Here is a 72089-nt window from a genome sequence, read left to right as displayed (position 1 = left end):
GGTATTACTGCTTGAAAAATATCTCCCAGAACTTCAGTAAAAGTTTCTCTTTTAACTCTATTTACATAATTATGAATTTTAAACAATCCTTCTGAATCTCTGTCAACATGAAACACTTTAGGAAAAACAATTCCCACATAACAAGTTCCATACCAGTGGTCTGGAAGGTTGTAGTAGGCTTTGTCACCACAAACAAAATAAATCCCAGGAAAGATTGGATCCTTTCCACCTTTGAATCCCCAACCTCCCAAAATCTGATAAGTATCTTCACAGTTACTTGCACCTACAAAGTAATTATCAAAAAGTGTGTTATCTCTCCTAATGCAAAGCTTTCCACTAACTGGTTTGTCTATGTGAATTGCAATATTTTCAAGCATTTTGCCATTTAACTTTTCATCCTCTTTCTGCCAGAATCTAGACTTAGTCTGCTTGACTAATTCATTCCTCTTATAAATTGCTCTTCTCTCCTCAACCATATTCAAAAATTTCTTTCCTTCAGCACTTAATTTGCAAGTTAGATTATTTTTATAAGCATACTCATAAGTAAGTTCGTTAGTAACAAGGAAAAATTCTCTCATTTGCTTTGCTTTCTTATGCTTGTTTAAAGCATTTTCAATCTTAATATTTGCAAAAATCTCGTCATAATCTGAATAGTAATATTCTAAACGTCCAGTTTGATAAAATAAGCTAGTTAACACACTACATGTTACACCATAAGTGAGAGGAAGCATATTATATGTTACTCCCTCAGAAACAGAAGCAGGTAACTTAACGCAGACGTAGCAGTCTTTTGCATCCATTACCTTAACATATTCACTCAATAGCTTTGTGAATGTATTACTTGAAAAATCACTAATTGATTTATCTTGATGAATGTTAGACTGATGATCAATAACTTTTGCAGACGCACTATGTTTAGTTTGGCTAACCAGAGCTTTGCTTGTTATGTTAACTTTGTGTAATTCTCTATTCATCTCCAAAGGGATAATCACAGCTAAAACCAACCAGAGCAGAATTAAAATGAGCAGACACACCAGAGTCATCTTACAGCATCTCTTAAAAACAGAACACTTTGAAGTGCTCTCCTTAACATAAGGCATTTTTGGTTAGTTTAGCCTCAAAATAAAACAAAATAAAACAACAATTTTTAAAATCTAAATTTATATTTACACCCCCCTTTTAAAATATTTTTTATTTTTTTTTTTTAAACCCTAAACAAGATTTCTTCGACCTTATGTCATACATAAGTTTTCTTCAACTAAACAGTTTTTCTTCGACCTTGTGTCAACTAACAAATTTTCTTCAGCCTTTTGCCAATTTAATATTTCTGTATTTCAATCATTGTCACTAATTTCTTGGATTTCGTTTTCTTCTTCACTACTATCATATATGTCAATAACAGGTGGAATTACTAAGTAAGTCCACTCAGGAGACTTGTATTTTTGGTTTGGTCTTACTATTCTTTTTCCTTTTCTCGATATTACTTCAATTTTCCTTCCAACTCCAACTTCTTTTCCAGGACTCTTTTGACTACTGATTTCTTCGACTTGTTCTTTTGGTTTCTTGATCAATCTGACTCTCAATCTTCCACCAGGCCAGTAGTCTGCTTTTCTCACGTATTTCTTTTTTGGTTCAGAATTATTTGATTCTGACTTCCAAGTCCTTTTCTTTCTGTTTTCACTTTCACCATCCACGTCACTTTCTTCAGTTTCGTAGTCTGAAATTTCAATTGACTCAGTAACTTCTCTATTCGGCAATTTCACTCCTTCAGGAACTTCACTTTGTTTTCCATCACTGGTACTCGGTAATTCGTCTTCCTCCTCTTCTTCAATTACCCCCAACTTCCCAGATTTCGGATTTCTGTTCCTTACTTCAGAGTTTGTTCTCTGCCTTTCGATACTCTCCTGGTCTGAAACTTCTTTTTGTTCTGCTTCTTTGTCTTCGATAGAGACAACCGAATCCTCAGTTATCTTTCCTTTTAACAGATTCTCTTCACCTTCAGAATCTATTTCAATTATTTCCAAGTCTTTTCTTGTCAAATTTCCATTCACTGGCACAGTTTCCAGATGTCGGCTTTCTTGTCGATCTTCAGAATCTGGATTTATTTCACCTTCTGTTTCGCCTTCTGCTTCAGAATCAGAATCATCTGTGGTATCACTTTCAACATCAGAACTCTCAGGAGTTGGTACTGGAATAGTATGACTAGGATGAATCCAGCGTTTCAATCCTCTGCACTTTACAGCATTAGTAGTGATCAAAATTATCTGCCTAGGCTTCTGCCATCTAGGAGCTAGACAATTCCTTCTCCGATGTACTTTCGTTCTGACCCAATCGCCAGGTCTCAGATCATGTGTCAAAACCTTTTCATTTGATTGTGCTTCAGTTCCCACCTGATTAGACACAGAAGTTACCATATCAGATAACCTTTTACAGTAATCCAAAATAGCACTGTCATTTATGCTCAACAGTTTACCTACAGGTACAAAAGCTTGCCTCATAACTCTTCCCATTAAAATTTCATGAGGACTCAAACCTGTCTTTTTATCTGGTGTACTTCTTAATGACATCAAAACAAGTGGAAGAGCATCAGTCCACTTTACACCTGTTTCAAGACACATTTTTCCAATTCTGTTTTTAATTGTTCCATTAATTTGTTCAACCACTCCTGATGCCTCTGGTCTGTATGCACAGTGTATTTTCTGCTCAATGCTCAAAGCTTCGCAAATTAACTTCATCAGTTTGTTATCAAAATGGCTTCCTCCATCACTCTCAATAGTGACTGGAAAACCGTACCTTGGGATGATTTCTCTGAGCATTAGTTTTGCTACTGTAATTGAATCACAATGTCGTGTAGGGAAAGCCTCTACCCATCTTGAAAACAAGCAAACAATTACAAGCACATATTTCAAACAATTGTGTAAGGGCATTTCAATGAAATCCATTTGTAACCTGGTAAAGGGACCACCCTCTCGACCAATTATTCCTGTCCCCACCACTGATTTTCTGTTTGGATTCATTTGTTGGCATGACAAACACCTTTGACAAAAAGATTCTGCAATAGTTCTGAACTTAGTATTGAACCATGTTTCTCTGAAAAGTCTAACCATAGAATCTCTTCCCAGATGTGCTGGACCATGATATAATCTGGCCATGTCAGCAATCAAGCAATTTGGTAAGACTACTCTGCCATCTTTGTAAACCCACACTCCATCTTCTTCACGTGGTCTACAATCTGATCTTAACCACAAGTCTTTTTCTTCATCTTCTGCTTCATTTTGTAAATCTCTAATCTCATGCCATGTTTCTACAACTGTTGTTAGCATTAATGAATTTGAATCAGTTTCTTTACTCCTCTCCCGATTGTAAGAATAATTTTTCCTTGCGCAGTATTTAGCTGTTTCATCTGCGAAGGCATTGCCCTTGGAAATATAATCAATTCCTCTAGTGTGCGCTGCACACTTAACAATGGCGATTTCTTTTGGCAATTGTATTGCTTCAATTAATCTCCTAATGAAAACTGCATTTTTAATTGGTGATCCTGCTGATGACATGTATCTTCTCTGTGACCAGAGTTGTCCATAATCATGCACAACTCCATACCCATACTGACTATCAGTAATGATGGTAACTCTTATATCCTTTGATATTTCACATGCACGAATCAAAGCAATTAATTCAGCCACTTGTGCTGAACGAACTCCTTCAAGACATGATGCTTCTTCGACATCTTTGACTGTACAAACTGAATATGAAGCTTTTAAGACACCTCCTTCGGATCTTAAGCATGAGCCATCTACAAAGTAGACAAAATCCGATTCAGACAAAGGTCTGTCTTTGATGTCTTTTCTTGGTTTAGTGCAGAATTCCATGACATCTAAACATTCATGTTCTGTTTCAATGTCATCAACAATTTCAGAATTAGGCAGTAATGTAGAAGGATTCAGATTCAAACATCTTGAAATCGAAACATTATCTGCTCCTAGTATGATTTTCTCATACTTTGTCAATCTGCTACTTGTTAAATGCTGAGTCTTACCTCTTGTCAGTAATATTTCTACTGAATGAGGCACAAAAACTTTAACAGGAAATCCCATAATGATCCCCTCACTTTGTTCGAGACTAATACTTGTAGCTGCAACTGCTTTTAAGCAACCTGGTAATGCTTTTGCAATTGGATCAAGAACTGCAGAGAAGTATGCAATAGGTTTCTTTAAATTTCCGTGTCTCTGAATCAACACAGATAATGCACATCCTTCTCTCTCACTGCAATACAGTTCAAAATCTTTCTCATAATTTGGCATACCTAAAGCAGGAGCTTGGCATAAGCTCTTTTTCAGGTTCTCAAAAGAATCCATCTCAGCATCATTGAGAATAATTGGATCTTTTACATCTGACTTTGTCAGTCTTTGTAGTGGTTTTGCAATTACTGAAAATCCACTTATCCATTGTCGACAGTATCCAACCATTCCCAAGAACATTCTGACCTGTCTTTGTGTTCTTGGTGGTAACATTGCTTGAATCATTTTTATTCTCTCTATTGTTACTTGTCTTTTTCCCTTTGCAATTCTGTGACCAAGATATTTTACTTCTTGTTTGCAAAACTGTAGTTTTGCTGGGGACACTTTATGTCCTTCTTCTGCAAGGCGATTTAACAGAATTATTGTGTCTGTCACACAATTTTCTCTTGTCTTTGCAGCTATTAACAGATCATCAATATACTGCACTAACGTAGACCTACCAGGTAAGTTTAGGTCTTCTAATGATCTTTTTAACAGTTCATTAAAGATTGAAGGACTTTCTGTATAGCCCTGAGGGATTCTTGACCATCCGAGGGTCTTACCTTGGAATCTGAAAGCAAAGATTTCATAACTGTCTGGATGTAAGGGAACAGTAAAGAATGCATTGCAAAGATCAATGACTGTATACCATTCAGCATCATGTGGAATCTGGAATAGAATTACTGCTGGATTTGGAACCACAGGACAACATGGAACGACAATTTGATTAACCTTTCTCAAATCTTGTACGATTCTAAATGTTCCATTAGACTTTTTAACTCCCATAATTGGTGAATTACAAGGACTACTCTCCATTTCTTTTAATACACCTTGCTTGATTAATTTTTCAATTATAGGTGTAATACCTTCAATTGTTTCTGCTTTCATTTTATACTGTGGAATGTTAGGAAATTCTATTCCCTGTTTCAATGTAATTTTTACTGGATCTACGTTTTTCATCAGACCCATCTCATTTCCAGTAAAATCCCATATATCAGATTTCACTGTTTCCTTGAGCTCTTCAGGTAAATCCTTTTCTTCAAATGCAGGAAACAATTTTGTTTCTTCTGCTTCTATCATCATCATTGTCATTCTGTATAAACCATCTTCTTCCATTGTTTGTAACTCAACTCCATCAGGAGAACAATATATTCTGCAATTCATTTTACATAGGATGTCTCTGCCCAATAGATTCACTGGACTACTATTACAAACCACAAATCTGTGTTTGTCTCTGTAATTTCCAATTTCAACTGGTACTGGATCAGTTAAGTCAGTTTTAATTTGCTGATTACTTACTCCGACAACTTGGATGGTATCCCCAGAGAGAGGTAGGTTTTCAATTTCCACTGATCTAACAGTAGAACGGGTAGCACCAGTGTCCACTAGAAAAGTGATGTCTACATCATTAACTTTTCCATTTACAAAAGGACCAGACTGGTCAACCTCAAGAGTGGCTCCAACAACACACTCTTCCTCCTCTCTCGGGCACCGTCAGCAATAATCATCAGAATCGCTGTCTTGACTTTCTGTTAATAAAAATTGTTGTGAAGCATTTTGCATTTGAACTCTTTGTTGCTTTTGCTGTTTTTGCGGTTTTATTACCTGTTCACTTCCCTGAAATCCCACGTTTGGATTATATTTTTGAACTCCCCCACAATTCGGAAAAGGTGGTTGTGGCAATTGATCCTGACGATTATTCACCTGTTGTTGTTGTTGTTGCTGCAATTGTCGCTGAATGTTTAATTCGTTTAACCCCTGTTGTATCTGTAGCTGTCGCTGCAGGTCAACACCATTCTGCATCTGTGGATTTAATAAGGGATTCTTTAAGTTTTTAGGAGGATGAGGACACTCGTCTCTCCAATGTCCAATTTCGCCACAATTAAAACAAGGTAATCTTTGTTTCAACTCCTCAATCTTTGGGCTAAATTTCTTTGGGAAATTATTACTTTAAACTTTCCTTGTATCTGGTTTGTATTTCCAGTTTGAACAAAATTAGTGTTCTTATTACCCATGCTAGCAATCTGTTGCTCAGCTACTTTTACCTGAGCCCACATGGCTTTCTCCTTGAGCTTCTTCTGTTTTACTTCTATTTCATCACTGCAATACTTAGCCTTTCTTAGAATATCATCTACAGATAGTGATTGCCATCCTACAATGCTATTTCTGATCATTTCTCCGATTTCAGGTTTTAGTCCATAGACAAATCTATAGACAAAATGGCTCATATCCTTTTCATCTAGTTTTTCATAACCACTGTATTGTTTAAAAATTAACAGTAGTCTTTCATAAAAAGAATGAACTGATTCTTTTGTTTCCTGTTCTGTCCTTTCTATTTTAACCCAATCGACTTCTTTGGGTGGAATTTTGTTTTTCATCCAAACAATTACTTTTTCATAAAAATCCATTACAAGAGGATTAGGAGCACCTGTTTCTTTGATTCGCTCAGGTTCTGTTTTTGGCCAACTAATCGATATTTTACATTCTGTCCAAAGATCTGATGGAACGACAATGTCAAAAAATCCATCTAAATCAATCCACAGAACTTTTGACACTTTGATAAATCTATCCACTTGTCTGTACCACTCAACTGGTTTTTCCCTCAATTTTGGAAAGTCATTTGTAAACAACAGAATGTCCTGTCTCGACCAAGGGACATGAACATATCCTCCACCTGCAATTTCTCTCATTGGAAATTGTTTTGACAATTTTTCCAATCTTTCATCTTCCTTCTTTTTCGTCCATTTCACTCTCCACTTATTCAGTTCTCCTAGCTTTTTGATATAAACAATCAAATCTTTTATATGTACTATTCTTCCCATTGAGTTCAAACTCTCAATGTCACTTTCTGAAAAGTCTAATCTGTAATGTTTCGCAAAATTCTTTTGTTTGCTCACATCGATTTCAAGTTCTGCTGCTAGATCCTCTAGTTGATCATATTTATTTTTTGTTTTCCATTGAATGCTTTTGCAAATGAACAGTAGTTCATCGTCTCGATAGTAATTTAAACTATCTGGACCGATTGTTCCGATTATTAATTCTTCGATATTCGCTTTTAATTTGGCCACATCAAGTTTTGGTGTGGTTACCCTGACTTCAGGACTCCCTATATCTGATATAGCACCCATTGGTGTTTTCGGAGATAAATCCTCATTAAAGGTTAAATCAGGCATTCTCGATTTAGAAGAGTTTATTTCAGATAAGTCTGAATAAAATTTTTCAGCAACCTTTTGAATTTCTGCATTTAAAGGAATAGTTAATCCTGTCTTGTTTGTTTCTTTTTGGTCAAATACAGGCTGAACAGGACCAATTGTTACTGGAACTGTCACAGCTTCCATGCCTTTTGTCATTCTTCTTATTAATTCTTCTTTAGATCTTAAATATTCATTAGAATCGACATCTTCAACATTTCTTACCTCTCTTGTATAATCTTTTGGAGCTTCTCTTGCCCTTGGAGCCATTGTGAAATGTCTACCTTCATTTCGAGCATTATCAAATTCTGGTCTTCTAGGAGTTTCAATGATTTCACAATTATTTGGATAAAGTTTAGGAGCTTCATTAATTGGAGGTGCACTCGGTGAAGTTTCAGTAGAAACCACCGGAGTAGACCATGATCTAGGAGGTCTCAAAGGTTGATTCTTTCTAGCTGTAGTATATATTTCTTCCATAACTGCATCCTCAGATTCACTTTCCATAGATTTCCCTGTAGGAGTACCCATTACCATTTCTTGTATTAAATACAATCCTTCACTCATGTTTCCCTGTCTCCACATTCGCAATCTATCTTCATGAGTTTCTCTTCTCCAAGGTGGATTTTTAGAAGGTCTTTTAATTCCACTAGCTTCTCTTTGTAACTGATACATCTCGTCTTCCCACTCAACTAAAGCTTCAAATTGAGTTGGTCTCGGTTTTGGAATAAGAGCATTCATTTTCTCTCGTAAATTTCTCAAGACTTTTACATTAAATGAACCATCATCAGGCCAAGTTAAAACACCGTCGTTCTTAGTATAGCGTTTCCAACTATCAAACCATAAGACAGTATGATATCCATATTCACCTTCCATGTACGCTGCAGGTGTTTTATACTTATGAAGTAGTTTACCACCTCGCGTTTCAATTTTCTTGTCAGGTGAAAATAAATTTTTAAATTTCTGAAATAATGTTGGCTTTTTCTCAACATGTTTAAAATGATAACTCATTTTTAAGAGTTAATTCTAATTCACAAAATCGTTCGTAAAATATTTCCGGGATGTTCCGCAAAACAACCAATCCGTGCGCGAAACACACCAACAAGCCAATGACAGTTGAGCTACGTCACTTTTCTGCTCAACCAATAAAAATGGAGTTTTTCTGAAGGACCAATCAGCTTACAGGTCGTCAGAGACTCAAGAGCCAATCAGAATATAGCTTATGACGTAGGTCACCCAATCCCAGCGCGGCTCTGTGACGTACACAGCAGCTGCGGTTTCTCGTTTCTCACTCCTGGCGCTTACCCCTCCTTCACAAAATCTTTTCACAGCGCCATTTTAAGAACACTTTTCAGTGTAAATTAATTCTTAACAATGACTATAAGGACATCATCTGTTCGTTTCACTATTTAGGATAGTTTACATACATTCAAGTATCCACACTTCGGAATAGACGGCGCTATTCACACTAAGGATAATATTCAATTGTCAGTAGAGTAACCCTTACCCCACCCTTCTAACACGTATAATTATGAACTCGCTTTCCTCTGAACGCACCGCGAAGTGACAGTTCTAAGAGTTCCACTTGAACATAAAATACAAATCAAACTCGCACTTTCACGCTGAAAATTCCCTAATTTCAAACACACATGAAATCCGTACAGGACTCTCACCTGTTTATAGAGATCATGCACCGTTAGCAAAATAACGACGTTATCCGTACAGGGCTCTCACCTGTTTATAGATATGAAACATGTACCCGTACAGGACTCTAACCTGTTTATAGATAATCATGTACCGACGCTACTTTACCCTTCATTCAAGCTCGGATATAACTAATACTCTTATCACAGTGAGTTTTATGGAAGGCGCTTTGTCCCTATTCTCATGCTGCTCTAATTTCTTAGAAAACCCTCACTATACTAGATTCACACCTAGCCCTAAAACTGTGCTGCTCGGCGACAACACTATGGTACACGGCGATACCTCTTGTGATACTCGGCGATATCACTACAAACAGAACAGATGGCTTGCGTGACTAATTTCTCGCCACACAATCTATACCGGTATAGCTTACAGATAGCACGAAAAACGAACTCAACATGTGTTAAAACATCGATCCTATTTCCATACCATAACACTTTAGTAACCCTTAGCAACCAACATATTACCTTGGTTACTCTTAGCAACCATCAATTTCTGCTACCAGAGAATTGATCCAGCGGCCTATAGAAAATATATCATAAACAACGCTACCCAAAAATATATCATAAACAACGCTACCCAACTTCATAACCTATAAACAAAATTATATACTAAATTATGGACCCATTTATAAACCTGACATATTTTGGGCCTACTGAATCAGGTGGTCAGATTAAATCTATATACACATTATCTACAAACTATATACAATTTTATACATCTGCGGAAAGAATATTGTCATTAGAATAAATCCTAACCATTTAAACGACCACCATTGGCGACGTGATCTAGCTAATAGTAACCTGCACTTCTGAATAACCAAGACCAGCTTGTTTGTCAAAAGTAAGATTTTTATTTACTAAATTATGGTATTTTAATTGATAGTTTTATAAAAGTTATTTATTAGCATTGAAGCAAGCATGATTGTAAAGAAACGTGAGAAAAATACAATTTAAGCAAGTGAATCAAAATTAAAGTAAGTATTTAAAGTTTAACATTTCTAAAACCTAAGTCCCTAACTGAGCTAAATAGATAGAAATTAAAGTAAAGTTCTTTGAGGATTCTTACGTGCTCCACGCAATGTCCGACAGCACTTCACCCTCATCGGAAAGTCAGAAAGCAGTAGCCAGCCCATCCCTAGGGGCATGACTTTTTATACCTTTCTACACTAACTAAACTACGCAAAGGAAAGTTTTCAGAAATCTTCGACGTCCCATTGGCTGAGAGTGACAAGTGACATGTCACCCATATTTCAAAAGTTCCATTAGGTCACTTTTCTTAAGGACCATTGTCTTTTCTGAATGCAACCAGGAGCTTCCTAGGTTTGCAACAAATGTATAATAACGTTCTCATTGCTTCCAATTGACTTCCGCGGATGCCAAGTTAAGGGCTGACAAAATGTTCTTTTTCGACCTTGGCCACGTCCGACAGAATGATGATAGCACGTCAGTTTTTGCTTTGTGAATGCAGCTTTTGACGAACACTTTATTTCAGAATGGGCGTCTCGTGACTTTTGCAGAAGTAAAATTCAGCTTTTTGTAACTCGAGCAAACTAGGCCCAAAAGCAGGCAACTTATGCTTTCTAGTATAAAACAAACACAAGAAAAGTATTAATGTAAGAAATAATGTAGATTCTGTATCCACCCCAGGATTTACTAATTAATTAACCCACCCGATTAATCAAATGTTACCTAGCAAATGCAAACAAATAAAGCAGCGTTTATATCTACCAGTCTTCATTAATCCATGAGACTTATGTGCACCTAGAATAGTAGAAATGACATCACACAGACAAGGAAAAGCAAAACAAGCACATGCTTCTTTTAAGTTTGCAGCAGTTAGTGGTGACAAAAACGAAAACAATAAATTATTTTATTATTTTGCACGAACAAAAAGATGCAACAATTATGCACGTTTATGAGCACACATGTTAGTCCCCCCACGTGTAAAGTTTAATCTAAGTTGTATTAGCAAGACATATCACAAATCATTAATATTATTATTCATGTTATGGAAATGTGACTTCACGAGTTTAAACAAAATTTTGTTTTCTATCTCGCTCCATCACCGCTTTACCAGTATACGAACGTAGTTGGCAGAATAGCGGGACATGAACTGTCATTGACTATCATTAAGCGCTTGCCAGTTGTTTTGAGAGAAATACAATTGACACAATACAGTCAAGAAAATAACTCTTTTGTAAATTTCAAAAGAAAACTTTACCGGTATTCTACTTGTGAGGGCGAGCGTTGGAGCGAGCTTTCCTCACGAGAGTCAACGAAACCGTGAGCGAGCGTTCGAACCAGTATTCTTCACGAGGGTTGAACGAGACCTCTGCGCGAGAGTTCTTTTCAATGTGAACTTGCGCGAGACTCTCTTGCTTTTCTTTGCGCATGCCCCGTTTTGCCAACCATTAAGCAGCCATTTTATCAAACGAATTACATATACTCCATTTCTATTGCCAACCAACGTTGTTCATCATCCACACAGCATTCTGGTAGCCACAGAATCTTCACTTTTGTCTGCCAGTATCGCAGTGCGTTCTGAAGATTCCATATTTCAACAATTGACATTCTCTTAAAAGGAAATTATTTCTATGGAATGACACTTTTTTTTCTACTGAGACTCCATTCCACAGCACATTATCTTTCCAAGGAAGATTCTATCCTACAACAATTAGGAGAAATTCTATTCTATAACATTGGAAATTCTATTCTACATCATTCACAATACCTCTCCAAGAAAAATTTACACTATAAAAATCTAATTCCTTTCTAGCAGATTTATTTTAATTTTACCTGGGCACAAAAAAAAAAAAAAAAAAAAACATTTTTTTTTTCTTCTTCTCCTCAAATGTGATTTAAGTTTTCAAAACATTTGTACTTATGTTTTTCTCAAATTAAGTGCATTTTATATAATGTCTTCTTTACAGTCTATAAGTTCTCCTCCATCTTTTCTTGATACTCCAGGAGACCCTCCAGTAAAATGGGATATTTGGTTTGATGCCTTCGAAACATATTTAGGTGCCATCGGAGCTTCAAGGTATCGCCCTGAGAGAAAAAAATGCCTTCTACTCCATTCTCTTGGTTTCAAAGGTAGATCTATATTCAAGCATTTGCCTGATCTTCCTGGAGATAAGGAAGTGATGGATGAGTATCAGATTACTATTACCAAACTCAAACTCAGATTTGATAAACAACCCAATTTAATTGTACTTAGGCACAAATTCTTTATGAGAAAACAGTCTGAAAATGAGGATGTTGATGCTAATGTATCTAGTCTCAGGAAGCTGGCTTCTGTATGTCTTTTTGAAAATTTTACTGAACAACTTATTCGTGACCAATTTGTTGGCCATTGTAAAGACAAACAGATTAGGCAGAAGTTACTTTCCATGGACAACCCCACGCTTGACGAGACCATTAAAGTAGCTAAAAGTATTGAAACATCTCATATTTCTCTTAAAGAATTAGAAGACAAACCAATCGACAGTGTCAATTTTGTTGGTAATACGAGAAAAAGTAAAAATAAATCCATGAAAAGTACGAAAAATGTTTCTCCAAAATTCAAAGATACCATGTCAATACCCAACAATATTTGTCTACGATGTGGGAGTTCTGTCCATAGTAAAGGAACGAAATGCCCAGCAATAAATTCTGTTTGTAACTACTGTAAGAAAGTAGGACATTTTGCCACAGTTTGTCTTAAAAAGAAATTTCAAAAGAAATCTATAGCTTGTGTAATTGAATCAGATGATGACTCAGATACAGAAATTATCTCAGTTATCACTGAACATACAGAAAATAGTGAAGCGTCAATACCTCTTACAGGTGATCCATCGAATTGTGTTGATCCTATAGTCGAAATACATGTTGGTAATAAGAAACTTGATCTTCTGGTGGATTCTGGTGCAAGGATCACCATGATCACTGAAGAATTATTTCATGAAACCTGGGGGGAGAGAGAATTATTTCCTCCTGACAGGAAACCTATTTCTTATGAAAAACGTAGAATTGCATTACTTAGATTTTTCGAAGATTACTTAGAATTCAGAGGAAGGAAAATAAGAGGGAAAATCTATGTCGCTGTCAAGGGATTGAATATCCTAGGGTGGTTTCACCAAGGCCTTTTTGGCATGCAACTTAGACCAGGTGCAAAAGAACAAGTACTTCTTGTCTCTTGTGAGGAAGAAAACACTATATGGGTCAATGAATTTCCTTCTGTTTTCAGTGATCAACTAGGTAAGATAATTGGTTTCAAACACAAAATTATTGTCAAGGATGGGGCAACTCCTATTAAACACAAGCTTAGGAGTGTTCCATTTAGCATTAAGGAAGACCTCAACAAAGAGATTACCATGCTTTGTGAAAAGGGAATTATAGAACCTACGGACTCTTCATTATGGTTGTCTCCTCTTGTAGTTGCACGCAAGAGAGATGGGAAAATAAGGATGTGTGTTGATCTTAGATCTTTAAATAAAGAGATTTGGGTCGATTCCCACCCTCTACCCAAAATTACAGATCTATTTACTTGTATCAAAGGTACAGTACTTGACTAGATTATAACAGTCATTAAATAGACGATTGCAATTGTGTAAATTTTATGTAATAAGGACAATGACAAAATATGTGTATTACATCCTCTTTTCTAAAAGTAGCAACAATGCTGCTAAATCTGCCTGCTCCTATACTTCCTCAATACATTCTTTACATAACACAGTCCCTGGTGCCCAATACCCAGGAAACACAGGCGATAATGCACAGGGCAGGGCAGGCACACTTTCTCCCCAAATCACATCTTGAAAGGCCCCTTTAACATTTAAAACAGTGGCAACATTCTGAATATTACTCACTTGATGCATTCCTTGTGGAATATAACTGCAATGGACATCCTATCTATTGAGCTCCTAAGCCCCGGTCCAGGGTATCAAAGTGAACATTAATTTGTAAAAAATGAAGTGCCGGGGCTGAAAATGCTGCCAAGGAGGCTACAGCCCATTTCTACCTCTGGTATGCCCAACTTTCAGCACCCGCACAGCCTCACTCTCTATCATGTAACCATGCTCTGCTGTCTGTCCACTAAGACATGCGTTTTACTTTTTTACCTACACCGACAGGTGAGTGCGAAAACTAAATGTACACCAAATGAAAATGCTTTTATTGAACATATTAATCAGTGCAGTCTGACTGGTTTAGTTGCAGGTCAGGAGGCTGCTTGAGCACATCAGGTCATGTCACTGCTGGTGCTGCCTGTGATTAGTTTGGTCCAGTTATGACGACGGCATAGACATCCACTGCTCAGCTTGCTGTGACCCTGCCTGCCACAGCACAAGCACTGTCCCCAGCCGCAATGCTGCAATGCCTGTGAGATGTGAGTATGGCTGTTGCACCTACTGGGCTCAAGCACACTCAGCAATTAGGATGCTTGGAGGCAGCGCACGGAAACTGCAGGTGACTCCATAGCACACACACGTTGCAGTGGGCCACAGCCACATCAAGCACGTTGAGGATAATAGCACTGCAGGGCTGCAGGCCCCCACTAAAATTATCCAATGGGAGGTTTAGGCTCAAGCAGTGGCAGGGTGCAGCAGTCTCGGGGAATAGAATCCAAGCCATTTGTTAATGATGACTGCTTGGATTCATGACAGGCGTGACTACATCATCACTAAAGTGATGATACACAATCATGCCTGCCTGAACAGATGTATGCCTGCCTATGGAAATATACCAGCCCGTCACCATGCAAGGTATGTGGTTCTTCTTATTTAAAATTGGGCAATTAATATTGAGACCACAACCTACAGGACCAGAAATCATAGCCCGGGCCCTGTGAAAGAAGTGCCGGTGCTGAGCACCTGAAAGCACCTGCTCAAATTAGGCACTGTACTAGAGTTACATGGAGCTCTAAAGAACTGGCACAAAAGGTAATGAAGTTGGCGGAGAACTTTAAGAACTGGGGTATCTCGATATTTGCTCCCAAAACTATCAGGTTCCCCTACCGCTTGAACTAATCCATAACAAAAACCCCTGGTCAAGTATGATGACAAGAAGCAAATACCCAGGACAGACCATAAATCTGGCCAAAGAGACTACTCTGGCACCTTCTCAACACAAGATCATCGAACCACAATGGGATTGTTAGCAGGTACATGAAACATGACTAAGAAGCAGCGATGACAAGGAGAACTTAAAAGCAAGCAGGGTGAATATTCACTAACAATATGCCCCTGGAATATAAACAGGCTTGTGAGACCTGGGCGCGGGAAACTGTACCACTGGAGGGCTCCTCTAACTTCTACACTCTGGCAACTAAAGCCCTAAAGCATGGGCATCGGAAAGGGGAGAGGTTGTAGTCTGAGGCTCAGGCGGTCGACCTCAAATCTGGGGAACCAGATTCGAGTCTCAGCAAGGACGCACAACATCCTGTGATTCTGGGCAAATCACTTAATCTCCCGGTGCCTAACAAAAAAAGGATGTGTGCTTGTGTAACGCAACTGGTGCTCGTGTAAAGCGCTCTGATACCCGAACCCTTCGGGTCAAGTTTGCGCCACATAAACTCTGTAAAAAAATAAAATAAAATAACAGGGGCTTCACAACCTACTTATCACCATCAGGGCCAGACTGGACATAGCGAGCACTGGGCATTATCCCCAGTGGGCAGCAATGTTGACGGCCAGTTCTGGGCCCCTGTGGGCCGTATTTGTTACTTGGGTGTGGCAATTTTTCCCCCCTGTAACAAAATCGGCCGATACCGGCCCTAACTAACAGCTCAACCACACTCCCCATCTCCCCTCCATGGGGGCCAGCCGAGCATTTTGCCAGGACCAATTTCAGTTCCCAGTCCAGCCCTAAACAACATCTATTGATAAGGAGGGTAAAGAAGTCAAGGGAAAACACAATGGTCTGCAAATTGTGGAACCGGCCTTAAAAGCATCTAACGTTAGTCTTTTTACCACAAAAATTGTGAACACATATATTCCTCCTAGCTAAAAAGCAAGATTGGAGTTCTCCAAAGCCTTGACGGAAAAGCTCAAGGTCTTAAAAGTTGATCGAGGGAACATCTCTCTTATAGTCTCGGGATACTTTAACGTGTGCCTAATGGGAGCTCCTTTATCCAACAAAGTTTTGGCAGCAAAAGACCAAGCCTGGGGCATGCAGCATCAAGAAAGCCCTAAATGGCATACAAATTACAAGAAAGGAAAGCTGTTACTTGGGGGCCTGGGACATCTTGGTCTTAAATTCCTGATTGGATATGTTGCTGGCAACCACTCCCATAGGCTTTCATAACACTACAAAACAGGAACATCCCTGATTGACTACACCTTGATGGACCCACCTCTAATGTAACAAGTAATCTTGTTTGCTATGGGAGAGAAGATTGATAGTGATCACCGCCCACAGGAGATAGTTTTGTTGATCATCCCAGGCGAATATGAGCTCTCAGCTGACCTGGAGACTGCGTCTTATATAATCAGCAATAAGAGGATTAAATTGCTGTCCACTTATTTGCCACATCTTATTCAAGGTGCAAATAAATTAGCCCCCTCCACAGATGCAAGGCATAATCCTGCGAGGAGCTGGGAACACATCACAGCTGAATCTGTGGAGCTCTTTGCAACAACAGTAGCCCCTCGTAGTAAAGGCCCTGAATTTAATGATATCTCCCATGGCACCCTGATGAGAAATCCCCACATCAGGTAAAGAACAAGGTGAGTAAACCAAATTTGGAGTGCATTGAGGACATCCCCCAAGTGATTTTAACCTTTGCACAATTTAAGTGAGGCGAAAAAAGACTTACAAAAGCAGAAATGGGAGCCATTGAGAATTAGTAATGAAGCTTCCTGGGCAAAACTGCTCTGTGATGCAAAAATAAACAATCCGGCCTACTTTTGGCAGGTAGTAGACAGCATCAACAATTCCCTCTCATGGATGCCAAGTTCAAACACCTCGGAAGCCACCTTGGCCAACTTCCTAATTGCACATTTTAATACAAGGGACACAACTCACCTAAACAGAATGAAAAATGTATCTTCAGGACTACAAGTAACAACTCTCAAGAGCCTCAGTTTTCGTTTCATGGAAGTATTGTTGAATGTGAAAAAGGGTGAGTATGGCCTAACAGGGACAAAGAACAATTTATAAGGTTAAGTACTGCAGCAGGCCAAAACATAACAAGAACTATATCAACAAGGTCAAACAATGCTACCTTAAGCACTTGACCCTTCCTCTGCCTGGAAAGTCAAATGGAACTTATGTTAACATCAAACACACAGAACATCCAGAAGCAGATTTCTAAAGGGTGCTGAAATGGGATTGCCATTGCCCCAGCAATCTTCAAGGAAGAACCAACTTACTTGGCAGAGAAGTTATTGCCTCTCTTCAAATGTGTCCTATCCAGTGGCAGAGTCCCCTCCTCATGGAATGGCTCAGTGATCCACTAGTACTCAAAGGGGGAGACAAAAACAAGCCCAATTAATACCACCTAGTGGCATTAATTGACAATGAGCGGCTAGCATCTGTGGTGGCTAGCATCTGTGGTGGGTCGAGTCATTGGACCAACTGAAACTGCAGCTTGATTGACCCCCCCCCCTGCAGAAGCAGGACTGGGAGCGGCTTGCGGTATGTGGAGCGGGCAGCAGCCGTGTTGGGGCTCGGGGCTCAGAGAGTGGAGCAGAGCTACTGCGGAGTTATTGCAGCAGTGGGGCCATGTATTTGGGCCGGTGACAGCAGCGGCTTGTTTCGAACCTCTGGATGAGCCATCCCACAGACGCTGTCCGCATTTCCCAGGACAAGGTGCGGCTTGCAACAGATCTGTGCAGTGGCTGAATTGAATGTGACTATGCCCCCCCCCCACAGACAGTCACAGAGCCAGGCAGTTACGGGCAGTCACGGGCACTGACTGTGAGTGCGGCGGCCATCAAACCATCGGTCCAGACTCCGGACCTGGAAAACAGGAGCACAGGTGAGCCTGAAAGGCAAGCGGCAAGCTGCAAGTGGTGTATAGCAACGAACACCAAACTTTTTCTTGCCAGCCGTGAGGGGGACGGTATCCACTACCACAGCACCTACCTGCTCGCATTAGGGTCAGCAGCACCACAGCACCGCCGGCCAAGCGGTAGCCTACAAGCCCCAGAAGGCTTTGCGGGTCGCGCCCGTCATAGCCCTGAAGAGGCTGGGCTGGGACACCCTACTAACATTTTGCCTTCTGGAAAAAATCATCAGCTGGACGCTGCTGCAGGAAGTTAATGTGCTGTGAAACCCCTTTACACTGTTGCATTGTAGATTGGCTGATCAGGCAGCACAGGTAATTAACTGAGCACCTTAAGGTGATGGAGAAACGCAAGGGTGCAGCAGGGACATTGGATGCCTTTTTGGTCAAGGCTGAGTCATTATTGATTCACAAGATTGAACTAACAGAGCGTCGATTGTCTATGGACCCTTTAATATTAAAAGAAGCTCAACTAGCGGGTATGGGCTTGTGTGTAAAAGATTGGTTGCTTACTAATTCCCCTGCTATCCCTTCATCCTCGTTATGTTCCCCTTCCATTGTTTGTACCTGTCAGAAATGGGATTTCTAGTTGGCTGAGGCTTGCGCCAAAGCCAGGCAGAAACCAACACTCTAGTCAGGGCAAGGGAGTTACACGCCAAAGATAACCCCTGCTCACCCCCTTGGTAGTGTGGCACGAGCAGACAGGTTTATCCCGGAGGCAATGTGTAAAGCATTTGCGCACGCACACAGCAACAACATTACAGGCACACTACAAAGGGAAGTCCACACAAGGTTATATAATAATAACTTTTGTATTCTCCAAAACACATCAGATAGTAATCACGCAATATACATTGCGCCAACTGGCACGGACAATCTGCACAAGGGATTACTTACACAGGACAGGGCCACGTGGGCCACTGTCAGGATCAGCACTTAGTAGAAATAGCACTTAGTAGAAATAGCACAAAATAACAATTGTAGAACACAACCAGTAACCACTGGTAAAAGGTAGGTACACACTGAGCAATACTAATCACCAAAGGCATAGATCACGCAGGGACACATAACCTCACTAGTACAAACTATACTAGGCAAAACAACCTCCTAAGTATGAAACACAGTTAGAGGTATCACAGGCATAAAGGCATTGCACATTACGCATAAATGACATTAGGCCTAACCAGTATAAATACAGTAGGCAATCTCCTCACTAGTCTAAACACATTAGACCCTACCTCCTAAGTATAACTCACATTTAGGGGCGTAAATCACAGTGAAGTACAGTCTCACTCAGGAGTGATCTTCCTTTGTCTAGAGGACGGGGAGTTTCTGTAACCAGAACTGTGGCGGTCCTGGTGTTGGGCAGTACAACTCCTAAGTCGAGGGTGCAGAAGTCCTGGTTGAGTGGAAATCGGGGGAGAAAAGCCCCAGTGGAAAAGCCAGAGGGTCAGGGGCAGCCAGAAGGGCTGAGCCCCCCGGGGTGAGTGACTATGGTGATGCCACTTCTGTTCTGAGATAGTCAGACTTTCGCTCGACACATTAGTGAAGTGTCACCCTCAAGTGGGGGGCATGTGTGCTCCCCGTGAAGTTCTTGTTCGCTGGGCATTCCCCGAGGAGGGAACGACCAGGATCAGGTTGTAGCCTGACCTGGCAGGCAGGGCATCTGTAACCAGTGTCCTGGCTGGGTTGCCTTCTAAGGGTACCCCTGTGAACATTGGAAGGACCCATCAGAAAGGTTAGGGAACCTTTGTTTCCCAGAAGGGATGGTGCAGGCCTCACCGGGATCCTTAGTGTCCCTGGCTGACTAGGGTAGTACTGCCCTGAGAGCAGTGAGGGCCCATCTTAAAGGAAAGGGACCCTGCTCTACAGTGGGAGGGTGCAGAAGTCTTGAAGGGGGTGCAGAGAGAGGGAGTCCTCGCCTCTGACCCCGGTGCATCCGGTGAATATAGATCCCAGGGTGTAGACCAGTGATGGAGAGAGGTCCTGAACTGGTGGGAGAGTTGTGTTCGGGAGGGTGCTTCCCTGGGAGGGTGCGGAACCCCAGAAGTAGAGGTAGGGTGGGGCATTCTTGCCCGTGACCTCTGGTCAGCCTGAGGGTGCGAACCCTAGGCTGAAGGATCAGTGGTAGTTGTAGCTACACTGAGAGGGGGAGTGGAGGATGGCTATTGTGTGCCAGGGGTTATTGCCCCCCACTCTGTGAGTTGGTCAGGACCTGTGACATCTGAATAGCCTAAGGCCTGGTCCTGGCCGTGGACAACTAGAGAGTACCAGTGGGGTATCCTAGTTGGGACAGAGAGTTCTTGTTTGGAGGAAACCATGTGGGTTCAGAATGGCGTAGAACCGGAGGGTGTCCCTGCCATGTGGGCCCGCGTCTGTGTTCTATCGCCCAAAGCAGGGAAGCCCATCAAGGGAGTGATTGGTCTACCGTGCTTTTTGGCCAGAAGGGGGTTGTGTTGGACTTGGCCCTTATGGCAGGTTTGCCCCAAAACTTTTTGCATTTGCCTAGCCTGTTTCTGTAACCTGGTGTTGGTGATTTTAGGCCTCTGCGCACTTTTCCCTGTGGTCCAGTGTAAAGTGCGTGTGCTCACTGTGTATGTGTGGTGAGAGTGGCCTGCCCTCCCATAGGAATGCATGGGGAATATGTGTGACCATGGTAGTTCCTGATGTGTGGGGAGTGCAGGGTCGAGTTTGGTATGTGCGAACTTGTGTGATTAAATGCTGCGCGATGATGTGCGTGGATTTATTGTGTCTATTGTGGAAGTGCCACTTCTTGAAGTTGGCATGTCTGTGCAGTGAATGTGAATTGACTGTCTGGATTGTGATTGGCTGGAGCTGGCTGGTGTGCCTGGCTCCAGGAGTCAGGATGGGTCTGCCCCGGTGGTGAATGGAAAGATCTGCATGTTGATGTGAGCGAGGAGTGCACCTGGGACCTGAATAGGGCTGGGCCTTCCCTCCACAATGCTGGCTCCACCCCCTGTGGTGCGTCCGATGTCCCTGACCCATCCTGTGAATAGGCAGAGGGGCTGAGCAAAACAAAGTGCTCAAGAACCAGTTGCATCTGGTTCGCCCCTTGCCTGCACCTTTGGAGACAAAGGATTTCAGTGTATAAGAAGGGGCTGTGACCCCAAGTAAATGTTTTGTTCCTACTCGAATCTACTAGGGGCGTGCTGCTGCTGGGGCCCACGGAAAGGCTTGCCTACCTGGGCCCTGCCCAGCCCCTGGATGCTTGATGGACCTTGTTGCTCACCCCTTTTTTTTCTTTAGGGGTCATTTCTTAGGGGGCTTGGTGGTCTCTGTGCCCCCCCCCCTAGCACCTGGGAAGCGCTGTATCCTAATTTGCCCTTTTATTGGGGGCACCTAGCTCCTCATGGCTGCATTTACTCACAGCACGGGTGCCTACCCCGCTTATTTTGCTATTTACAAGCAGGTGCCTACCCTGCATTAGGCCAGTGAATTTATATTTTAATTTTAGCAGGTTCCCACCCTGCATAATTTCTCGCCATGCCGATGTTTATTTAAATTATGTCGGGTGCCCACCCCGATCTTTACATTTGTTTAAGATGGGGCCTACCCCTCATTTTGCGCCTTAAAAGTAATCACCGCGGCAGCCCGAGTCGAAACCGGAAGTCAGGCAGCATTGTGCCTGGCGGCGGGAGGGACTTCCGGTTTCTCGAGGAAGTCCCGCGCACGCCGCCGTAGGGGATAGCCTGCGCCATGCCCTGGAGAAGTGCTGACCGTGTCCCGGGTCCCAGGAGGGGGCCCGGGTGAGGAGGTGAGGCCGGTCTGCGGGGCTCTCGTGATGGAGAGAGAGCCCTGCGTTGTGAGGGCACAAGAGGAGCCCCAGGTCCCAAGAGGGGGCCCGGGTGAAGAAAAGGCTGCCCCCGCCATGCACAAAGAGCGGGGGCTCTTCAGTGCATGCCGCGAGTCTCTCCAGTGCAGGAGAGAGGAGTGATGGAGCCTCCAAGCTCCTCTGTGAAGCCCCGGTCCCAGGAGGGGGATTGGGCGAAGCACAGAGCATCCGTCTTCCAGGAGAGCGTAGAAGTGCCTACAAGAGCCCAGGTGAGTGGGGCTCACGGGGCTTAGTCAGAGCGGCCCGTGTGTGCAGCAGGCCAACGTGGAGATGGTGGCTGAGAGGGCACCGCGGTGGTCCCAATGTCCGTGGCCATATCGGGGCGAATTGCAGCGCCCTGTCGGCCCCGCGTGCAAGAGGCCCGCCCCAACGACTGGGGGCATATTTGTTTAAGGAGCCTAGGTGGCGCCCCTGCCCCATTCGTATTTCATTACCGAGCCCGAGGTCCCGTGGGCCTGTTGTTTTAGTAGCCAGTGTGCTCCCTGGGGGCAATGTTATTTGAAGAGCCTGCGGGCTCCAACGATGGGCATGTTTATTTTCAGAGCCAGAAGGCTCCCCCGGTTGGCGCATTTTTTGTCTAAAGGGCTACTGAGAGCCCATGCCACATTTGATTTCCCTGCTGCCCAGCTGCACCATTTAGGCGCAATTCTGGAAAGTCCCTGAGAGGGACAGATGTGACACAGGGGTGTTAGGCCTTCCACAGCTAGAGGTATCACACAGGGTGCGTAAAACATACTAGATGCATTACATTCCTACCACCACATTTAAAGCATGTATCAATCACATTAGGGCTTTGCGCCCTATACCTCTACCAGTCCCCCAGGCCAATTGGCCATCAAGAAGGGGCTCAAATGCCCTGTGTCCAGAATGTCAGAGCGCACTGCCAAAGCAGCGCCAGTCAGGGGTGCACCACCGGCGCAAACCTAAACGTTGCAGCTGCCCACTACTTGCTGGGCAGCTAAGAACAATAACAGGGCCTAAACGCTGCAGCTGGCACTAAGTGCTGTGCAGCAGTGGAAGGCCTGGCACCCCTGTGCCACGTCTGCCCCTCTCAGGGACTTTCCAGAATTGCGCCTAAATAGTGCAGCTGCGCACTACCTGCTGGGAAATCAAATGTGGCATGGGCTCACAGTAGCCCTTTAGACAAAAAATGCGCCAACCGGGGGAGCCTTCTGGCTCTGAAAATAAACATGCCCATCGTTGGAGCCCGCAGGCTCTACAAATAACCTTGCCCCCAGGGAGCACACTGGCTCCTAAAACAACAGGCCCACGGGACCTCGGGCTCAGTAATGAAATATGAATGGGGGCAGGGGAGCCACCTAGGCTCCTTAAACAAATATGCCCCCGGTCGTTGGGACGGCCCTCTCACATGCGGGGCCGCCAGGGCGCTGAAAAATCGCCCCAATATGGCCACAGACATTGGGACCCCCGTGGATCCATCTCGGCCGCCATCTCCACGTTGGCCTGCGGATAAGCATGGGCCAAAAATCCGTTCCGTTCGAAAAATTTGTGGATTTTCTGCATTTCGCGATCCACGAATCTCGCGAAATTGCAGAAAATTTGCAAATTCGCTCGTGGTTTTTTTTTTGGGGGGGGGATGGCCAGCTTACTCAAGGGACCCCTGCGTCCTTCGGCGCAATAGCAGTAACACACACATGGTCACTGGAGACAACTCTTCTGGCACTTTACACAGCTGTAGAGTAGGAAAAGCTCTATATTTACCCAACGAGGTAGCACTTACTGATTAGCCATGTGATTTATTTATTTTTTTACATTGTCGTGCCAAGTCGAAGACATCTTGTGTTTATTTTGGAAGTCCGCATGAGTACAGCTAAGCATTGACTTAAGGCAGACATGTCAGCCTGTGTTTTTTTGGAAGGTGACTGCTGTGCTCTTGCTGTACTTACATGAGAGGTGAAGAGACAACTCTAGTGTAGAAAAGCACTATACATTTACCCAATGAGGTAGCACTTACTGGATTAGCCAGGAGAAAGTACTCCAGTGCAAATCGCAAAAAAATAAGCGAGTTCGCGGGAAAATCCGCAAACTCGCGGATTGTTTTGCGATTTTGCGCGAATTTGCTGACCGCAGATCTGCAAAATTTGCCCATACTTACCCGCTGCCCACATGGGGCCGCTTTGACTAAGCCCCGTGAGCCACACTCACCTGGGTTCTTGTAGGCACTTCTCCGCTCTCCTGGACGACGGCTGCTCTGTGCTTCGCCTGATCCCTCTCCTGGGTCCGGGACTTCACAGCGGGGCCTGGAGGCTCCATCACTCATCTCTCCTGTGCTGGAGAGATTCACGGCATGCACTGGAGAGCCCCCGCTCCTTGGGAACTCTCTTGCTCTCGGTGCATGGCGGGGGCATTGCTTTCTTCACCAGGGCCCCCTCTTGGGACCCGGGGCTCCTCTTGTGCCCTCACAACGTGGGGTCCTCTCTCCATCATGAGAGCCCCGCAGACCGGCCTCACCTCCTCACCCGGGCCTCGGGACACGGTCGGCGCTTCTCCCGGGCATGGCGCAGGCTATCCCCTGCGGCGGCGGCGGCATGTGCGGGACTTATTCGAGAAACCCGAAGTCCGGCCTGCCGCCAGGCACAATGCTGCCTGACTTCCGGCTTCAAATCGGGCTGCCGCGGTGATTACTTTTAAGGCGAAAAATGAGGGGTAGGCCCCCGCTTTAACAAAAGTAAAGATCGGGGTGGGCACACAACATAATTTAAATAAACATCGGCACGGTGGCCATTATGCAGGGTGGGCACCTGCTAAAATTAAAATATAAAAACACGGGCATAATGCAGGGTAGGCACCTGCTTGTAAATAGCATAATAAGCAGGGTAGGCACCCGTGCTGTGAGTAAATGCAGCCATGAGGAGCTAGGTGCCCCCAATAAAAGGGCAAATTAAGATAAAGCGCTTCCCAGGTGCTAGGTGAGGCACAGAGACCACCAAGCCCCCTAAGAAAATACCCCTATAGAAAAAAAAGGGGTGAGCAACAAGGTCCATCAAGCATCCAGCAGCTGGGCAGGGCCCAGGTAGGCAAGCCTTTCCGTGGGCCCCAGCAGCAGCACGCCCCTGGTAAATTCGAGTAGGAAAAAAACATTTACTTGGGGTAAAGAATGCCCCACCCTACCTCTACTTCTGGGGTTCCGCACCCTCCCAGGGAAGCACCCTCCCCAACACAACTCTCCCACCAGTTCAGGACCTCTCTCCATCACTGGTCTACACTCTGGGATCTATATTCACCGGATGCACCGGGGTCAGAGGCGAGGACTCCCTCTCTCTGCACCCCCTTCAAGAGTTCTGCACCCTCCCACTGTAGAGCAGGGTCCCTTTCCTTTAAGATGGGTTCTCACTGCTCTCAGGGCAGTACTACCCTAGTCAGCCAGGGACACTAAGGATCCCGGTGAGGCCTGCACCATCCCTTCTGGGAAACAAAGGTTCCCTAACCTTTCTGATGGGTCCTTCCTATGTTTACAGGGGTACCCTTAGAAGGCAACCCAGCCAGGACACTGGTTACAGATGCCCTGCCTGCCAGGTCAGGCTACAACCAGATCCTGGTCTTTCCCTCCTCGGGGAATGCCCAGCGAACAAGAACTTCACGGGGAGCACACATGCCCCCCACTTGAGGGTGACACTTCACTAATGTGTCGAGCGAAAGTCTGACTATCTCAGAACAGAAGTGGCATCAACATAGTCACTCACGGGGGGCTCAGCCCTTCTGGCTGCCCCTGACCCTCTGGCTTTTCCACTGGGGCTTTTCTCCCCCGATCTCCACTCAACCAGGACTTCTGCACCCTCCACTTAGGAGTTGTACTGCCCAACACCAGGACCGCCAGAGTTCTGGTTACAGAAACTCCCCGTCCTCTAGACAAAGGAAGATCACTCCTCAAATGACCTGTCATGACAGCCTAGGTCCCCGACCTGGTGCTCCCTTAGGGAACCCTCCAGGCCCTGAGACAGGGTTTTGGTGCACATGGCCCACTCCTTCTCCTTCCGAGACAGGATGTGGGCCACTACAACCCTTCCCATTCTACTGGGACCTAGCTGGGCTACAGATGAACCTCTTCCTCCCATCAGGACTAGAAGATACACAAGCCACTCCTGTTGGAATCAATCCCCAATGCCTCTGCAAGACCTCTAGCACATCGCCAGAGGTCCACCTTCTCGTCCAGTCCCTCTGCAGGACCTCTAGCACACCAGAGGTACACCTCCCATGCAAGCTTCTTGTCAAGCAAAGAACTCACACCTACTTCTCCAGGCCCTCTGCAGGACCTACCACACATCACCAGAGGTACACCTCCCGTGAAAGCTTCTTGTCAAGCAAATAACTCACACCTACTCCTCCAGGGCAACACACCACTCATCTACACATTCCCCCTCCAGACTGGTGAGACAGTTCCTCCCTGCCTCTGACTCTCAACCTGTACCCCTCTTACTGAGCACCAGGCATCATACCTTGAGAACTGGGAATGGGAATTCATGCACTGGACATATTTTAGCTGCCACCACTGGAACCTACCATACTGGGGAATGCAGACACACACACTACACTCAGGGATAATCACCCTCCTGAGCTAGCCATCTCTCCTCCACACCCCCTCTCTCCTATCTACCCAGACTTCTGGGGACAGGAACAGGGATTGGACACTGGACCCAGGAAGGAACTCCCTATCTACTTGCGTCCCGCCCTGTCATTTTATCTCTTCTGCCACTGAACATAAAGCACAGGAACACCATTTGAAAATGACACTCTTGAGGAAAAACAAAATCAAAAACAATAATCCCTAACATGTGACTATCTAAAATGCAGAGTTTTGTAATGTAGCCAGTTGTCGCTGTGGTACTGCGTAAACACAAGTCCTAATCCTCCCTGCTGATAACCAGTGTTAGAAATGGGATTTCTAGTTGACTGAGGCTTGCGCCAAAGCCAGGCAGAAACCACCACTCCAGTTAGGTCGAGGGAGTTACACGCCAAAGATAACCCCTGCTCACCCCCTTGATAGCTTGGCACGAGCAGACAGGCTTTTCCCGGAGGCAAAGTGTAAAGCATTTGCGCACGCACGCAGCAACAACATCCCAGGCACACTACAAAATGAAGTCCACATAACGTTATATAAAAATAACTTTTGTATTCTCCAAAACACATCAGATGGTAATCATGCAATATACATTGTGCCAACTGGCACAGGCAATCTGCACAAGGGATTATTTACACAGGACAGGGCAACGTAGGCCACTGTCAGGATCAGCACCTAGTAAAAATAGCACTTAGTAGAAATAGCACAACATAACAATTGTAGAACACAACCAGTAACCACTGGTAAAAGGTAGGTACACACTGCGCAATACTAATCACCATAGGCATCGATCATGCAGGGACACATAACCTCACTAGTATAAACTATACTAGGCAAAACAACCTCCTAAGCAAGAAACACAGTTAGAGGTATCACAGGCATAAAGGCATTGCACATTACGCATAAATCACATTAGGCCTAACCACTATAAATACAGTAGGCAATCTCCTCACTAGTCTAAACACATTAGACCCTACCTCCTAAGTATAACTCACATTTAGGGGCGTAAATCACAGTGAAGTACAGTCTCACTAACACAAACCTCCATAGGTAAAACGATCTCCAGAGGTATCACATAGGGTGCGTAAAACATACTAGATGCATTACATTCCTACCACCACATTTAAAGCATGTATCAATCACATTAGGGCTTTGCGCCCTATACCTCTACCAGTCCCCCAGGCCAATTGGCCATCAAGAAGGGGCTCAAATGCCCTGTGTCCAGAATGTCAGAGCGCACTGCCAAAGCAGCGCCAGTCAGGGGTGCACCACCGGCGCAAACCTAAACGTTGCAGCTGCCCACTACTTTCTGGGCAGTTAAGAACAATAACAGGGCCTAAACGCTGCAGCTGGCACTAAGTGCTGTGCAGCAGTGGAAGGCCTGGCACCCCTGTGACACGTCTGCCCCTCACAGGGACTTTCCAGAATTGCGCCTAAATAGTGCAGCTGCCCACTACCTGCTGGGAAATCAAATGTGGCATGGGCTCACAGTAGCCCTTTAGACAAAAAATGCGACAACCGGGGGAGCCTTCTGGCTCTGAAAATAAACATGCCCATCGTTGGAGCCCGCAGGCTCTACAAATAACCTTGCCCCCAGGGAGTACACTGGCTCCTAAAACAACAGGCCCACGGGACCTCGGGCTCGGTAATGAAATATGAATGGGGGCAGGGGAGCCACCTAGGCTCCTTAAACAAATATGCCCCCGGTCGTTGGGACGGCCCTCTCACATGCGGGGCCGCCAGGGCGATGAAAAATCGCCCTGATATGGCCACAGACATTGGGACCCCCGTGGATCCATCTCGGCCACCATCTCCACGTTGGCCTGCGGATAAGCATGGGCCAAAAATCCGTTCCGTTCGCAAAATTTGTGGATTTTCGGCATTTCGCTATCCACGAATCTCGCGAAATTGCCGAAAATTTGCAAATTCGCTTGTGGGGTTTTTTTGGGGGGGGGATGGCCAGCTTACTCAAGGGACCCCTGCGTCCTTCGGCGCGATAGCAGTAACACACACATGGTCACTGGAGACAACTCTTCTGGCACTTTACACAGCTGTAGTGTAGGAAAAGCTCTTTATTTACCCAACGAGGTTGCACTTACTGATTAGCCATGTGATTTATTTATTTTTTTACATTGTCGTGCCAAGTCGAAGACATCTTGTGTTTATTTTGGAAGTCCTCATGAGTACAGCTAAGCATTGACTTAAGGCAGACATGACAGCCTGTGTTTTTTTGGAAGGTGACTGCTGTGCTCTTGCTGTACTTACATGAGAGGTGAAGAGACAACTCTAGTGTAGAAAAGCACTATACATTTACCCAATGAGGTAGCACTTACTGGATTAGCCAGGAGAAAGTACTCCAGTGCAAATCGCAAAAAAATAAGCGAGTTCACGGGAAAATCCGCAAACTCGCGGATTGCTTTGCGATTTTGCGCGAATTTGCTGACCGCAGATCTGCAAAATGTGCCCATACTTACCTGCTGCCCACACGGGGCCGCTCTGACTAAGCCCCGTGAGCTACACTCACCTGGCTCTTGTAGGCACTTCTCCGCTCTCCTGGACGACGGCTGCTCTGTGCTTCGCCTGATCCCTCTCCTGGGTCCGGGACTTCACAGCGGGGCCTGAAGGCTCCATCACTCGTCTCTCCTGCGCTGGAGAGTCTCACGGCATGCACTGGAGAGCCCCCGCTCCTTGGGAACTCTCTTGCTCTCGGTGCATGGCGGGGGCATCGTTTTCTTCACCTGGGCCCCCTCTTGGGACCCGGGGCTCCTCTTGTGCCCTCACAACGCAGGGCTCTCTCTCCATCATGAGAGCCCCGCAGACCGGCCTCACCTCCTCACCCGGGCCTCGGGACACGGTTGGCGCTTATCCCGGGCATGGCGCAGGCTATCCCCTGCGGCGGCGGCGGCATGTGCGGGACTTATTCGAGAAACCAGAAGTCCAGCCTGCCGCCAGGCACAATGCTGCCTGACTTCCGGTTTCAAATCGGGCTGCCGCGTTGACTACTTTTAAGGCGAAAAATGAGGGGTAGGCCCCCGCTTTAACAAAAGTAAAGATCGGGGTGGGCACACAACATAATTTAAATAAACATCGGCACGGTGGCCATTATGCAGGGTGGGCACCTGCTAAAATTGAGGAGCTAGGTGCCCCCAATAAAAGGGCAAATTAGGATAAAGCGCTTCCCAGGTGCTAGGTGAGGCACAGAGACCACCAAGCCCCCTAAGAAAATACCCCTATAGGAAAAAAAAGGGGTGAGCAACAAGGTCCATCAAGCATCCAGCAGCTGGGCAGGGCCCAGGTAGGCAAGCCTTTCCGTGGACCCCAGCGGCAGCACGCTCCTGGTAGATTCTAGTAGGAAAAAAACATTTACTTGGGGTCACAGCCCCTTCTTAATTTATGAGAAATTCCCCCGTGGTCACTATTTACTTTAACATGCGAGTAATCTCATCAACTTATTTCATTAGCCTTCTGTTCCATATAGGTACAACACCATCCACAATTTTCATTTTGTCATTTTATTTATTTTTATATTTTCTGTAGTGTATAAAAAAAATATATTTTTTCTTTTTCCTATTTTAGTTCATTCCTTCTATATACATTGATAGCATGATTTGTAATACAAATTGAATCAATTTATAAAAAGTACATTATGTCTTATCAAAAAACCTTTATAGTATCTACCTAAGTCAGAAATTCACATAATAAAAAATACAAAACAAAACCCTGCTATATACACAACAATCACTAGTCATACTAACACAATCATACCAATTCACACTTATACTACTCTCAATCTTCTCCCACTCATAATCGAATCCTATAATTGAGGAAACACAGTTGTTTATGTGTAGTTAAACGCCAGGTCTACGCGCGTTTCGGTGGGATAGGACCACCTTCCTCAGGACCAGGGTAAAGAGTTTTAATCCTTCCTCCTTGTGTATATACAGGGTACCTGAAATTACAAACAAAATGTGATGTACCTAAGACTTAAATTTGGAAAAAGATGGTCATTTATGGCATTCTACATTTCTTTTCATCATATTCATCTCGTACATTTGCTGAGAAACACCAGGCGTTATACACCGACATCCCTCAATGTCAAGCGTTACAGGCAGCATCCTCCCTGCTTAATAGATATCCAGATAATAGACCTGATAGATTCATATTGCAATGTCTGGAAATTGTCCTATTAAACAACTTTTTTGACTACAATGGTGTCCTTTATAAACAGATAAAGGGCACCAGTATGGGAGCTTCTTGCGCCCCAAGCGTAGCTAACACCTACATGGGTGAGTGGGAACTAAAAAATGTATATAATGAGATGGCACCTTTTTTTAAGAATGTTCATTTATGGCGTCGTTTTATAGACGATATTTTTTTCGTTTGGCGTGGCACAGAAGCACTTTTGAAGGATTTTATTTTGTGGCTTAACTCTAGTGACCCTAATCTTAAGTTTACCTCAAACTATAACACAATTAAAGTAGAATTTCTGGACATAGAGATAAGAGGGAATAATGGAATCCTAGAAGTAAGTCTATTTAGAAAACCAACAGCAAAAAACACAATCCTTCAGTTTGGTAGCTTTCATCCGCACTGCCAAAAAGACTCTATTCCGTTCGGCGAATTTCTTCGAATACGCCGTAACTGTACAAATCTAACGGAATATCAACGCCATGGTGAAGCTTTAAAGATCAGACTTATTGCAAGAGGCTATCCTCGTCGACTGATTCGCCAAGCCTTTAAACGGGCAAAATATTATGACCGTGACTCTCTTTTGACTGGTACCAAACGACAACCATCAGAGAAAATCACATGTGTCATACATCATTCGTCCTTGAACTACAAGATTAAAAACATCATCCATAGGAATTGGAGTATCTTAGAAACAGAAGATAGTGAAACCTTTACCACCAAACCTTTGGTAGCTTATAGAAGAAATAAAAACCTAAAAGACCGCTTAGTCCATACCAGAAATAAACAGAAGGTAGGCTATACTCAGACATCTTTAGTAAGCGAAAAACCAGTTTTAGGTAACCATAGGTGTGGATCATGTCACGCTTGTGATGCAGCAATCCTAACAGACTCAGTAGACTATAATAACTTTAAAGTTGTTCTTAGATCCTTGACAAACTGCAGAAGCAGTAATGGGATTTATATCATTCTATGTCCATGTGGTCTCGCTTATGTAGGTGAGACCGGGAGGGAATTTCGGACGAGATTCAGTGAACACAAGTCGTCAGTCAGATTAAAAAAAACATCGGCCCCTCTAGTCCAACATTGCATAGATCTAAATCACAATGAAACAGAACTACGCTGGTGCATTCTTGAAAAAGTTCAATCTAAAATGGGTCAGTTAATGGAATATACTCGCAAAAAACGAGAGAGTTTCTGGATTTTCCAATTTGACAGTGTACGTAGGGGCCTAAACGAAAATATAGCTTGGTTCGTTACTAAACAAACCTAAAATGATTATCCCTACTACATACAGACTATAAAGTGTATACCAATTGGTCTAAGTGATTTAATGTAACGTTCCTCCATTTCTTCCATCTTTAACTTAGACACTCATTACTTGCATTTAGTAGATAATAAGAACATCAATTATGATCTACTATATACCTGAGTTCTATGTATTATAAACTCACTGTTTTGTAACAGTTCAACTTAGATACAGATATTCTGTGGTTCATAAACCATATACATCCTTATAGGGGATTTGACAACCAACTTGGTAAATTAGGTTAATATGCCATATGTACGAAAAATATGTTGTTTAATCGACCTTCTGGTTACATATATGGAGCAAAATTTGTTTAGTTGTTGCTTACTAAATATATAACTGTGTATACGCAAGGTTAAAGTAAGAAGTTAAACCAAATCTAATATGGCACCTGCCTTGAACAACATTACTTGACCTAAAATTGATATTATAGGTCTGCCTTAGATCAACGTGATATCGTTACCTTGGATTTCATATATTGCCAACTTCTATTTTTAACATCACCATATAGGAACCAATTTGATGGGTTCCCATTAACTATATAAAACACTTCCAAGAATTAATAACGTGCCTTAACCTAACTTTACCTACTCCAACATGGCGCCCATTCTCGATCGTAATTACACTTTTTGGTAATCTCTTCCGGGTCTCCGGATGCTAAACTTCGAGCCTTACAATCTTACGGCCATTATTTGAATCATGATCTACCCTACATCTGAATTCTATGTATTATAAACTTTCTGTCGTCACGCTGACTTTTATAATTTGTCAATCCACATTTTTACATCCATGTGCAGGAATCAAAATTACGGGTTTCTACGGACTAACCGAAGCTTTCTTTATACCAATAACCTGTCCCAGTCTAACTTTACCCATTCCAACATGGCGCCCACTCCTGATTGTAATTACATTTTCTGATAATTACTTCCGGGTCTCTAGACGCTAAACCTCGAGGTTCACATACTTACGGCCACTATTTAAACCATTCGAGTGCAGGTACAAATCCCCTATCTATCGGAATATTGACACGTGGCAAGACGACTGTATGCCCTGATACCCTCGGAGAAAATAGGTATGAATAGATACTACCAGAGACTATTACTAAGTAGGGGTAGTGTTAGTAACTAGAACCTTGCTTTATGCCTCTATTTAAGATCAGTATCAGGGGGTGGACTAAAAGCTAGTTATTTCGTCAAACTCAGAGTATACCTGTTACAACATTGTGCATTATGTGTCCTATGGAGCTAAATAATGCATAATTGCGTATGATAGAGAAGATAGCGACAAGAACTAGAATATATGCCTTAGAACATTTATTTGGAGACAGGATTGTTGGAATTAATTATAACTTGGGTAACATCTGAGTCGGTTATAGTTACTGCAATTTTGGTCATCTCACAAAACAGAATGAAATACCTACCGTTACCAAGAATCTAACTGTAGACTCTGAACATATAAAGATGAGTTGTTAATATAATATTCCATATTTTAGGTGGAACTATTGAAAGAGGGATACGCCTATCTGAAATAAAAATTGGGCTGCATACTACAAAAAGAAGACTAAAATATTTGGAAATTGTTCCGTGAATGTAAGGTTGGTCCATAGGATAAAACACTGTAATGCAAACTTTGATAATAAAATGATTTATTAAAATATAATTATACAATGATATATTTATCCTATTCAGGACCCAGTACGACGCCTACAAGAAGACGTCTTGCCAAATAGATTGAATAAAATAATACTCTGCATTGAGGCTTTATAATAAATCCAAGGTAGGCCTTTGCCCTCTGTTCTAATATTACAGCAACAATAACATTGCTAAAAAGTTTTTAACGTCCATACTTAACCATCTCTCTTAGGATGCAACTATTGACTTACTCACGACAGTGGAAAGGTTCCCTATTGATTTGAGGATAAGCAGTTGCCCTCATCACCTAACAAAAACTAGGTGAGAATACATTGCAAAGGGGGGCAAGATGGCCGCGGGTGGGTTGTGCTGAGCAGTCGCACCAAACCTCTTTCCCATTTGGACGCTACAACATGGAATAGCTGGGCGCTACAATGATAGTGCTAGATGGCCGTTGAACTTGTTCACTTGAGAGTCGGATTCAGTACTCAGAAGTGCATGGTACTCAGTCCAGGTCGTGGTTCAGCTCCTGATCAGCCGATTGCTAGTCAGCTCAGAAGTGAAGTGCTGACTGAATTCGGCAGGCTTACACGGAGTTTGAGAGCTCTTGCGGGTAGCCTACTGCGGCAAATTAAGCATATTTCAGTAATTGGTTTCAAGGATCTAAGTGAGTCTTGGCGCGGAAAAATGTCACTAAGATCGGTGAAGATGAAGTCTAAGGAAGGGGTGGAGGTCGGTAAATTAACCCCTGCTGATCCAGAGACACCCGCCGCATCGAAAGCACAAATGCCGGTGAAGAACCCGGGTGCGATTAAGAAAACTACAGCGCCTTTTATAAAAAAGAAATCGGACCTAAAATCGGACCCAAAAAGTAAACCGCTGGGCGGAGAGGAGAGCGCCATGGTAAAAGGGCGCACCAAAGTACTGGAAAAGCCTGCGATTCTTAGGAAAAACAGAGGAACCCCCCTAAGGCAGCCCACCTTACCGGAATCGTTTACTCGTCCGGTTTGTGTGGAGACAGCGGCCTCGGCAGCAGGGCCCCCTGGTGATGCAGAAGCGGACTCTGGAGCTAGTCAGAGGAGCGTCCTCGAGGACGCAGCGGCAGCAGCTGGAGACGTGACGGGTACCGTGTCAGACGCCGAGCCGGTTGTTGCGAAGCAACCGTCTTCTGTGAGCCTCGAACTGATCGCTGACAGGGGCACAGCGGAGCTAGCTCATGAGAATGCAGGACAGAGGGCTGTGAGCGCTGCCGAGCAGAATGGGGTGTAAGAAACTCTGCAGAGGACGATTACTATGGAAAAGGAAAGCGGTAAGGGGGAGCCAAGGGGGCAGGAAAATGCGGATATGTTGCAGGCGATTATGCAGGTGGAAGCTGAGCTGGTGACTAAATCCTCCCTTCCCACATGGGGAAGTTCGATAAGCCTAGCATCAGGAAAAGTAGAAGTTGGACACCCCATGGAGAAAGAAGATGTAGGCTCACTGGAGGGGGAGCATTTTTACTCAGTAAATGAGGATTCCGATGTTATACAACAAGAAGGGGAAACAACAGATGAAGAGGTGGATGAAGAGGAAGAGGCAGAGAAGGAGGAGGGTGAGGACGAAGAGGGTTCATTGTCAGCATCTACCTCCTCAGGAACTGACCTAGGCAAAGACACTACACAAAGAAGGAAACAGATAAGGCGCTGCAGGTATGAAAAATCACCCACAAGAGGTGCAGAGAGGAAATTGGACTGGGACTACTCGGCAACATCACAGACATATCAGGAAGAGTATGAAAGTGGTCCAAGGCAAGATGATGCACTAGGAATGGTATTCAATATGTTGAAACAAATACAATCTGAAGCAAGATCTACAAGTCGTAAAACAAGACAAGACTTTAAGAAGATTCAAACGACGCTCCGGAAAACAAACAAACTATACGAAGGTCTGTCGGGAAGAGTTGCTGAGGTTGAGGAAAGAACAGGCAAGATGGAGGATGATTTTCGTAGCTTTAGCGAATTTAAAACACAGCAGGAAAAGAGGGCAGACGATTTCCTTTGGAAGATGGAAGATTTTGAAAATCGTCAGAGACGCAACAATGTTCGCATTTTGGGGGTGGAAGAAGGGCTCGAAGGGCAGGACCCTAGGGGGTTCATTGTCAAACTACTAAAAGGTGCTTTTCCTGAGTCCCAGTGGCAGTGGGAAGCAGAGATTCAGAGGGTGCATAGATTCCCCTTTGTCCAGCGTAAGGCATATGGAGCCGAAGGAGGCTCTAAAGTACCACTCCCTAGAGCAATACTGGTGTATGTTGGCAATTTTCTGCTCCGAGAAGAAATTATTCAGAAAATCAGACCTGACAGTAAAAGAACTGTGGAGGGGGTTACCTTCTTTTCAAGACCAGACTTTTGTCATGCGACAGTTGAAAGGAGATGGAGGCTTAGAAGTATGATTCCGCAGTTTCAGGCTCTAGGTTCGGAGGCGTATCTGTTATTCCCAGCTAGACTGAAGGTGATTACAAAAGGCAGAGTTAGGATGTTTATGTCAGAAGTGAAAGCACAGGAGTTTATACAAGAATTGGGAAGGGAGAAGAAATAAGAAATAAGTGATGGATCTCTGCCAAACCAGTTAAAGGTTTTGCAAAGTAATCTATGGTCTCTTGAGGAGAGATGGATTCGGTAGAAAGGGGGGGGGTACTGGGGAAGGTGGGAGAGGGGTGCGACTAACACAACCAGGAAGTGTCCACGCATAGGTCATTGCTGACCTATTTGCCTGTAGGGAGGGGGACGGGGAGGGAAGGGGTGGGGAGAGGGTAGGGAGGGGGTGGGAGGGAAAAAGTCAGTGGAAGGGTATAGTTTGGTTAGGTTTTGTAGCACACATTGTAGCACACATTGCTTGCACATATAGTTTGGTGTTTATTTTTTTGTGTAGAGAAAGGAGGAGGAAGTTTGGTAGGGATAAGATGGTTAAAGAAATGTTTTTTTTCTCTATAATATACAATGTCATGTAAGTTAGCTTCTATAAATGTATGTGTGTTAAACCACCCAAGGAAAAGGGCGAATGTAGCGGCTTACATTAGAACTTTACAAGTAGACTTGGTATGCTTACAGGAAACGCATATAGAGGAAAAGCATATATTTGTAATGAACCAACTGGGCTTTGATGTACTGGCAGCCAGTAGGCAAGGATCTAGGACAAGAGGAGTTGCAATCCTGGGGAGAAGAAGAGATGTGGTAGTAAAACGAAAAAAAGAAGATCAATGGGGGAGATGGGCCATCGCGGAGTTATGTTTTAGAGGATTCAGGTTAACACTAGTAACAGTATATGGATCTACTGAGGATGATCCGGAGATTTGGCAATTTATAGACACAGAATTAGCACAGTGGCCTGAACCAGTGATATGTTGCGGTGATTTTAATCTACATGACCCCACAAGCTCATTCATGAATACAGGAGCGGTCTATAGTGGCAGAAAGAGGAAGGTAAACAGAGCTATTGTTAACATGGTCAACAATAATTTGTTGGTAGATCCCTGGGCGATGCAACATCCACTGTTAGATAGTAGCACTTTTTTTTCTGCACCACATCAAGTGTTGGTAAGGTTAGACTACTTTTTAGTTTCAAGGTCTTTGGTTGCGGAGACACAAATTGAAAAACTACCAAGGATCATCTCTGATCATAGTCCATTAGTATTGACAGTAAAGGTTCCGCAAACGCAGAACAAGAGGTCAACATGGACTTTTGAGAGGAGTCTTCTCCAAGACCTAGAATATAGGAAGCATATGGAGGGTTGGATTAGGTCATTTTGGGAGATCAATCATGGTACTGCCTCCATAGGGCAAACTTGGGATTGCTTCAAAGCTGGGGTTAGGGGAGAAACACTGTGCTATGTATTGACAAGGCGCAAGAAGGAGAGGTTAAAGACTGAAACCATCCGGCAAAAGTTGAATATAGAGGAAGGAAAATTAGCTGCTGCAGTAGAATTTAAATCTAGTTTGGAACATATATTATTAAAATTAGTAGAATTGAAGGCAGAAGCAGTAGAGAGTTTTTCGAGAAAGCTTGCTGAAAAATACCTAGCTAAAAAAGAAGAAGCCTATGAGTGCAGCGAGAAAGTGGGACACATCCTTGCGGTTAAAGTTAGACAACAGAGGGCAGCTGCAGAAATAAAAGAAATATTGGATCCATTGGGTGTCACGGTCACAGATCCGGATAGGATAAGAGATGTTTTTAGAATATTCTATGAAAAACTGTATGCACGGGAAGATACAGGGGGAATAGCTGAAATTAGTAACTATCTGAAGGATATAGCCCCAGCATCTATCTCAAGGGAGGAAGGAGAAATGTTAGAATCTAGCCTAGGTTTGGAGGAATTTATTGAGGCATTAAGCAGTTTACCATCAGGAAAGGCATCAGGCCCGGATCAAATTCCGGTCGAGTTTTATAAAATATTTCGCGATTGTTTGTTGATTTATATGTTTGAAGTTATGTTATATGTACAACAAGGGGGCCAGCCACCGGATTCATGGGGAGGGGCAGATATAATTGTCATAGCTAAAAAAGGGAAGCCCTTAACTCTCCCGGGATCATACAGGCCAATTACACTGATGAACTCAGATGTCAAGGTATATTCAAAGATGCTGGCAAGGAGACTAGCAGGCTGTATCGAACGTTTGGTGAGCCCATCACAGCATGGCTTTATACCGGGGAAAGGTACTACACAGCATATTAGGACAGTTATTACTATGTTGGATGCTGCAGAGGTTACAGGCGACCCTATTTCAGCACTCTTTTTAGATGCCGAGAAGGCTTTCGATAGGGTCGCCTGGGATTATCTGTGGGAAGTTATGAAGTGGTGTGGTATCGGGCCAGGATATATACTTGCCATACAGGCCCTATATAAAAACCCGGTTGCAAAAATTAGAGTGAATGGAGGGCATTCAGATTTAGTGTATATACAAAGAGGGACTCGTCAGGGATGTCCGTCTTCCCCATTGCTTTTCGCCCTATATATAGAGCCACTACTTCGCAAATTAGAGGCAAATCCTGTAATTCGGTCTATGTCATTAAATGGTTGTACGGTAAAAACTCTCGCCTACGCTGACGACGTAGCTATATTGACTCCAAATCCGGATATAGCTATAGGGGGAGTAGAAGTAGAGGCCCATGGCTTTGGGCGGGTCTCAGGATATAGCCTAAACAAAACTAAAACTCAGATTATCAAGAATAGGTTTGCAAGTAGTCAGGACAACAGGGTGGTCAACAGTGCAATATATCTAGGGATCGATATTTCTGCAAACTTGGATGAGTTAGTCGAGCGTAATATGGAGCCACTGATAGTGAAGGTAAAAATGGACTTGGAAAGGATAAACAACTTGCACCTTTCTTTAGTTGGATCCACGAATGTGTTAAAAATGATGGTCCTGCCTAAATTTTTGTACCGATTTAGGTCAATACCCTTAATTTTTGAGAATAAATAGTTTGATAGGTTGGAAAGTATAGCTAATAGATTTATTTGGGCCCAAAGAAAAACTCGTAGAGCTTATAAATTCATCACTTTGCCAAGGGATAGAGGGGGCTGGGGTGCACCTGATTTTAGATTGTATTATTTGGCTGCTGCTCTCCAGTATATGCAGGGATTAATAGGTGGAGGCGGGGGATTATCAAAGACTGGTAATATGTCAATTGAAGCTTATACACTGGTTTTAGGGCAAAACACAGAAAACTGTTTTCTGTATTTTACGGATTTGGGCTTTCTTAGAAGACAGACATACAAGACTCTTAGGGCGGCACTAAAAATCTGGAGCTCCTTTTTGAAAAAGACGGGTATGGGTAGATTTAATAGGTACACCAAATCTATAAAAATAAATCATTCCCTGAAGAAATCTTTGCTGATTCTGTAATGGCGGGCTGGGAAGAGAAGGGGATACATCAAATTGGGGATTTAATAAATTCAGAGACGATTGTACAATTTGAAGATTTGGTAAATGTATATAAAATAAATAGAAGGGACTTTTTTAAATACCTTCAGATTAGGAGTTTTCTAAGAAATAAACAAGGAGGGCTGGTGGGTTTCCAACCTAATGAACTGATGGAAGGGATAACTACGGGGGAGGAATATTCCATTAGGGCGATATATGCGGCATTGGCAAAAAATAAACCGGATGACCTGAATAAGCATAGAGATAAATGGGGGGAGAGAATAGAGGCTACTCCCGAATCCTTTAATGAATCTTTGGAACTAGGTCGGACAATGCTCTGCTCTGCCCCCTTGCAATCACAACATTACAAAACATTATTCTCGCTGTACCACACCCCAGCTAGGATTGCAAAATGGGGCGGTACTGAGGGTATTACCTGCCCTAGATGTAATTCCTCTGAGGCAGATATTGTCCACATGTTTGCTACATGTCCCCAGTTATATACTGTAGTTAAGGATATTGAGCATTTTTTAGGCAATTCATTAAGGATAAAGATAACTCTTACAGTAAGCTTAATTATGCTGGGAGTCGATGCGGGAATTACCCAAATGGTCACGAGCGATGCAAGGTTTCTGTTTATGGTAGCTGCTGTTTTTAGATTAATGTTAGCTAGAGTATGGCTGGATAAGAGTCCCCCATCCATGCAAGTATGGTTATCAAACCTTATTGCTATACATAATCTAGAAAAACACATATATGCAAGAAAAGGTAGGGCGGGGAGAGCGCGAGGTATCAAAATCTGGGGACCTTTGGAGAAGTGGAGAACAGGGATAGGTTGATAGGATATGCTGATGATTTACTAATTTGTTCTCATAAATGTGGCAATGAGATATTTTGGTATCTTGATGTATTGGTTGTTTTTTCTTTTGAGCTTATTTTTGTTTCAATGTGGGTTTTCCCTTTCACTATTGTGAGATGAACAAATGTAAGAAGAAAATTTGTATTCTCTTAAGATGTGTGTTTTGAAATGTAAAAATAAAAATATATTTAAAAAAAAAAAAAGAGAATACATTGCAAAATTGCAGTTATAATCACCCCATATCAAGGGGACATTGGTCAAAGTGTACAGGTTGATATCTCTGACTAATACCTGATGGCCCTAGTCTCTAAGTTCTGCCCCCTGATGAATTAGAACGTATTAGTAATATCTTAGTTTCACGAAATCTGTACCTTACAGCCGGATTGACCATGATGCAATTTGGTGTTTCTCAGCAAATGTACGAGATGAATATGATGAAAAGAAATGTAGAATGCCATAAATGACCTTCTTTTTCCAAATTTAAGTCTTAGGTACATCACATTTTGTTTGTAATTTCAGGTACCCTGTATATGCACAAGGAGGAAGGATTAAAACTCTTTACCCTGGTCCTGAGGAAGGTGGTCCTATCCCACCGAAACGCGCGTAGACCTGGCGTTTAACTACACATAAACAACTGTGTTTCCTCAATTATAGGATTCGATTATGAGTGGGAGAAGATTGAGAGTAGTATAAGTGTGAATTGGTATGATTGTGTTAGTATGACTAGTGATTGTTGTGTATATAGCAGGGTTTTGTTTTGTATTTTTTATTATGTGAATTTCTGACTTAGGTAGATACTATAAAGGTTTTTTTGATAAGACATAATGTACTTTTTATAAATTGATTCAATTTGTATTACAAATCATGCTATCAATGTATATAGAAGGAATGAACTAAAATAGGAAAAAGAAAAAATATATATTTTTTATACACTACAGAAAATATAAAAATAAATAAAATGACAAAATGAAAATTGTGGATGGTGTTGTACCTATATGGAACAGAAGGCTAATGAAATAAGTTGATGAGATTACTCGCATGTTAAAGTAAATAGTGACCACGGGGGAATTTCTCATAAATTGTGTTGTTTGTCCTCTCTTTTCCCTGGTCTTGAAATTATCTTTAGAGGGGGTCCCATTATTTATGTTGTCACAGCCCCTTCTTATACACTGAAATCCTTTATCTCCAAAGGTGCAGGCAAGGGGCGAACCAGATGCAACTGGTTCTTGAGCACTTTGTTTTGCTCAGCCCCTCTGCCTATTCACAGGATGCGTCAGGGACATCAGACGCACCACAGGGGGTGTAGCCAGCATTGTGGAGGGAAGGCCCAGCCCCATTCAGGTCCCAGGTGCACTCTTCGCTCCCATCAACATGCAGATCTCTCCATTCACCACCGGGGCAGACCCATCCTGACTCCTGGAGCCAGGCACACCAGCCAGCTCCAGCCAATCACAAGCCAGACAGTCAATTCACATTCACTGCACAGACATGCCAACTTCTAGCAGTGGCACTTCCACAATAGACACAATAAATCCGCGCACATCATCGCGCGGCATTTATTCACACGAGTTCGCACATACCAAACTCGACCCTGCACTCCCCACACATCAGGAACTACCATGGCCACACATATTCCCCATGCATTCCTATGGGAGGGCAGGCCACTCTCACCACACATACACAGAGAGCGCACACACTTTACACTGGACCACAGGGAAAAGTGCGCAGAGGCCTAAAATCACCAACACCAGGTTACAGAAACAGGCTGTACCACTTTGTTCGACATAAGTTGGCAGGGTATGCTCAGACGTGAGTCCCTTGCTCACTTTGCCACTGGATTCAAGCAAGCCGGGCTGAAGACGGCTGAAATGCCAGAAACCGGTCCTCGGAAGCTTGTTTCCGGTCCAGGGAATTCATGGCTTGGCAGTTTGGGCTGGACTGTTCCCATGAGACACAGGGTCTGCCTGATTTGCATATGGCCATGTCTGAACTGGGGTGGCAGAGTGGGCTAAAGAACGGTGATGGATTAAACCCAGATCTGTTGACTGGGTGTGAGTGTTTGATTGGTTCAGATGCTCCGTCCATCACCACCCCCTTTTGTACCACTTTGTTCGCCATAAGTTGGCAGGGTATGCTCAGACGTGAGTCCCTTGCTCACTTTGCCACTGGATTCAAGCAAGCCGGGCTGGAGATGGCTGAAATGCCAGAAACCGGTCTTCGGAAGCTTGTTTCCGGTCCAGGGAAGGCATGGCTTGGCAGTTCGGGCTGGACTGTTCCCATGAGGCACAGGGTCAGACTGATTTGCTTATGGACATGTCTGAACTGGGGTGGCAGAGTGGGCTAAAGAACGGTGATGGATTAAACCCAGATCTTTTGACTGGGTGTGAGTGTTTGATTGGTTCAGATGCTCTGTCCATCACCACCCCCTTTTGTACCACTTTGCTCGCCATAAGTTGACAGGGTATGCTCAGACGTGAGTCCCTTGCTCACTTTGCCACTGGATTCAAGCAAGCCGGGCTGAAGACGGCTGAAATGCCAGAAACCGGTCCTCGAAGCTTGTTTCCAGTCCAGAGAAGGCATGGCTTGGCAGTTCGGGCTGGACTGTTCTCATGAGGCACAGGGTCAGACTGATTTGCATATGGCCATGTCTGAACTGGGGTGGCAGAGTGGGCTAAAGAACGGTGATGGATTAAACCCAGATCTATTGACTGGGTGTGAGTGTTTGATTGATTCAGATGCTCCCTCCATCACCACCCCCTTTTTTACTACAGAAACAGGCTAGGCAAATGCAAAAAGATTCGGGGCGAACCTGCCAAAAGGGGCCAAGTCCAACAGTACCCGAGATCCGACACCTGAAGCAGCGGTGTCTAGAGCTACCAGGCTTAGGGTGCAAAAACGTGGTTGCTAAGGGGAAAGTTGTAGCCCACCCAAAAGGGAAGCGGGCGGCTCCTGTAAAAAAATCTAAACATGGGGGGGGCCTCAGGGGTAATGGATAGCTCTGACATTGAACATGCCGCAAACTCATGCAAATTGTTACTATTTCTATTGGCACACAAACAGACCCTGTGACCCTTGATGTAGGGACAAACAACGTGAAGGAAGCAGCGACAGGCAGTGATGCCACTAGTAACGCCAGAATGCTTGCAGTCATGGTTATTGAGATGCAGGGTTTGATTAACAAGGGTTTCACACAGCTATGGGACAAACTGAACACCTTAGAAACAGTAGTAAAAGATTTTGGGAGCAATAGTAATAGGGAGGCCGCACTGGCTGACAAGTTTGCTGGGAGACATAGTGAAATGGTAGAAAGGGTGGATAGCAATATGCAAAGAATTGTACATCAACCAATAGAAGTAAATGAAGGCAGCAATATCTCGATCATGCAGATTAGAACAGGTGATAGAACCCAGGTGCCACTAACTGGCCCATGTCCACTAGTGACCCAGAGAAGCTGTGTAGCCCTCCCAAAAGTGGATAGGTTAAACATTTGAGTAGAGCTGCTAACAGGGAGATTTTAAATCTGCCCCCTGCCTCATGCCCCTACACTGTAATATTAGTTGCCATCCCTTTCCTTAGAAAAGGTGAGAAAGAAAGCTGGGAAGATCTTCGTAACAAAACTATAGATTGGTTAGCTAAGGACAAGAATTTTCAATTAAGGGACACTAAGGAAATATTAATGGTTCGCATGGTAGGCTGGCTTGGCCACTCCTCCAAAAATATAGAAGAAGATTGTATAGTGGTTAACTTCCGCCGGCCACAGTTGGTACGCTATATTCTGAACAGGCATGAGGGAACATGCTTGACGAACAGTAATATCTGTGCACTTCCATTTTTTTTATAGACCACCGACATGGAATTTACCATCTAGACAGCACACAGTGCCTCTGACAAACAGATACCAAGTATTATCCAACTTGGATGCCCAAGACTGACAATCACCAGTGCCATGTGAAGAATCTTCTTCAGCACATTGGCAGCCCCAAGAGGAAGGGCTTTCCTCAGGTATTACAACCAATCTAAATACGGTTCTTCCTAACGATGTTAATTGTTGTAAAAATCTTATCAGTTCCGTCTGTGCATCAAGCACAGTAACAGGGTTTTACAAAAAGAAAGTCAGGCAGGAAGCTTAAAAGAGGTAGCATTGATCTCTTGGAACGTTGCAGGTCTTAAAAGAATTTAGAAGATGATGTATGGCCAGAATACATCGACCATGAAGACATAATTCAACTCCAAGAGACTTGGTCTGTAGAAACGCTACAAAAAGTAGGTTACAAAACTTTTAGCAAATGTGCTACTCCATCTGCTAGAGGGAGGGCCTTGGATGGCCTTTGTATTTGGGTAAGGGTCACTCTTGGTTCAGATGTCAAACTAGTTGATATATGTTCAGAGGACATCCTGGGAGTAAAATTCCAAACACTTGATAAAAAGGAAGTCTATATAAAAATATATGCTCTAGACCGTATCTAACAAGTAAAGAATCGTAGGTAATTGAGCAGTTAGATAACTTCTTAAGCACTATTGAGGTAAGGGCATTGAAAATAGTGGGAGGCGATTTTAATCGTAAATACGAACCTGTGGTGGGGCTAGAAAACATTTTTCAGGAAGAAGACTTGGCCAATAATATTCTGCTCCTGGACAGGCCAGTTAGTAGTGGTGTGTACAGTAGCAGTAACCCAGTTATTCAGACTTGTTTCGGGATACTGTTTGAGAGCTTGTAATGGCAGTCTACCGCCTGATAGTCCAGCAGCCCACACATTCACTAGGATGAATACAAAAAGCCATCTAGATTACATAATGATCTCAGTCGAGCTTTGGTCAATGGCCCTTGATTTGAAAGTTGAGACTAGAGTAGAGAGTGAGCAATACCCACTATGTTTAACACTGTCAGCTCACCTTTTTAAGTCAGCCACCTTAAGTACAGTGGATTCCGGTAGTAGAACTATAGATCCACTCGTAAGCAACAATAGGAGAGCTTTAAAGTGGCCTTCAATAGAAAGCAACCTCGTGGCTATTAAACAGATTTATGAAGCTCTTGTGGATGTCCCTGAATTGGATATTCCAATAGTGGACATCCACCAATATTTAGTTAAGGACTTGGAACCTATAGTAAGTAAAATCCCGAAAGAAGCTAGCAACGCGATTACCACGACGGTTGAGTTAAAAAATCCCTGGTATAATAAAGTATGCCGCACTATAAAAAATGAGCTTCTTATGGCTTCTAAAGCTAAATACATAGTGGCCTTACGGGAAAAGAGAATAGAGTACAAGCAATTGCTAGCCTCCGCAAAGAAAGAATGGGAGGTGCACATTTGGGATGAATTACTAATGGCAGCGAAAAATAAAGACCAAGCTGGCTTTTGCCGATGAATCTCCAAGGGAAATAGAAAAGGTAGTTGTAGTAGGGACCTTCTTCTAGATGCAGAAATTCGGATAATACACTTTTCTAGTCTCTACTCTTCTTCCCCAAATGATATTGATTACTACCCGGCGAGTTATGAAACTATAATAAATGGTGCCCCCTTATCTTTAAATCTAAAGGAAACCCTTATAGCCATAGATGCATTAAAGCCGGGAAAGGCACCTGGCCCCGACAAAATGCCTGGAGATGTATGGAAGCATGACAAAGGTGTGTGGGGGCCCTATTTTAATATGCTGTGTAATTCTCTTCCATTAGGTGCACCATTACCCGAAACTTGGAAAGGGGCAGAGATCACCACTATCTTTAAGAAGGGCGATCGGCATAACCCATCCATTACCGACCAATTAGTCTTATTGATGTTCTACAGTAGGTATACGCTAGGCACATTTTAAACAGATTGATTGGATGGATTGAGAAAAATAACATTTTATCTCAGTATCAGGCAGGTTTCAGAGTACAGGCTGGCACGGTTGACCAGGTTTTTAGATTCCTTTGTATAGCTTGGAAATATGCAACACTTAGGAAGGGCCACCTGTATATCGCCTTTTTGGACCTAAAGGCAGCATTTAATCTTGTCCCTTGAAATCTCTTGTGGAAGTCCTTAAAGGACCTAGGGGTCCCGGGGGAAATTCTTCTACAGATTATAAGATTACATGAAGATAATTGGGTAAAGGTCAGATGGGGACCATGAGGCAAACTAACTGAACCAATTAGGGATAATAGGGGTATAAGACAGGGGTGCGTTTTAGCTCCGACTTTATTTTCTTTATATGTTAACTACATCCCTGACCATCTCTTGGGATACGTTCATGATTCCCCTAGGCTAGGAGGGCTGCCTGTACCGGCACTCCTCTTTGCTGATGATACAATTTTAATTTCACAAACACCGAAAGGTCTACAAAATTTAATAAATTCGTTTGGGGAATACTACAAAACCAAGGGGTTAGAAATAAACCTCAGTAAAACAAAATATATGTCTCTTAACCCACACAAAAGCTTTAGGAAAAATGTAACTGCAGATAACCAGAATATTGAGTGTGTGCACAACTTTAACTACATGGGTATTACCTTGGATTCAAAACTGATTTGGAGGCCCCAGCTAGAAAAAAGCAGAACTATACTCCTCCAGAACACATTTCCATTAATAGGGAAAATTGAAAGTAGTCCATCCAAAGCAATTTCACCCGCTCTTGAAGTGTATAAATATAAAGCACAGGTGGCTTCATTGTAGGGGCAGAGCTGTGGGATCCAGCTGTAAATGAAAAATTCAGGGAGTGTGAAAATAAGTTCCTTAGAAAAATACTCAGTTTGCCCACACGGACACCATTGATTCCTGTGCTGATGGATTTAAGTTTTAATCGTGTGGACGACCAGGCTAACCTTAGACCACAGTTGTTTTGGGTTCGCTTCTGGAGCACAGAGAGCTTATACACTACAGGGAGGGTCTAGAAGAAAATCTGGGACTAAATAAATGTATGGGTTTGCCTTGGTTAAAACACATTCACGATTGGTTCCTTAAATTGGGATTAAAGCATTACTGGGATGAGCCGTCTGATTTGATATTGACCTTAAAAAAGCTTTTTAAGGAAAACTATTGGTCCTTCATACACAACTCAATGTCCCCATTCTTCTAGGGTTGGATCATTAACCACACGATTTCTCCAAATGAAAATAGCTTGGAACTTCGAACTCTTAATAGATGAAATAGAGCCACAATTGGCAAAGTCCCTATACCTTAAGTACCGTTATGGCATCCTACAAATAAAGTCAAATACAGTAAAATGGGCGCTGGGCAAGGACGAAGGGAATAGATGCGTCTCATACGATTTGGGTATGATGGAGAATGAGGCACACCTGTTGTTCTTGTGCCCGGCCTACACGCACTGTAGGAATAAATAGATAAAACCTATTTGCCATTTGCTTGGTACTAGATCTTGCCTTGAAGCAGAAAGACTATTACGTTCCGACACGAGACAGCCTGTGGTTTTTAGTGTCAGCCTATATCTGTTTGGTGTGAGCTTGATAAGGAAAAGGGAAGGTCTGAAACTCTAGGCTGAGAAAATGAATGGAAAGTTAGTATGAACTAGGCACATGCACTTTACTAGAACAAATGAAATATATATTTCCTTTTGTAATAAATTGTATTCTATCGGTATTTATATAGGTCTTCTTTTTAAGGTTGTCCTGAAAGAGTTGTTCCTCAAATCTGTCTTATTTATTCATATTTTTAATTATTTAACATTTATGAACTTGTAAATACCGCTAGAACATTGTTTAATTAGTTGGTTGGGTCTAGGTTTGCCCTGTAATTAACTATGTAGCATTATACTTTAATTTGTATAGACTGTATTCTGGAAATAATTGTATTGTTTTGTGCAAACTTTTAAGGTTATTTATAACCGAAATAAAGAATAAATGCAATGAATAATTGACAATGAAGCTAAATACTTCCAGGAACAATTCTGGAGGAATTGCAGATGTGGGTTGAGGAACATCACATTATGCCATTATGCCACCAAACCAGACTGGCGTTTCCAAATGAACAGATCTATAACCAACATCATTGCCGTTTCCCTGCTAATGTGGCCTTGCAATGTCTTATAAATGACTACAAATCAACATTTGACGGGAAGCTGCAGCAAAATATTGCTAAAACATGTGGATTGGAATATACCAGGATTCCTTCTAAGCACTAAAAATGCTGGATACAGACACATGGACCAGGATAAATCTCTGAAATGGCTCACATTTGTCCAAACAAATGGCAACAACAGAAGGTCTAAAACAGGGATGTGTATTGGCCTGACTCTTTTCAATCTGTTTCTTTTGGGTCTTCCACCCTTATTGAATAAAGTAAACAGCCAAGTGCCAAAATTGGGAGGAATCACAACATCAAACCTCCTGTATGCAAATGATTTAATTCTGATAAGTAGGACAAAAGTGGGGATGCAGCTGCTTGTTGTTTCAACTTTGGAATACTCCAATAGTGATTGGTTGACCATTAACATGAAAAATACACAAACACTCACATTCCAAAGGAAAACATTCAAAAACCTTAAATTGTACTAAGGCACTGATAAAGCGTAACAAGCCAGTGTGTACAAAAACCTTGGAGTACTCTTCAATCTTAATGGGAGTTTTGCAGCCCAAATGGAGGAAATCAAAAAGAAAGGCAAAGCACTCATAGCCGCCCTGGCATTGCTCCATAGCAAATGAAGGGCTCATCATTCTGTCCAGTCTTGTAAGGGTCGACCTCTGACCCTGTCAGCAGGCAGGTCGCTCCCCTCGCCGCCACTCAGCCCCCTGTTTGACCGTTTTCCGCTGCCGCCCGCCTGCATCGCTACTGAGCTGTGTCTGCTGATATTTGGTGATGCCACGGGAGATCTTTAGCGTGGAGGAGGTGGCCGCACTCATCTTCCACGTCCAGCGCCGCCTCCCCAAGACCATCCTGGGAGGCGGCAAGATCGCAACCGGCTATGGCATCCGGGAGCGCCGGAAGCGGTGGGAGAAGGTGTGCCGGGCCATGTTTAAGCTCTCTGGGGTCCGGCGCACCTATAACCAGGCCACCCACCGCTGGACGGATGTCATGGACCGGGAACGGGACTTGCTGGACGCGCTCGGCGTAGAGGTCCCCGGGCTTGGTGAGTAGTAGTAGCTATTTCTAGCTATTTCATCACTAATCTGTTTTATCCGGCTCTGTTATTTGCAAACCTTTGTTCTTTACCAAGAGCAATAATGCTGCCGATTACATTGTAGGTAAATTATATTTCAAAATCTTCTATGCATTTCAGGTGCACTGCTCTCCTTCTCAGTAGCCTTGCTTGCTACTATGCTTATTTGTTTTGTATTTTGTGTTCATTTCATTGGCCTGAGAAATTATGTATGAGTGTAGTGTAAAGAACTGCGTAATGCTAGACACTAAGGGTCATATTTTCAATTACCGGCGCATCCCTGCAAAGTAGCAGGGATGCGGCAGTAATTGTGCGCCATGCCACCACCACCCATTGGCCCAAAACGTCACAGAAGCCTTACGCATCTGTGCCGTAAAGGCGGCGCATTGCTGGAGTTGCGTGCCAACGATGGCGCAGCTCCAGCAATGCTCTCGGGTGCCCTATCTCCCCAATGCTGCATCAAGCCGTACGTCGGCTTCAAGCAGGCGCAGGGTTTGAGTCACGCATCATTGTCCTAAAAGTGACTGATTGACATCTTGTAGATTTCCCTCAGCCACTTTTAGGATTCGTTCCTGCGCAGGAATGCCCTCCCTTGCGCCAGAACGCCCCCTGATGGCGAAGGGCTTTACAACGTGATGCATCTCCCATATGCGTTTTTTTTATATATACGCCGCACCATGGCGACTCTTTTGTTCTGCCGCTGCGTCACAAAAGTCACGCAACAATGGAGGAAAATGAGCCGCAAGGGACTTCTAAATCAGCCCCAACAGACTGAAGTCCAGTCCTTCCTTTAGACACATGGCTATAAGAAGAAATAGTGGTGGTGGTCGGTGGATTGATAGTTTGAGTATTCACTGATCTGCAAGCAGGATGGACTTTGTCTGTCACTTTGCGTGCTGCGGACTGCTGCCTGCCAGGCCTAGGCAAACCTTTTTAGTAGTCTGTTTAGTGAGTTACATAGGAACTTTCAAAGTCAACGGTCTGCAAATCAGGCAATACCAATAACGTAGTATACCACATGAGATAGGTCAATATATCCCGTGGAATAGTTGTCTATCTATTTGCTATTTCTCCAAAATATGTTGTTATTGTTCTTTTGAAATGTTTGATTTGGTTGACAAATCTCATCCATGTTTTCTGGTCTTTCTTTCTTTCATGTTGTACATCAGCTCCCCCCAAGGGCAAGAGGACACAGGAGGAGGAGGAGGAGGGTGCTGTTCAGGAGGATGCAGGCCAGGATCGGGCAGGCGAGGGCTCCTTTGCTGGCCCCAGTAAGTTTTAATTTTAATATAGAGTACCTATTTTTTCCTAGCGTTCGTCATTCGATTTTTTCTAAATCGTCTTTGATCTTCTTGTAGACTGGATCTAAATTCTTATCCTATGACTCCCTGTGGTATTTCTAGATTATTCTTATTAGTCTGTCTGTGTAGCTAACTAAGATTGCACATTTGGCAATTCCATTGGACTCCCATTCTAGTCAGCAATAGCTCTATGCACTGAGTGCAGTCCTCTGGGATTGTCCATAATGTCTTTTCAAGTCTTCTAAATGTTTATGCTTTGACAATTGCCAACAATGAAAAGGTGAATGACCACCAAGAAAGAATAAGATACTACTTTACTTTTGGTTTGGATAGGAGGACAATCCATTCTACTACTGTTGCAGGGACAAATCTGCACAAACCGAACTATCAACACTAAATAGTGCATTGTTTGTCAATTATAATAGGCGCAGGTAGACTTTCTTTCCACATACCTCAGTGATATCAGACTTTGAAGAACCCCCAATCTCCTTACTGACTAGATAGTGTGGCAGAGTCATTTAGCTCCCAAAGTCACCGATGATTGATCCCCAATGATGATTAGATTATCCAACGCAGGACAAGAGTACGGAGTCACAGTCAAGAAGTGTCAGAGGCACTCATGTTTGCAAAAATTCCAAAACCTTTAGCTCATCCACTCTAGTCTGGAGGACCAAAAACCACAGAGTCTATTTAAGTTTAAAAGCTTTATTAAAACTAAACACATTTATTAAAATCAACTTTGTCATAAAAGTAAACGTTTAACTGAAAATGGAAAAGTGCTTAGTGCTAACGATTAATTGGACACATTTCTTGTGGTCGAGCTGAGCTCTCACCTGGTTTGAACTTGAGCTTGACCCTGATCGTGTTCTTATAAGTCAAGCTTCTGTTAGGAGAAAAAGTGGTGTGTGTTAAAAATAAAAAGCAAGCATTCATCGGTTGTGCCAAAAAGTGCATCAAGACAACAGCCTTCCCTGGAAAAAGGGACATTTTTACTTTAGAGTAGACAGTTACAAATTATTACATTGTATTTAGTTTTTTTAACATTTCTTTATTCCTCCTTGACCAAATATTATATAGTAGTGAGTGGTGTATTCTAACATTCTTAAATGTACTTTGTAGGTGGAACATCTGGTGGCGGGGCCAGCGCGGAGGTGGTGGTGTTGGACGCGGACTCTGGGGAGGAGGCGGTGCAAGTGCCGGACGTTCCTGTGAGGGTTCGCACGGTGGTGGCGGGAAGAGGTAAGCTATATATTCCTTACTTGTTGAGATTGAAGACTGCATAGTGTGCTTTCTGCACGGGTGTATTATAAATCAACCAGGTAGTAGCCTCCTCTAAATGTACTTCGACTTAGCTGTGATATATCCGGTTATTACGGTGGACACTCCGTACCTCTCTTAATAACTTTAGTTTAGTAGTAGTACGTCATTCATGTGTGGGTGTATCACTGTTCACTCAATAATAAGCAAAGCACCTAAAGTCATCCCATATGTCATCAAATACATCCCATGTGAAGTGATAGATAATCAAATTATTTAGCTTCTTCATTTTCCTTTTCTAGTACTCATTTGCACTGTAGGGTGAAAGGTAAATTAATTAAGCAGTAGCCCTTGTAACAGAGTATTCTCTGTGCCACCCGTAATAGAAAAGTAATAGCTTCACCACCTGCATGTACTGGACCGGTACAGTAACGCAAGTCTGTCTCACTCATCATGGTGTGCGTCTGTTTTTCTCGGGTGCAAGTTCACTGCGATGGCATTCTGCCGGCTTGCATAAGATAACGTACCAATTTTCCTAAACAAGAGAGAAGAAGAAGAATAGGACTGGTGTACTGTCATAGTCGACTGTAATGGAAGTCCATAGTGGTCGTAGAATTTGTTCATTAAACTCCCACTAATGTTAGAGCAAGGATGCAGAAGTGGGAGGTTATATAGATACTGTCTTCAATAGTTATGTACTGTGCTTTTAATTTGCTACTTGTACTGTGACACAACTTTCGGCTCAATCACTTTGTGTTATTAATGTTAAGGAGCATTGGTTACAGACTATGTCTTTCTTTCTTCATATAGTTGCTCCTTCCAAATCAACATCACGGAGGGAGCAGGCTCGAATGGCCCGGCAACGGAGGCTGGATGCCACTGTCGCCGAATATCGGCGGCTGGTGGCCCTGGAGGAGGAGGACACGCAGTCAACCGGTGGAACCACAACATCCTCGACTGGGACAGCTGCATCCTCCTCCGTGCCCCCACGGGCTGCCAGCCAGCGCAGTGCTCCAGTGGTACGGAGCCGGGCTACCAAAGCCAACCGCCACCGCCAAGCAGCAAAAACACTAGCTGCCCCCCACAGGAGTTGCAAGGCACGCCAGCGCCGCTTAGGACTCAGAGTGTCGTACCTGGAGCAGAAGGTCCATAACTATAAGAACTTGGTGGAGGGCCTCCGCTTTGACCATGCCACCCTCCGCAAGGAGTATGATGCCCTGGCCGCAAAATTCACCAGCACCCTCCAGTAGTGGAGTGTCCCTTGCCCTTTTTTTAGAGACTTTTGGGGGGTGGGATTTGGGAGTTGGATTCTTTTTGGGACTTTTGAAAGACAATCGTTGGGGTTAGGGAGGGTCTTGAGGGAGATTATTTTGTTAGGGCTACATAAATATACTTTTTTAAACTTTATCTGACCATACCTGTTTTTTACTGCTTTTGAGTCTGGTGGGTGGGGGTTTAACAGTAAGTTTGTTTTCCTGAAGAGTCCTAGGACTTTAGTAGTACTACCGTCAATCTCTCGTCTAGTCCTAATACTCCATTATACTACCTCCCACCAAACGCTTATCTTACCTGTAATTTGTGTTTGAAATTAGGGCTAGGCCCAGGGCTGGCTCCACGGGAAATGGGGATTAAGGTTGGCAATCCTGGGCGGATGAAATGTCCTCATTGCGGTGGTACTAGTGGTGTGACACAGTGGCAGTTGCATGCCTATGGAAAAAAAGAAAACGAAACCTGGTTTGTCCTTACTGTAGCATTACAACGGTTACGGTACGATAGAGAATATAGCAGGTGACAGTACACTAGAACAGTGCCACAATGTAGCCTAAGAAATGGTAAAGTATTGCAAGTATAACTAGTACTTGCGTTGAATTTATTTGACATTGGCTCCTACTACTACAAGAAATAGTACTGAAGCTGAGTAAGTCTAGAATATATCCTCGTATTCCTTCACGAGCCTGTTGCTATGACCTTATCCTCCCCAGCAAGTGTGTGGAATTATTGATGTCATTTAGTCAGACATCAAGCAAAACCACACAGCCCGGGGGAAGAGGGTTAGGGTTTGGAAAATGGATGGGTATGGGGTTTCTTTTTGGGTAGGTTTTGTTGAGAGAAGAAAAAAAAAGCACAGCATGGACAAACAATAATTGAAGATAAAGACATCTTTGGGTACAAACTAAAGCTAACCACATGCAGTCATACTCATAGAAGAAAACAATGGATACTGTATCTGTATGTTGTTGGAGTTGTCCTGTTGAATTTGGTAAGTAAGTTGCATGCAGCAAACAATTCCTCTTATTAGCGGCACTCCTCCATTCCAGCTGACGCTTCGTCCATCAATGTTGGTGACCACTGACAGAAGACACCCTGTCCACTGCCTGCCTGGCGGATGTTGACTGAAACCCGGCCTGTAATTATTGAACGGAAAACAGGAAGTGCTATTACAATACCACTGATAAATAAATATAAGGTATGTACGCTGTGTGGTGCAAAAAGTCACACTTTGATTTTCCTAATAGACAGTACAATATTTTTGAAATTGCGTACTCTGTCTGAGTCACCTTTTTAAGGATAAATAAGTATGGCCAAATTAATTTAGCGGATCTTTCCCCTCAAGCTAGGTGTACTGTAAACTGTGTTTTAGAACAAAATTAGACCTTCCCAGCAATGCTCCCACCAAGACCCTTACTAAAGCCAGTCGCAAAAATGTACAAGACCCCCAATCAGATCTCAAAAAACGAGGCCTAGCAGAAAAATGGTGACAAAACGTACTTTGAAAGTAAAAGTAGGCCCAAATACACCCTTACCCACCGTGGATTGTATTCAAACCACTTGCAAGCAAGCAAAAGTATCCATAGCCAGCATCGCTCCAAGAGTGCTCTAAGACCCCAGAACTCAGTTGCAAAAATCTAGAACACCCGGAAACACATGCAATCCTGCTGCTAGGGCTAACCCTAACGAACCCTAAGTTACAAAAAGTGCCAAAAGGCTTTTCCTTATGGATTTTGTCCAAACCACTTCTATCCGTTATTAGACCTTCATAGAAATGCCCCAAGAGACCCGCCAACCCACCCGCAAAAAAGCACGTGACAACACCCCCAAACAGCCAAAAAGCAAAATCTCATACTTACAATATCTCTCGGCCTTCGGTCCAAACGCGCTGTGCAGCTAGGTCATCATCATAACTCCTGTTTTCCACCACGGATTTCCTGAAAAGCAAATGCAATCAAGATTAGACTGTCGCAGCAGTGCTTCGACAGAGACCCCGCAACCCACCCACAAACACCAGGAAGCCCCCCAAACAGGCCCCCAAAAACGCTACATTGAGCAAGATGTCAGAAGAAATAGCAAAAAAAGGCTTTTCCTTATTGATTTTGTCCAAAACACTTCTATCCGGTATTAGACCTTCCCAGGAATGCCCCAAGACCCGCCAACCCACCCGCAAAAAAGCACGCGACAACACCCCCAAACAGCCAAAAAGCAAAATCTCATACTTACAATATCTCTCGGCCTTCGGTCCAAACGCGCTGTGCAGCTAGGTCATCATCATAACTCCTGTTTTCCACCACGGATTTCCTGAAAAGCAAATGCAATAAAGATTAGACTGTCGCAGCAGTGCTTCGACAGAGACCCCGCAACCCACCCACAAACACCAGGAAGCCCCCCAAACAGGCCCCCGAAAACGCTACATTGAGCAAGATGTCAGAAGAAATAGCAAAAAAAGGCTTTTCCTTATGGATTTTGTCCAAAACACTTCTATCCGGTATTAGACCTTCCCAGGAATGCCCCAAGACCCGCCAACCCACCCGCAAAAAAGCACGCAACAACATCCCCAAACAGCCAAAAAGCAAAATCTCATACTTACAATATCTCTCGGCCTTCGGTCCAAACGCGCTGTGCAGCTAGGTCATCATCATAACTCCTGTTTTCCACCACGGATTTCCTGAAAAGCAAATGCAATCAAGATTAGACTGTCGCAGCAGTGCTTCGACAGAGACCCCGCAACCCACCCACAACCACCAGGAAGCCCCCCAAACAGGCCCCCGAAAACGCTACATTGAGCAAGATGTCAGAAGAAATAGCAAAAAAAAGGCTTTTCCTTATGGATTTTGTCCAAAACACTTCTAACCGGTATTAGACCTTCCCAGGAATGCCCCAAGACCCGCCAACCCACCCGCAAAAAAGCACGCGACAACACCCCCAAAAAGCCAAAAAGCAAAATCTCATACTTACAATATCTCTCGGCCTTCGGTCCAAACGCGCTGTGCAGCTAGGTCATCATCATAACTCCTGTTTTCCACCACGGATTTCCTGAAAAGCAAATGCAATCAAGATTAGACTGTCGCAGCAGTGCTCCCAGACCCCAAAACTCACCCACAAACACCCGGAACCCCGCCAAAGAGCACCTCAAAGGCAAGCAAGTCAGCAAAAACGGCAAGAAATTTCCGCCTCATATTTGGTCCAAAACACTTTTATCCGTTATTAGAGCTTCACAGCAATGGGCCCAGAGCCGTCAACTCACCCGCAAAGAAGTAGAACACCCCCACAAGTGCTGAGTCTTTCTTCATTGGGCGTAATCCAGCCCTCTGCTTTCAGGGAAATAGGAGGAGGAGGATAGAGGAGCATGTTCTTCTGAACTTGTGAACCTGAGGAATGTAGACTGCGGCACCTTAAAATCAATAAGCAAACAAATTGAAGACAGTTCTGCTGATGGGCTTGTTTTTGGGATTAGGTGATTAAAGTTTGAATTAAATTAACTGTGCAAAAAAAAGAAAGACAGACACACAGGAATAAAAGTGAATAAGGACGAAAAAGAAAGTTATTGATTCATTGTCTCATTTTCAGGGCTCGGTGTCAGGGTGTGGAAAAGTAAATTTTGCCATGTTCTGTGTCCCTACGCCTCATCCATCATATGTTATGTGTGCATGATCAATATGCATATGTTATTCCCCATTTCTGATTAAAGACGCAATTACAGTTGTGTCCACCTCTAGTATGCTATTTTCCAGTCCTCGTGAATACTACGAATATCAGGCCTATGTAAGTAATGTTGCCACGTTTCTCAGTGTGCACGTTATTCAATTATAAAGTCCCCGTTTCCAGGCCTCAAAAAGGGCCCGGACCACAGATTCAGCTCCTGTCTCCTGAAAGCCTCGCTGAGGAGCGATACAGCCCCCACCTGTATCCTCGACCCTTCACTTACTTCCTGCCTTGCAGTGCCCGGTGCACCCCGGCTCTGCCTCTGAGTCTGCCAAAAGTATGTTATAGTTCCAGCTATCAGTTCAGTCCTCCTCCTCTGCATTCCTAAGCTACTGAACTGCATCAATAGTTTCCGTCATTTGTCTAGCCTTCTCGTCTCCACGTTGGAGAAATACTGTATTTAATGGTCATTTAGTATTCTTCATCACGCACTACATGTAGAATAATGCATGGTCCAGTCTTAGAATCAAGTTAGCTTTTCCCCTCATGACTTCTAGTTTATATCAACATGTTCCCTAAACATTAGATACCAGATAGGGTTTAGGTACATGTCGCTCCGACCCTCCAGACTCTAGTCTCTGCTCCTAGCACAGAGTTCGTAGCCCCCAGCTTCTCCTAGTAACACGTCATTGCTAGTTTTCGCGCACCATTAGATTAGAGGTCCCGGCTCCTTAGGTAGCCCCCTCCAATGTTTCCGCCCATTCATGACATATTCTGTTACGTTTTGCATCACATGTCTAAGTAAACTCCCAGTTACACCTCTTTTTACTGTTATCTCTCGCGACTGCTACGCGTCACGCCTTCTGCTCCACCCACTGTTACGCCTACTGCAATGTAATGCTATGTGTTTGCGCTATGTATATAAGTCAATGTTTTGTTATTGAATGTTAGCGCGCTCATCCCAGACCTAGCCCCAGCAGCTGCTGGGCCTCTTTTCCCCTGCTGGGCCTCTTTTCCCCTGCTGGGCCCCAGTTGTCCTGCTGGGCCCCAGTCATTCTGTTCCTATGCAGGTTGTCCTGATCCTGTCCTTATGCTGTAATAAACCTGCAGAAACTCCTACTACCTCGAATCTTGACTCTTATTTATTGAGCTATCTGTTATGCTATAAGTCTAGTCAAAAATAGGGTATTATTTATTTATTTACCACATAATGGCGCCCGAACAGGGACTTGCCCTTTCCCCACGCGTCGGTGAAGCCACGCCGACCCCCTGACCCTCTGCAGTCGTGACGGAACCATACTGGCCAAGTGCAGATATTTCTGCTTCAAGTATCCCTCAGGCCCACGGAGGAGACGGAGGAGGCGGTCCAGCATCCGAACGAGACGGTGGAGGAACGCGGCGAGTCCCGACCAGAGCCCAAGCCGAGAGTCCAAGGTCCGAGGTATCCGGAGGCCCACCCGTAACTGAAGTCCGAAGTCCGAAGTCCGTCGTAGTCCAGTCCAGTTCGAGGCCTTCCGTTCCGTGCTGCCCGGTGAGTACCATTGCTGGGGTAGTGTCTAGACAGGGTCAGTCTAAATTGACTCCTGGTCAGTGGGTTGGTGGTACCCAAGCCCACAAACGAAGTGTTCACCTAGGTGGATACGGGTCTTGATGCGTTCCTTTATGGGACCGGTATGTTCCGTACTGTTACAGCAGTGCATCCAGTAACTCTAGTCTGTTCCGTTCTCGAGAATTCTGTTCTGTTTCTGTTTTCAGTATTTTCAGGTAGTATTCTGTTCGAACTGTTATGTTATGATATTGTTTAATGTATTTCCAATGTCGTGGTATGCCTGAATTGTTTTCCCAATTGTTATTGTTTTTCGTGTATTGTATTGTGTTCCGATTCAAGTTTAGAATGCCGCTCTTTTCCAAGTTACGTCAGTTAAAAACTAGAAAGGGTCTGCTGGAAGCAGCAGTTCCTGTTCCGCCTAGGGACAGTCCAGGTCACTTTATGTATCAGAAACATGGCATAAGCGCCATATTGTATCTAGATTTATGGGTAGAGTATACCAAACAGTTAGAAGAAAAGTATAGATGGCCCGTATCGGGTACATGGGATGCCGAATGTATCATGCGAGTAGAAGAAGCATTATGGAAAAAGAAAGCCAGACAGTCACAGAAAGATGCCATCGAGTTATGGCGTAAGGAAGCGCATAGAAGAACGGAAAAGGAAGTCAGAAAGTCAGAGTTAAGTAGAGAATCCCAAGAACGAGCCCAAGAAAGAGAATTAATCGAGATAGGTGAACAAGTCAAAGTCGAACAGTCAGACAGACAGAGGCATGCCCTTATTAAGGGTATGTATCCTCTCCTTGCCGAAGGCTTGCCAAAAGCGACCCCAGAGGCACCCAGTAATTTCCCGCCACCATTAGTTCCGACCAAGCTACGTCACCAACCGACCGCAGCTGATATTTTTATTTCGTCCTATTTGGACGACACAGTTCCAGAATATGCAAATCCAGTTCGCGCTCCACCTGTCCCTGTAAATCAGGCATTTCCCGTTCCTCCAGACACCGGAGTACCTGTTACGGTACCCCCGGGTCAGCCTGTCATACAAGTTCAGCCCACGTTACAATTACCGACCCTGCAAGCACGAAGAATGTCAGTCGACGATTCTAGTCTAGGGGCCGCAGGAGGAGGTCCTCCTCAAACCCCGCCGCCACACAAGCGTTTATCAGCACTCGAATTACATGCTCAAGCATCACAGCGTACTCCAAAAAGTAATAAGTCTGTTACAGAAATCAGACAAGCCCTTGCCGAATGTGTCTATGACACAGTCCCAGGCGAGTATAATATGGTTTTATATTCCGTACGCGTAAGAAGGGTGACCGAGTATCTAGTCACCTTACCAAATATGAAAGAAGATCTAGACAGAATATATCGTTTCATCCGTACAGGGGATGATCCAGAAAGTATTGGCGAGATTATGTCTCAAAGGAAAGCCGAGATTCAGCTCATGATATTAAAGTTCCTGATCAATTGTCTAATAAGAGAACAAGATTACCCGTCTAAAGATCCCGCCGAAATGAGAATCCTAACAAGGTGGAGTGATAATATAGCCGAGGGTAAGCACAAGACCATTAGTGCCATGGAAAGTATGTACAAGAAAATTCGTAAAGAAATAATAAGGTTACACGAACAGCGTAAAGCAGCACAAGTAAGCGAGAAAGAAAGTACCTCTGATCCTGAAGAGGAAGACGAGAATCCCGCCAGAATAGCGTATGTAGGAAAATCCAGATTTCCAGATCGCCATTTACGTCCAGAACCTAAGTCTATTTTTCATCATCCAGCACCAGAACGAGGCTCTCTAGAACAAGTATTTCAAGCTACCGATCACATTCTGAAATCACGAGTCGGATATAGCGAATTAAGTACCATGCACGAACAAGAACTAGCCCGATCAGCAGTCCGATGGATTACTGATTCTACCACTTTTCCAGACGAAATAGTGGCACAAATGTTTCTGAAACTGCCCCCAGCCGAGCAACGACTGGTGGGTATGTATATGATCCAGCACCTCATTACCCTGTATGAGGGTCAACATTCTGATCCAGGCCCGTTACATGATATCCTGAACGAGTTACTCCAGTACAGATGGAGAGGTCTAGGTACCGATTTAATTAGTGTCATTCTAGAACAGCGCCACAAGTATAGAACGTTCCTGAACCCGCATTTTGTTCATGTTTCACCCCCGGAAAGTAAACCATTCTACATAGACAGACAGAATCCGCTACGAGAAGTCCACCCAGTCCAAGGGGCGGGTGGCGTAATGCAACGAGTGTTTGTATACACTCCGATATCAAAGATGGAACTTCTTGAAATGAAGAAATTAATCCCCTGTCACGACAAAGATCCAGCGGGGTTCCATAGAGAATTAAAAGACATGCTCCGTATGGGAGAATACACTTACCCAGATATCATTAAAATGTTAAAGGTCCTGCTACCCGCAGGGGTGTATGAAAAGTTAAAGGAAAAAGAATGGGAGGTGGGAGAGAAAAAGATCGATTGGACAGCTCTAGAAGCTGAAGACAAGGCACGAGTACCAGGTACCGGTCTTGGAGATAAATGTAAAGAATTACCAGAATTATTGATTCAAGTTTTACCCAGATTATTGACAACTAGGAAAGAAGACTGGGATGCAATCTCAGCCTGTAAACAGAAACAAGATGAGGATATTAGTGATTTTTATTCTAGATTTGAGAAATGTTTTAGTATTAACAGTGGTCTCAAGACAAGTAGTGAGTCATACCCTCATCTTTTCGTTACCAAATTAGTCGAGAATTCAAGTCCACAAATTAAAAACCGAGTTTTGAAAGTCGAAAGCACCTGGCAAGCAAATACTCCGTCCCAGATGCTCCAGATGCTCCAGTACCACCAGAATAGAATTAGAGAAGAGCAAGAACACGAAAGAAAACGTATGAAAGACACGAAAATGAAAGTGCTAGTTGCACAGTCTATTCCTCAAGACAGTCAGAAGAGAGGTCCGAATCAAGCCAGTCACCCTGCGGCTCCCGTTAAAGGGAACTGCAATTATTGTAAACAGCCAGGTCATTTTATAAACGAGTGTGCAGTTCTGAAACACAACATAGCTACTGGTAAGACTAAAGAAAGACCACGTCCGCCTAGACAAGAACAAGTTTCACAGACTCCTCAGTCACAGAATGCACTACAGACCGTTACCGTACCGCAGCCTATTGCTGCAACACAGCACGTTACATCGCAGATGTACCAGTATGCACAGTCCGAGTATCCAGAGTACCAGTCATATTCATGAAACAGCCTAGAGAGGGAGGTAGGCTTGCCTCTCATCGAGATACCTGTAGACCAAGAAGGTCCCTATGTTCATAGTCAAGTATTAGGGAAAGACAGAAAGTTTTTGATCGATACAGGGGCAAGTAGGACCACAATTAGTCATGCCGAAGTTCCAGGGGCTCCGCTCTCAGGCTCAAGAAATGTTTCCCTTGGATTTTCAGGAAAACCCATAGTTAATGAGATATCAAAGCCAGTTACTCTAGAAGTAGGTCCCTTGTCCCGTACTACTGATCTGTTACTTACTAAGTCATGTCCAGAAAATCTATTAGGCATTAAAACACTGAAAGAGTTAGGTGCAGTCATATGCTGTTCCCCAGAGGGAATACGTCTGTTCCTACGTGACTTTAAGGGTCACTATGTATTACGAGATTTTGATTCAAGATTGTCTAATGTTCCGCAGCATTTATGGGCGCAAGGTCCAACTGATGTAGGTTACATGCAAATCACACCCTATCGTGTGACTCTCAAACCAGGTGTAGTGTTACCACGAATCAGGCAGTACAGATTGCCACCTGAGGCTGTAGCAGCCTTATCCAAAATTATTGACGAGCTCATGGCTCAAGGAGTAGTTGTAGAAACTGACTCCAATGTATGTAATTCTCCGATCATTCCAGTCATGAAACGTACTGATCCAAATGCACCCCCAGTATATCGATTAGTGATTGATTTACGAGAGCTTAACAAATGTATTATTCCTCAGTACCCAGTTGTTCCAGACATTTCTTCCCTGTTAACAGCCATTGATTCCGAAGCCATGTTTTTCACTGTTATTGACCTCAAGAATGCATTTTTTAGTGTTCCAATTCATCCAGACAGCCAGTTTCTTTTCGGATTTTGTTTAAATGGAAGGAGCTATATGTTTACACGCGCTCCTCAAGGTTTCACAGAAAGCCCTAGCATTTACAGTCAAGCACTCAAGAGACAACTAGACAACATTCACATGCCAACTGACACTGCCCTGCTCCAGTATGTCGATGATCTACTGATCACAGCCCGTTCTGAACGTGCTTGCGAGCGAGCATCACTTACAGTTTTGTATTTTCTAGCCGAGATGGGGCACAAGGTGTCACCTTCGAAGCTTCAATTCTGTGTCCAGCAAGTGGTATACTTAGGACACTTGCTGTCCAAGAGGGGTAGGCAGTTGACACCCGACCGTATCCAGTTAATAGCGAGTCTTCCCCAGCCAAGGACCCAGAAGGAGGTACGTGCCTTTATCGGCCTTACTTCTTATTGTAGACAATGGATTCCCCAGTATGCATTTCTAGCCAAGCCACTGATACAGTTAACGACACAGGAGGCAGCCGTATCGACTGTCCTCCCTTGGACATCTGACCATACACTTAGTTTCAACGAGTTAAAGAAAGCCCGATGTCAAGCTCCAGTTCTAGCTACACCGAACTACAGTAAGCCTTTTACACTTTTCGTTACTGAACGCGAAGGTACAGCATTATCTGTCCTCACACAAGATCAAGCAGGTCAATACAAGCCCTGTGCTTATTTTTCGAGCACATTAGATCCAGTCGCCCAGGCGTTGCCTGCGTGCCTCAAGTCAGTTGCAGCCACAGCACTAGCTATCAGACAAAGTGATTCTATAGTTTTAGGACATTCCCTGACAGTACAAGTTCCACATTCAGTAGAAGTTCTTTTAAACCGAACACAAACTCAGCACTTGACAATTGCACGTTTAACAGGTTATGAATTGACACTGTTCCAGCCACACATAGAAATTAGACGCTGCAACGTCCTGAATCCTGCTACACTGTTGCCATCAGTTAGTTCAAATCCAGACACACATGATTGTGTGGAAGTAGTTAACATTACGACAAAGCCAAGACAAGACCTGACAGACATTCCGTTACCAGATCCTGACCTGACACTTTATGTGGATGGTTCATGTATGAGAACTAGTACAGGAGAACTAGTCGCCGCGTATGCAGTGACTACTGACACTGAAGTTATTGAAACACACCGTATTGATACCCTGTCCGCTCAAGCAGCAGAGCTAGTCGCTCTGACACAAGCCTGTATACATGCCAAGAACCTGAAGGTTAATGTTTACACAGATTCACGTTACGCATTCGGAGTTGTACACGACTTCGGAGTGCTCTGGCAGGAGAGAGGTTTTATGACTTCTCATGGAACCAAGATTCAGCATGGTCTCCTTATTCAAGCCCTGTTAGATGCCATACATTTACCGACATCTATTGCTATCATGAAGTGCAAAGCACATACGAAAGTCACTGACATTATTTCCCAAGGTAATGATTTAGCAGACCGCACAGCCAAGCTTACAGCACAGACTCCAGACATTCCAGTTAATCAGACACAGACACATACTCCAGATCCGACTACATGCATGACAGTTAAGGACCCTACTCAAGATGTCATAGATATCCAGTTACATGCTACTCCCGAGGAAATCAAGAAATGGTCTGTACAAGGAGGGGTCCAGACAGATCAAGGATGGTTAACGAAGGGTAGAGCCACATGGTTTCTCCCCGATTCTATGGTTCAAGTCATTATCAATACCGCACATAGTCCAGCACATTTAGGAGAAAAAGCTATGTTAGACAGTATCCAGAACATTTGGTTCAACAAGCATTTACGAGCTGCAGCCAAGCAGAAAGTCCGTACCTGTATGATATGTTGTCAGTTTAATCCAGGTAAAAGTGTCCCGGTGGAACAAGGTGGTTTCCAGCCCCCTGACCACCCTTTTGAGGTCCTCCAGATGGATTATATTCAAATGGAGCGATGTCGAGGTTTCAAGTATGTCCTTGTAGTAGTATGCGCTTTGTCCAGATGGACAGAAGCATATCCAGTCCCAGATTACACAGCCGCGACCACTGCCAAGCAGTTGGTTCGTGAATTCTTCCCTAGATATGGACTCCCTAGAGTCGTATATTCTGATAACGGCCAGCCATTCTCATCTGAACTCATGAAACACGTTTCCCTTTTGTTAGGGTACCAGTGGAAGTTCCATTGTGTACGCCATCCAGAAGCAGCTGGACTAGTCGAAAGACATAATCAGACTCTGAAAATCCGTATAGCAAAAGTCTGTAAAGACAAGGGTGTGGACTGGCTAGTAGCTTTGCCAGTCGCTCTGTTTTATATGCGTATGGTCGCACATTCCAGATCAGGTCTGTCCCCGTATGAGGTCGTTTTCGGCCGCCCCCCTAACATGTGGGGTACTCCTAGACCCCGAAGTATTACCGATGTTTCATGTAATATGCTGACAGATTACCTAGCTTCCTTGATGTCTGCCCTCAACTCATGTCGTTCACAGGTTGCCGCCGCATTTCCAGACAATACCGAGGTGGCACCGCACGAGATCGTTCCAGGCTCCCTAGTGATGATCAGAAATTTCGACAGATCAAGTCCGCTGGAACCACGTTGGAAAGAGCCACGCCAGGTCCTCTTGACCACCCGGACTGCCGTCAAGTTGGAAGGCAGGAAGGGGTGGGTCCACCTTTCTCATGTAAAACTTTTCAAAGGATCGAAACCAGTCTTCAAAAACATTTCCAAGAACATTTCCCAGGATTCGAAGGATTGCCAGAACATTGTTTTAAAGGACTGTCCCGCACAAGACATTATTACAACCCCTCCCTTGTTAGAGAAAACTCCGCAACAGGAGTATAAGTTAAAGCTCAGGTCTAATAAGTCAGCCAGTTTGATTGTATAAGTCCTCCCCTAGGTGAAACGGTTAGACTGTTTCTGACATGTATAAAATAGACCCCCATAGTGAGAGAGTCAGTCAAAGCTCAATCAAATGTATCGTTTTTCTGAGTTTCGTATTATTTCTCAGCATAATGATTTCCTGCACCAGCTATGCCTTCTATCTGTGTTTTTCAGTTCCTCATGTAAATATGTCTGCTCATGCTACAGTAGAGCACACGTTTAGTGATCTGCCTCCTCACGAATATGCATACCGCCTCGCTATGCGTAACAACACATTTATCCGTATGTTACATTATTCACACCAGACCAGCAATGCCACTAATTGTTGGGTGTGTGGTCGACTCCCCCCTTTCCAGACACTGAAGGGAGTTCTGCCACTCTTTCCTTATCCATTCTCACACAATGGTTCGTGTGGAGCATGGTCCACGTTAACGTCATCCTCAACAGATATGTCTTTTCTTAACAGTACATGTTTCCCAGACAAGCAAGGTTTCCCCCACAGAACAGGTTTAGATTTAGAAAATGAAGTATATAATTTAGGAAATTATTCGTCGAATTTTATGGTTCTGAATGTTCAGTCTGATACTACTCCAGGCTCACCCGCTATTTCAGTACTACCAGTTAAAGGCGAATTATGTGTCCGTAGTTATGGTTCTGTACATATAGGTCATAGTGAATGTACTACTGTTATCCAGTATAGTGACAGTGGGAAATCTATTTTCAAAGCTTCACGTCATTCTTATTTTATTTGTGGTCAAACTGCATATGTCCGTCTGCCCCTCGATTGGGAGGGAACCTGTTACATTGCTTTCCTACTGCCACCTGTTTTTCTAGCCCCACCTGACTATCATAGGAATTCTTTCTTAGTACACACTAGACACAAGAGAAATCTCCCGATTGTCGATTATACTGAAACTGCCGCAGAGCAATTCATTGATATAGATAAAGGTGTTTTCCCTTATTTAGGTACAGTTGTAAATAGTAAGCTAATTCGTAGGTTAACAAGAACCCTTGAAGCAGTAGTAGATGAGACTGCCTCCGCTCTAGGTAACTTAACTGAAGAGCAATCCTTTATGAGAATTGTCGTTTTACAGAATCGTCTCGTCCTTGACGTCATACTGGCCGATAGGGGCGGGGCCTGTAGAATTCTCGGATCCAGTTGTTGTATTTTCATTCCTAATAACGCGCCGTCTGTTTATTCAGCTATAACCAGACTCCATAAAATTGCCCATCTGTTACACCAAGATCCAGGCACCTGGACATGGTCCGGTTGGTTCTGGAATATAATTTCCGCATGGGGTTGGAAAGTCCTGTCCTTTTTAGGTATTGCAGTAGCGATCATATTTAGCTGCTGCCTCTGTATACAATGTGGCCCTGCGATTTGCAGCATGTGTGCTACCTCTTGTATTCCCAGTCCCAAGCCCCGTTCTAAATCTCGTTCCAAGACAATTCGAGACGAGCAAATGGTACTGTATGAAATGATAGACGGTATCATGAATATTGATGTTTCCTGATGGAAACGTAGTGACAAGGAGGGAATGTGGAAAAGTAAATTTTGCCATGTTCTGTGTCCCTACGCCTCATCCATCATATGTTATGTGTGCATGATCAATATGCATATGTTATTCCCCATTTCTGATTAAAGACGCAATTACAGTTGTGTCCACCTCTAGTATGCTATTTTCCAGTCCTCGTGAATACTACGAATATCAGGCCTATGTAAGTAATGTTGCCACGTTTCTCAGTGTGCACGTTATTCAATTATAAAGTCCCCGTTTCCAGGCCTCAAAAAGGGCCCGGACCACAGATTCAGCTCCTGTCTCCTGAAAGCCTCGCTGAGGAGCGATACAGCCCCCACCTGTATCCTCGACCCTTCACTTACTTCCTGCCTTGCAGTGCCCGGTGCACCCCGGCTCTGCCTCTGAGTCTGCCAAAAGTATGTTATAGTTCCAGCTATCAGTTCAGTCCTCCTCCTCTGCATTCCTAAGCTACTGAACTGCATCAATAGTTTCCGTCATTTGTCTAGCCTTCTCGTCTCCACGTTGGAGAAATACTGTATTTAATGGTCATTTAGTATTCTTCATCACGCACTACATGTAGAATAATGCATGGTCCAGTCTTAGAATCAAGTTAGCTTTTCCCCTCATGACTTCTAGTTTATATCAACATGTTCCCTAAACATTAGATACCAGATAGGGTTTAGGTACATGTCGCTCCGACCCTCCAGACTCTAGTCTCTGCTCCTAGCACAGAGTTCGTAGCCCCCAGCTTCTCCTAGTAACACGTCATTGCTAGTTTTCGCGCACCATTAGATTAGAGGTCCCGGCTCCTTAGGTAGCCCCCTCCAATGTTTCCGCCCATTCATGACATATTCTGTTACGTTTTGCATCACATGTCTAAGTAAACTCCCAGTTACACCTCTTTTTACTGTTATCTCTCGCGACTGCTACGCGTCACGCCTTCTGCTCCACCCACTGTTACGCCTACTGCAATGTAATGCTATGTGTTTGCGCTATGTATATAAGTCAATGTTTTGTTATTGAATGTTAGCGCGCTCATCCCAGACCTAGCCCCAGCAGCTGCTGGGCCTCTTTTCCCCTGCTGGGCCTCTTTTCCCCTGCTGGGCCCCAGTTGTCCTGCTGGGCCCCAGTCATTCTGTTCCTATGCAGGTTGTCCTGATCCTGTCCTTATGCTGTAATAAACCTGCAGAAACTCCTACTACCTCGAATCTTGACTCTTATTTATTGAGCTATCTGTTATGCTATAAGTCTAGTCAAAAATAGGGTATTATTTATTTATTTACCACAAGGGAATAAGAAAAAGATTTCGTCATCATACTCTGCAAATTCAGGCAGGATGAGGTCAGCGTCACCGAACAGAGAACAAATCCCCTCATCTACGTTGCCGTCCTCCTCGTCTTCATGCGGCGTGCTTTCTCGTACTTTGTAATCTGGTGGTATGAGGTGCTGATTCATCTTGATCATTGTTAGCCTCTCCACATTTTTGGGCGAGAGGCGGCTCCGTTTGGGAGTTACAATGCCACCAGCAGCACTGAAAACACGTTCAGAAGACACACTTGCGAGTGGGCAAGACAAATAGTTTATAGCCAGGTTGGAGAGCTGTGGCCACAATTGTTTTTTCCCATGCCAATACTGCAATGGCTCATCATTAAGAAAGACCTCTGTTGAGTCATTCAGATAGTCCTGCACCATCGACTCAAGGTCCTCAACGGTTCCTCCACTTTGCTTACTTTTTGCTGTGCCTGTGACCTTTTTTCGAGAACCATACCCAAGCAAAGTTAGCCAATCCTCTTCAGCAGTCAATGTTACTCTTGTGTGTGGTGCAGATGATCCGGTTGCCGGTGTCTTTAACGGCTGAGAGGTCACTTGTGCCACAGCCACAGGTGCAGAAGTGGATTCTTTTGACTGGGGATGGCCTGCTGATGCTGATGCTGATGTACTGCCTTCTCCTTCAATATCCTGCCGTTCTTTTTCAAACCTCTTGGCTGACCAGGCTAGCCAACGTTTGTACTTTTTAACATCTTCATCAGCAAAAGGAAAGAATGCTTGGCCTGCCAGCGCCTTTTTGTAGCGTGGATCCAGAATAGTAGCACAAATGTAATGCTGTTCTGAGTTGATCTTTTTAAGACATTCGTCACCACGTAGGCGCTCTAATAATTTCTCCGACAAAAGAAAAGGGTCTTTGTTTTTTTCATCTTTTTCTAACTCAGAAGACACCGCCTTCAGTTGGTGCTCCAGCATGCACAACAATGGGATAGCTTTTCCCAAATTACAGTCCTCCTGGCTGACTGCACGCGTGAAGAACTCAAAAGGACGAAGCATGTCTGTCAGGCTTTTAACTATGTCCCATTGCGCCGCACCCATCCGCAGGTCCTTCTGAGCTGGACCCTCTTTTAAGAAATAGTGATCGAGTACCGTATACTGCTCATACAGACGCTCAAGCATGTAGAAGGTTGAGTTCCAACGTGTTGCCACCTCCTGGATGAGTGCTTTCACTGGCATTCGACGTTCAAGTAGCAGGCTCCTCAGATGCTTCCGGGCCTTAAAAGAATGGCTGAAATGGTTGCACATTTTGCGGCAGGTGGCCATTACCTCGCACGCTGGACTGTCTTTATCACTCAAGAATTTTTTAACTACCAGGTTGATACAGTGCGCCAAACACGGCACTCTGAAATAGTCACCCAGCGCCATGGCCTTAACTACATTGGCGCCATTATCCGTGGAAACATAACCAATCTTGCGTTTTTTTGGGGACAGCCAGTGAAAGACCTTTTTGTTAAACTCGTCCAAAATGTTTTGTGATGTGTGACTTTTCTCCAAGCCAAACATGGCTAGTGTTGCATGTTTCCGAGCAGCTTTAAAAACTTGGTCCGGGTCAACACCTGCGTTTAGCTTTGCTTTAACACCTGAAAAAGAGACCCAGTGTGCAGTGATGCACATGTAATCAGCGCCTGCGCCACTGGTCCACATGTCTGTTGTCAGATGTATAGTGTGAAAAGCACTCTTCTGCAAAGCTGCCCCAATCGCCTCCAGCACATCTTCATGTAGTGCTGGAACCGCAACTCTGGCAAAATAGAACCGGCTAGGAACCTTCCATTTAGGGCAGAGCATTGCCACTAATTCTAGAAAACCTACCGCTTCTACAAAAGAAAAAGGGAGAAGGTCCACAGCTAGCATTTTAGCCAGCTTAGTGTTATACAGACGCGTCAGTGGGTGGTTGCGTTCATATGGCGCGTCTGAAGAAAACATGGTTCTAATGTTGCCCTGGACCAAGCATTTACGGGATGATAATGACTTCGTTGACCCAATTATGCTCGCTGGTGAACTTTTGCGCGTTGGTGTCTCACTCGCTCCAACACTCTTAGTGTGCCTCACATGGGGTGTGCTGCTGACAGGGGTACTGGGTGTAAGTGAAGTGTTTGACACGTCTTCTTCCTCCTCGTCATCATCAGATGCAACATCAACGTTTTCTTGACTTCCAATTCGGGCTTCCTTGATCTCCTTTAGGTGCGCAAACCATTGAACAGCGTGCTGTCTCTCAAGATGACCTCTCTGGCCTCCAGTCCCATAGTTGGTACCAAGCTTACCACGACTAATTGCAAGCTTACAAATGGTACAAATGGCAAACTTTTCCCTTTTTGGGCAAACAGTAAAGAAGTCCCAAACTGGGGACTTGAAGTGTCTGTGGGGGCCGGAGGAGCGGCGATACTGGTGGTGGTCATGCTGGATGAAGTGGAGGATCTGGATTGCCCAACTTTTGTACGTTGTGCACTTTCACCACCACTAATTAAGGTCGAGGTGGATGGAGGTCCCTTCTTGCCAGAAAGAAATATGGAAGCGGTACGAGTTGGTGTACTACTTAACTCCAATGATTGTGGTGGTGTTTCCACTGCCTCCTCGTCGACAACATCATCATCATCACGCTCAGCAGCTTTTCGGGCTAGGGTCAAAATGTCTGTTTGCTGCATGCCCGCTGGGGCTGCAGTGACCTTTATGATGACTGGGTCGTCGTTGTCAGAGTCTTCATCAGCAGCAGTGTCCGCCACTTCTTGCTGAGCCTCATCATCACACTCCATAACTCTGAGACTTTGGACGAGCTTCCTTTTACGCTTAACTACCTTTGTCAGATCATGGTGTGCCTCACTCTCAGACGGCAGTGGTGCTGGTTCCCAATTTTGATCCGTATCATCAGAAGGAGGTGTGCTTGAAGAAGATGTAGACACCACCCTTGATCTCTTCCTTGCTATGGGTGTGGAAGACAATGAATGATCATCAGGAGGAGTGTCTTCCTCAAATGATACCTCGCCTTGATTGTCGATTTCCTGATGTGCCCCTACTTCGGGAGGAACAACTATTGTGGGCACTTGTGACCCTCCATGCACCTCTGCTTGCGCATCTCCTTGCGCTGCCTCTCCTTCCACATGTACTTGGGCTTGTACTTGAACATGTGGTTTTTGTTGCGGCTGTGGTTGTTCAATACTCGTAAGATGAGTTACAACAACCTGTGTTGATTGAGGGACATTGCTGCTACTTTCTTGAGATGAGCCAACATCACTGGTCGATGGTGATTGAACAACTAGACTAAGTGCCTCTGCAGCAGTGAAGGGCTTGGACTTAAGTTGGCGTGGTGGTGGTGGTGGCACTGAGCCCAATGGAGCGGGGGTGCTGCTCCCAGCTTGGTCCCCAGCAGATCCCGCTGCTGCTGCAGGCATACTTTTTTTTTTTACTCCCAAAAAAAGGGGCGGCCGGCACACCAGTCTCCTTGGTAACTTGCTTCTTCTGCTCCTTACTGGCAACTTTCTTGCTAGAGGAGCTACGGGTAACTTTTTTGGGGGCCATCTTCTTCAGAACAGCAGGCAGCAGTTGCACAAGTTGCAGAGTTTTCTGTGTCCAGACGTGACGTCGCGTGACGTTATGCTGCACACACACACCGCTGCAGGACTTCTTCCTGGCACTGGTGGTTCTCTAGAGTCTTGTGCACCTAAAAGCAATGGAAGACAGAGGAACATCA

The sequence above is a fragment of the Lissotriton helveticus genome, chromosome 4_1, assembly GCF_964261635.1.
Source record: "Lissotriton helveticus chromosome 4_1, aLisHel1.1, whole genome shotgun sequence".
Taxonomy (NCBI): Eukaryota; Metazoa; Chordata; class Amphibia; order Caudata; family Salamandridae; genus Lissotriton; species Lissotriton helveticus.
Note: the sequence above shows the minus strand (reverse complement) of the source record.